This window comes from Malus sylvestris, chromosome 9 (genome assembly GCF_916048215.2).
Source record: "Malus sylvestris chromosome 9, drMalSylv7.2, whole genome shotgun sequence".
Taxonomy (NCBI): domain Eukaryota; kingdom Viridiplantae; phylum Streptophyta; class Magnoliopsida; order Rosales; family Rosaceae; genus Malus; species Malus sylvestris.
Window position 1 is genome coordinate 15,852,285 of NC_062268.1, and position 72,089 is coordinate 15,924,373.

Below are 72,089 nucleotides of genomic sequence, written 5' to 3' on the forward strand. Positions count from 1 at the left end.
CTTAATATTCAAAAAACAAATCACCAATAAATAATCCAAACATAAAGGAAAATTGTGCAAGATTAAACCAAAAAAAAAACAAGGGGGGTTCAGCCACTATGTGGAATTCGGCCCCATTGTTTCAAATTCAACTAAAAAAATAGTTTATGTCTAAGATTCTAATCTTCCATAGGGGTGATATCCTCCTAAAAGTCAGAAACCTCCATTTTGGTACTCTCTAGTTCATCCACTTGCACAAAGTTTGGTTCAAACTTCTTACAACGAAAATGATATTCAGCTACAACCTTCTAAAGAGCATGGAAAACATGGGACCATTGGTCCTTTGAACCACAGTGGTAGCATATGTCTACATCTATGGTTTTCTGGTGCTTTGCCCTTATTCTTGAAGTTTGGGGCCTTGGGAGCAAGGTTAGGGCACTTCTAAGCTCGGTTTCCTCCCTTAGGTGGGCCTTGGCTCTGTTGACCTTAACATGGTGCTTCTAGCCACCTCTACCACATCTATGTTGGCGTTTTAGGCATTGGTTTGTGCTATAATATGTTTTAGGCACAATAGTCGCCCCAGTTGGTCGAGCTTGATGATTTTTCATCAACAGTTGATTCGGCTTTTCAACGAGAAGTAAAATAAAGATCAAATTTGAAAACTTGGTGAACTTTCTAGCCCTATATTGTTGCTGCATGACAATATTAATGGCAGAGAATGTCAAATAGGTCTTCTCCAAGAGATCATCTTTGGTCAAGTTCTCATTACAGAACTTGAGAAGTGATCGAATTCGACAAACTTCAGAATTATATTCATTCACAGACTTAAAGTCTCGGAATAGCAGATGCTGCCAGTCATGTCTTGCATCAGGCAAGAATATGTCATTTTGGTGACCAAAGCGATCAGCCAAATCAAACCAAAGTGCTCATGGATCTTCCTCAGCGAGGTACTTGGTTTGTAGTGCCATGGTAGTGGCTTTCTCAACTTCACCAACTAGGTTGTCCGTCTCATCTTCAATGGTGGGACACAAATTCTTTGTGGTGAGGTGAAGCTTCACATCTTGGATCCACTTGAGGTAGTTTCTTCCAGAGACCTCCAAAGCGGTGAAGTCGAGTTTGTTCAATTCGACATGTCCCTATCACAAAATAAATGGACAAGAATGTGGTTAGTGTAATGGAGAAAAAAAAAATCAATCCATTCACATTGGAGTAAAACATTCATGTTCTAATAGACATGTATTAGTTTAAATTTACATGACAAAAATTTTGAGTTTTCATGGGTGATGTTTTTAAGGAAAACTTCAGGTTTTCAAACAAGGCATGTTTCTAGAAGCTTCAGGTTTCGAAATAATTATGAACTTCAGGTTCGTATACAAACACAAATATATATACAAAAATATGCAACAACAAATATGCAAACAGATCTTCAGGTCTAGAACTATAATTGAATTAATTATTTGGACTTTGGGCCAAAATTAAAGTGTGGGTGAAAATTTATAAAATTCATATTGTCTAAAAAAATAAACAATTAAGCTCGGGGCCCAAAAATAAGGACCAAAAACCCACAGGTGGGTTGAGTAAAGCCCAAAATTTTGGGCTAGGTTGGGCTCGAGCCTAACATGCAGGCAGGCCCAACATCACAAAATGAATGGGTTGTAAGCGTAAGCAAAAAAATAGAGGCCCGTGAAAGGATCTGATCTAGTGTGATGCGTACACGGATACACCAGCGTAGAGGCTTGGATCCGATGCAACGCAGACACGTATACACCAGCGCCTGGGCTAGGATCTGGTGCAATGCGGAGCATTGGGGGACACCAAAGCCCACTTGGGTTGGTGTCATTCGCGAGCCATGAGTCCAGATCAGTCTAATAGGCTGTTTAGATATGGGTCGTGGCAGCAAAGGCAACTAGCAAGCCCAAAAATGTGATGTGCAATGAAGGCTTGAGGGTCCAAGGCCCATTAGGGCTCAGGTTGAGAAACCCAGAACACCCCAGCGGCATTGGCTGCAGGATTCAAATTGGAAAAATCTCCGACGTTGCTTCAAGCGACTTCCCTCGGTCATTCACTGCACGGGGGTTCGATTGGAACCCTAGTTTTGGACGGAAACCTAAGTTTCGACATCGGGGGGTCTAAGAAACTGTGAGGACTCAAAGAATCCTTCAAAAAAATTCACCGATGGTTGGGTCCAAAAAAAAATATGACTACATGTCATGATGTCTTAGAAAGACGGCGGTGCGGCCGTGGCCAAGTGCAGGCAGCAGCTGGGTTCATGGGTTTGATGCCAAAACAGCGTCATCTTCTTAGATGGAGTATTATGGGTTTTGCTCTGATGCATCGCGGCTCAAGAAAGCTCGCGTGAGCTCGGGTTTTGAATTCAACAAACGCTAAATTTTTTTTTTCAATTATCAGATTAATTCAATGCATATTCAATTAAATAATTTAATGCATGGACATATAATTGATGTAATTCATGGCAATATCAAATTCACATAATTCAACAATTATGGATATAATGCATACACAGTTTATGTAGAATCTAAAATTTGAAAAAATATAAAGTTGGGTCATGCATTATGGTGAATGTCCAGGCTATCAGGGCTGCAAAAATATCGAGATAAAAATCGTTGTTTTGAAAAAACCTGATTGCGTGATGATATTGATGAACTAGTTTGATGTAAAAAACTTCCACATCAGATTCCTAAACGCAAGGGTATGAGCGTGCTGATAACGTGTTGTGACCTATATTTAACTGACAAGGAGAGGGGTCCGGCGGCACAGAGAAAATATAGAGAGAGAGAGATATGTGTTTGTAGGGTTGTGTAGATGATGTGTTATTCCTCTTACGCAGTGCCTTTATTTATAGTAATAAAGGAGGGAATAAATCTTTATCCTCCAAGGAATTCAAGTCCTAATAGAAAAGAATAATTAAAATCAAATCAAATCTAAGATTTACACAATCACACTTAAATAAAAAATTTATAACATGCATAGCATTTTTCAATGAGGTGTATATGCATTTTAAGTTTTCTTTCGCTTTGTCAACCGACCAATAATGATAAGGCATCCCAATGACCTCGACCGTCAATGTGTACATCTAATTTCCTTCACTTTTCCTCCACTCATTGGCCCTTAATTCGACCTTAAAATTTCAGCTCTCCTAAATCCAAAACACACGAGAAACACTTGCTTTGGAAATTATGAATCCCACAGAAAAGATATACAGCTGTATGATGTAACCCTATACTGTTAAACCCTACCACCACACTAATTATAATGTGGACTTTGTGTTCGAGATGGAGTTGCAATTTCCCTACCATATACATTGATACATGAATGTGAACGACCCCAAATTATTTGTCATCTTTAGAGGCGGCTGGCAGGTGCTACCATTCCACCGATAAACGACAACAACATATAAATGGAGTGAGGTCACCACTTCTACTATTTCTGTAATAAGTACTTGGGAGTTCTTTGGCAGAGCTTGGTAGAGAGAACCGCGATGAGGTGACCAACGTGGGGGCAGTCGATCGACCGCCTTTGTCTTTATAGTTATTTAAGATTTTTGTTTTTGTTTTTTTTTTACTTTTATCAACGTGGAAGGAAATTCGAGCTTGTTATCTCTATTGGTGCTCATGCTCGATAGATGACTTTAGACAGAAGAGTAACACTAAATTATAGCGAAAAGGATATAAGCGTCAACTGGGAATATTGAAAATATAAATACTATCAGATTGAAAGTTAGTTGGTAAAGTGTTAACTATATATATATATTCTCAAGTTAGTCAAGTACGGGATAGGAAAAAGGGAGTTTTAACGCAAAGTCTGCGGTACTGTTCATTTTAACGAAAAATTATATTTTTATATTAAAAAGTCAAATCTGGTACTATTCATTTTACCCTTTATTTTGTCTTTATCGTTAAAAGTCAAAGTTTTCAAGCCATTTTTATTAGTTTTCCTTAAGAAAAATGCAAAAAGTTTAAAGACTATGGTAAAAAGTTCAGCCACTAAATAAAATTTTAATAATGATTTAAAGTGTGTAATCAAATGACATTTTAAAATAAATATGTTAAAAATACGTATATTGTTGAATCCCACATCGGCTATAGTAAAAAGGTAAGTAATAATTTAAATATCATAACCCCACTTTAACTAACACTGAGAACTTTTGTGATAAAACTCCACACCTGACGAATTGTGGATGTGGTAATTAACAAGTTGTAGACAATATCAGTGTTGTTAGAAGGGGATCTTTGGCCAGTTTCTCTAATAATTCTACATATATAATATTCAAAATTATGTACTTGCATGTATACATTTGATTTGTTTGACAACGTGTATTTTTTCACATCATTTGAGAAAGATACAAAAGCATAAGTTTTTTACAAAAATATGTGCATGCAAATATGTATATTATAGTTGGTGAAGTAATTCCACGCTTCTTTTTTATCCTCGTGCACTTCTTCAATTTTTTTTTTTTTTTTGGCTGAGTCAATCAATGCATAATTAACAGGAGCCGAAACAAATTGAGGAGTGTAGAAGGACGAAAAAGAGTGTAAAAATTCCTATTGTATATATATGTGCGAATTTACTAAGATCACCATCAAGTTAACCAAAATCAACGTCGGAAATGCTTGCAATGGGATTACGAGTCAAACTGCAGGACTTCATTTCCATGCATGAATCTAAAAATATAAGATCGACCGTGGATCCAAGCCACCTGCTGCTTCTCAAATGAGTGTGTTACAGCGATCCGGTGACTAGTCAAGAAAAACAACAATTAATAAGAATTGTTGTGACCTCAGTTTTATAGCACGTTTGGTTTGGTAATGACATCTGCAGAAAAGCTTCTAGGTGTATTGGCTGTGAATGAATATATACATTAGCCGTCCATGTTATATGCAGGTAAATATATACAGTGGCTAGTCTTTATAAGGATGCATGTCTTTATTCCCGGAAAAGGACCAGAACTATTGTTTGGAGTTTACTATCTCTTGTCGGTCAGCTGAACAGTCATTTGTTAGCTTTTTCTGTTGGTTACGTGGAGTCAAAAATAATTACAAGGCGACACGTTGATTTTTGAACAAAAGAGGACAAAAATACCCTTGAGGTACAATGGGATTCCTATGCGCGAGCAGCGGGCAATCATCGTTCAACCAAATCAAAAGTACCCAAAATAGGTAACAAATTCAAAGGTATTTCATCCATCCTCATCCTATATTTTCCACAAGGTAATTATTTCATAACCTTCAAAACATCCCATATAAATTACATAACCCCCAAAATATTTATTCCAAAAATGTGTTGATTAACCAATTAATGGATTAATTGCCTAATTAATCCATTAAATCACACATTAAACCATAAGTTACACCCTATCCCTATAAATAGGCTCCCATTTTCACCAAAAGATCATTCCAACACACTTGCAAAATTCCCAATACTCTCCAAACACTTTTCTCTCTAAATTCTAACTTTGGCATCAGAGGTTCTTCGGCCAAAGCCCCCCTCATTCATCGTGGGCGCGTGAGGCTTTTGGCCTTGACCCTAATGTGTTAATTATTTTATAGATGTAATTTTATCCAAAATCAAGAAGGAAGAAATTTGCATCTACAAGTTACAATTACATCATGCATTTAAATTTGAAAACACTTCTGTAATATTTGGTGCGGCAAATGACGCATACATGCAACCTTTGTGAATGATTTTATGCGCTTAGTTAACTCAAAGGCTTTTGCTAATATTGTGGCATGAAGTTCATTTTAATACATAACAGAGAATATATGGTTAATATTTTACGAAAGGGAAACCATTCGAACCTAATTGAACCCATCCTTTACTATCAAATGTGTGATCAATACTTTCTAAATATTTAATTCAATTTATTTTACTTCAATAATTTAAAATTAGTTCGTTTGGAGTACGCCATAATTTTTCCTGATAATAAGAACTCTTTCTTTCATGTAACGTGTGTTATACGTATAGGCCACCGTATCATACATTTTTTTTTTGTTATAGGCTAAATTGTAGCAAAGATATCAGATACATATTGATTACAGTTTTCGTTTCTAAACTCTACTAATAGTTTACTAATAGATACATATTGATTATAGTTACTCTTGTCCTCAAATTATATCATTTGTTGCAATAGTAGTCTATTCTTCGTTAACACGATCAACTTAATAGTTAAGTTGAGGGATAAAATAGGAATTTCATTAAAAAATATCTCATGACCTATTCACATAACTTGTTGCTTATAATCGGAAAAGAGGACAAATTTAATGGAATGACCACTTTGCAATGCAGAATTAAGTTAGAGGATGAGAAAAACTAACATGAGAGTTCAGAGACGAAAACTAAAGATGAGGTAAAGTTCAGAGACCTTCACTACCACACACCCTTTTGTTGAAAAAGAGAATGGTTGGACTCAGTTACATCTTTGAGAATATAAAACATATATTAGACGGAATCTTGGGCATGCTTGGTTTTTAGTGTTTGGTTTTAAGACCAAATACCAAGTCTACTTTGACAATTGACATGCGTGAAAATAACGGATTAACACATTTTCGTACAGCATTAGGTGATCATTAAAGTTTAATCTACTATTTAATAGTCATGTATACATATATACAAGGCTACTTGTACAAGTTAAACCATATCTAATTCATGGTCGCAATCTCTATAATATTAACTATATATGTTCTTATTATCCTTGTCTATTGCCAACCTAACCTCCCCATTTTAGGCAAGAAACACCTTCTACTTCCTTTCCCAAAATACCTAATTAAGACCAACCACCAAGGTGATAAACCCCAAACCCTAGACTAGCCTAATCTCCCATTATTTTTAGGATGAATAAAAATACCACGTACTAAAAACGAATTTGAACTACTTTATTGCTAATTCATTCTAAGACTAAGTTCATCCTCTCTTCTTTAGTGTAGATAATATCGTTTGTTCAAAAAAAAAAAAAAAAAAAAGCCACCTCCTAATCCATTTCCTAAAAAAATTCAATAAGGCCATCACACCAAGGAGACCGGGCTTGATTGTCTTGTACGTCTATGGTGGTGATATAGAGAGAGAAAGTGTGTACTCATTTCATATAAGTTTTGTTCCACACTTGAACATGATGAATAATATATCCTTTTATAGATTTACAAAAGAAAGAAGGCTACAAGACATGTTAACATAATATTTGGCTCCTTAGATGTAAGGAATCATTTTTTTTACATGATCACACGATATTATTTTACTGTACAAACGTCATAGTCCAAACTATTTATTCTCTTTATCATCATGTAAAGATCATTTTTACATAAAAAAATCACTTAATTTGGAGACCATTTAGTCATTCATTTGTGTTGAACGAATCAATGATTATGGTAACAAATAATATCCTCATACTTAACCCTCAATTTGTTTTGTTCATATGAATGACTAAATAGTCGCTAAATCGAATTTGTTTCTTTCGATTTCATATTTAGATAATGATAAAGAGAATGAACTGTTTAAATTATAACGTTCGTAAAATGAAATGATGTCATGTTATCATATAAAGAGAAACGACTCATCAGTGTCCATATACAATGTTTTGAATGGACATACTGGAAGTCAAGTCTCCAAGAAAAACGTAAAAGTAAAAATATACTAAATTGGTTGGATGGTTAAATGTCAAGGAGGAATCTTCTTCAACGTGAAGTAAATGGCATGTAAGTTACCAACATAATAAAAAACATTGAAGGCATATAGGATATATTCAACTTGATTTTCTAGTAGGGTGGGGAGTGGGGACTGTTCTGTATTTTAAGGAAATTTACAAAAATAGGTAATTATTTAGTTGTATAACTTGTACTACATCACATGTGTAACGCTCCATTTAACTGGAGTTTGACTGTTAGCTTTAAACATGAAATATGTTTAATGTCCTTTCTTACACCTACCTTTCAAATTCGATTTGTTTTTTTTTTAACAAACGATAATATCTACATTAAGGAAGAAGATGTGGGCTTAGCCTCATAATGAGCTAATAATAATGTGATTCAAACTCGCATTTGGCGAGAATTGAATGTAAAATCTCTTACTTATAAGTGAAAATAAATACAACTAGATCGTAATATTAAGTGACACAGTTCAAATTCAATTTAATTTCGATGTTTTTCTGTTTTGCTGTTGGGTTACATCTCAGCAGTTCAAATATATCCATTTGCTACATTTTCTCCAGAATGATAACAGATGGGGCACCGGGATGACAACTTTTACATTTTGTATTTTTGTTTTCTTTGTTTTTTTTGTTTTTTTTTTTTGTTTTTTTGCACTTCTGGCTATTTAACGTAAAAGCATCATTCTGCTTTACATGACCATGTGATCTTATTTTGTCGTACAAAAAATATAATTAAAATTGTTTATATTCTCTTTATAACTATTTGATAATATTGAACAATTCATTTGATTTAAAGACCACTTAGCCATCCATGTGCCAAAATAATCAACAATTGTGGTATAAATAGCATTCATGATAGAGTCAATTTATTTGATTCATATAGATGACTAAATACGGTTTTCAAATCAAACAAATTAATTGATAAATACAATAAACAAATCGAATTTCGAAGTTTATATACTGAAATAGTGTCACATCATGATGGAAGGAATAAGGACTACTTATAAGTACAGAACCTAAGTATTATCCTTTACAATCCAAAGCAAATTTGTATACTTCACCCCAAAAAAATCAAATAAACTAAGTACACAATGCGAACTAATTCTTCATTTTAAATAATTATACAAATAAAATCCAAGCAAAAAATTATAAAAGAAAACAAAAGCAAAAACTAGAGATAATAAATTAGATTACAAAGCCCCAACCAACTCTAGTCTGCTGAGAGTTGGCCATACGATTTGTGTGCCTATAAATTAACAATTTCGTCAAACCACCAAATCATCAACAAATTCAAAGGAAAATGGTGTAACCGAAGCTCAACTGCAGTCTGCAGTGATTTTTATACCCACCTCCTTATCATTTCTTAGCAAGTAATTAAAGATTTGTGCTTCTATCGATCCAGATACGCTCCTGATTTCGCTAACCAAACCTGTCGTGCAAAAACAGCAGCGATTTTGGATTAAGCATGATAAACAAATAGAACCCAGATTTACAAGCAATCAACCAAACCTGTCGTGCAAAAACAGCAGTGATTTTGGATTAAGCATGATAAACAAATAGAACCCAGATTTACAAGCAATGTCAACGAAATAAACAACTATGTATCATCTAAGACAAAATGGTCAACACACGAAAAGTTTGGTATGCTTCGATGAATCTTTAAGTATACTAAATTCAGGGTAAAGAATGTCATATTTCTAATGTAGTTTCGATAAGCCTAGAAGGATGAAAGGGAGAAACGAAAACTAGCGAATGAGGATGCTCACCAACATATGTAACGACTAAAATCAGCACGGAGAAACAATAACTGCTGATAGCTGATCCCTATTAAAACCGAGTCATTTGCTGCATCATTTGAGAACCAGTTGATTGTGAAACCAACTGTTCTGCACCAAGAGATGGTTTTATTAAGTGGCTTGCACCAACTGGATTGCCAAACCCTCTGATCATCTCTTTAGGCGTATTGGGATTTGTGTCCAGGTTTGACGATTCCATCAGTGCCCGAATCTAACCAAATGGTTGGTTGTAGACCAACTTTCAGTTTTTCGTTAAGAAAAAGAATATTAAAAGTAAGAACATATACACAGAAAATTCAAACTTACCACATCCAAACGCTTCTTATGGAGATCACTCGACAACTGTATGTTTTAAAAGCAAGGTATTCCAATAAATCTCTTGGGTTGAAAAATTGGTAAGAAATTATAGTAATAGTAAAGAATTGCACTAAAAGGGGACCACCATACATTCCACCTTTGTGTCTTCAACAGTTGATTACGAATTCAACGCAACATACAAAACATATTCAACTCAAAAGAAGTACTTATGCAACTTCAAATTTGTCCTCCAAAATAGATATACTAAAAGATGTTAGATGCACCGTAATGTTCATCCTAAGATGTTGAAGATACTTACTGATTTGTTTTGGTACTTCCTCTCCTCACTTGAAAAACCGGGAATTGTCAAATGCCAATTTTTCTCTGCAAAATTAGTTCAAGCATTAAATTCCCGACCTCAATGAACTCCAAAACTCATAAACACACAAAAATATATATTCATCCATAAATGAGGCTTATTTTTTATTTTTTTTTTCCTTTCTAATAATAATAAAAAAAATTGATACCAACTTGGAAAACACAACCTGAGAAGTTATTAATCAAGAAAAAAATAACAATGAAAGACGAGCGCAAAGAAGTGCAGCACAGGGGCAACCAGAAACCTTAATTCATTATTTTTGTAGATAAGTAGTTAAGTACATTGGTCTGTGCTATACAGGAACCAGTAGAGAGAATGAACACAGATTTGTTAATGATGAGACAGATAAGTTAAATTCGCTGATTATTTAGTATGTGTATTCAGAAACCTCTCGTTTGCATCCCATGTCAACTCAAATAAGATTTTTCTCTTAAGTATCAAATTAGGAGACCAGTACATTTATTATGCAACTTAATGGCTTAGAAATTTCCCAATTATCACAAGAAATATGGAGATGAGTTGTGGTACAGAACAAACCTAGGTGTAGCAACACATCCTTGGACTCTAAAGTTGAAGATTTTCTATGCTTTGCCAAATTGCATGCATATGTTGTCACCTGCAAATAGGCATAGGATAAACACTTAATGTCCATGTGTGCCATATAAAGCTTCATTTTATTTGGTCAGACATGCCAGAGAAAGCTTGACATGCAGAATGTGAAGTATCTATCAGCAGTACAAAATTAATTTGGGCCTATTTTGAGGCACGTCCACGTGTGTCTATTTATTTGAACCCAATCTAACAAGATGACTTGTATATCAACTGTTAAATTAAATGTGACCAATTGATATGTTTATCACTCATCTAAAGTTGTTCTACAGATATGCAAGGTCCTTAAGTTAGATCTGCAATTGAACGTCATTATATAGACATATAGTACAAAAGTTAGCATGTCAAGCCTCACAGAATCAATGAAGTCATCAGCAATCTCCAAGAGAAGATCTTCAACTTCTGGATCCAGCCTTCCTTGAGAATCAACCTGGGCAGGAGAAAAAGGTTCTCACAATGACAAATTTATTTCTAGAGCACACACAACCCCCTCCCAAAACACAACAACAACAACAACAACAACAACAAAGCCTTTTCCCACTAAGTGGGGTCGGCTATATGAATCCTAGAACGCCATTGCGCTCGGTTTTGTGTCATGTCCTCCGTTAGATCCAAGTACTCAAGTCTTTTCTTAGGGTCTCTTCCAAAGTTTTCCTAAGTCTTCCTCTACCCCTTCGGCCCTGAACCTCTGTCCCGTAGTCACATTTTCGAACCGGAGCGTCAGTAGGCCTTCTTTGCACATGTCCAAACCACCGGAACCGATTTTCTCTCATATTTCCTTCAATTTTGGCTACTCCTACTTTCCCTCGGATATCCTCATTCCCAATCTTATCCTTTCTCGTGTGCCCATACATCCCACGAAGCATCCTCATCTCCGCTACACCCATTTTGTGTACGTGTTGATGCTTCACCGCCCAACATTCTATGCCATACAACATCGCTGGCCTTATTGCCGTCCTATAAAATTTTCCCTTGAGCTTCAGTGGCCTACGACGGTCACACAACACGCCGGATGCACTCTTACACTTCATCCATCCAGCTTGTATTCTATGGTTGAGATCTCCATCTAATTCTCCGTTCTCTTGCAAGATAGATCCTAGGTAGCGAAAACGGTCACTTTTTGTGATCTTCGCTAGATTGCTCCAGTCATTAGTGTTGATAAGTATATAAATGGATAGAGATAGGAAAGCAAACACAAGATGTACGTGGTTCACCCAGATTGGCTACGTCCACGGAATAGAAGAGTTCTCATTAATTGTGAAGGGTTTACACAAGTACATAGGTTCAAGCTCTCCTTTAGTGAGTACAAGTGAATGATTTAGTACAAATGACATTAGGAAATATTGTGGGAGAATGATCTCGTAACCACGAAACTTCTAAGTACCGGAGTGTGGTATCGTCTTGACTTGCCTTATCTGTCTCATAGGTAGATGTGGCATCTTCTCTGGAAGTACTCTTCCTCCATCCAGGGGTGGTATCTATAACTGGTGGAGATGCACAAGGTAATGTATCAATTTCACTTGAAGCTTACTTGTAGTTTCAGGCTTGGTCAAGCGCGATACAAACCATGTAGTAGGAGTCCCTCAAGTCGCCGAGCTAGGGGATCTGCTGAAAGAGGTGATAGACAAGGTAAGCAATCAGAGCTCCGGCTGATTGTTCACATTCTCCCTATCTTGCAAGCAGCATGAAGGATAAAGAGAAGAAAAAGGAGAAGAGATGATATGGGATACTTTTGCTTTTGAAGAAGTAACTTTCCACAGGCTTATTCTTGAACTGGGCTGGAGGGTTTTCTGGTTTCCTCCAGAGTATAAGGCCGACTGAAGAATTTGAGGGTCAAAACAAGTCCATCAAATCTAGAGTACGTTCGACCCTGCTGATATGGGATACTTTTGCTTTTGACAGAGTAGTGGATGTATCGGCACGTGTGCTGTTACGCTTGTCTCCACATGCTTCCTTGTATCCTTCTCACTTGCCGTATCTGTTTCTCAAGCAGATGCGGTATCTTCCCTGGAAGCATAAGATGTTGAAGATGAGTACTCGAGAGCAATGCCAGGTAAGTAATCAGGTAAGGGGTTCCAGGCAGTCAGTTCCTGGCTGGAAGCTTGATTCCAAGTGCTGACTGATTGCTCTCTTTCTCCTTGTCTTGCAGGTAAGAACAAGGCCAAAGGAAAAGACAGGAAAAAAGCATGATATGGGATACTCTTGCTTTTAACCCTGATGATATGAGATATTCTTGCTCTAGTATAGCTTGTTTATAGAGGTATTATCGGGGGGAAAGAAAGCTGAATATTTCGAAAGGCTTCGTTGGGAGTGCCCTCTCAGATAAGAGGAAGGGTTGAGCATTTTTGCAGGTCTGCCTGTCCGTTGGGGATGGAGGTCGATATATATAGGAGTCTCCCTAACATCAAGTAATAATGCTATTCCTTTACCCTACTTGGTCATAGCACGGTAGTGGGAGCTGCCAGCTTCACATGTTTTAACTCTGTCAGAGCACTTTGAAAAAGTGGTCTGTGGTATCTGGAAAGCTGATGTTGCGTGTGAAGATTACAGACCAGCTTTATCCAAGGAGATCCAGCTCTTGAAGTTGGGAAAGTGGTGCCTCTTCGGTTTTCGAACAAGCAATCCTGTCGAGGATCTGGCTCTCGAGATTCGGAGAACGATGCCTCTTCAATTTTTGAGAAAGCAATCCTGCTGGGGGTCTGGCTCTCGAGATTCGGAGAGCGGTGTCTCTTCGATTTTTGAGATAGTAATCATGTTGGGAGTCTGGCTCTCGAGATTCGGAGGGCGGTGCCTCTTCGATTTTGGAGCAAGCAATTTTGTTGGGAGTGTTTTCTCGAATGTGAGTAAAGGTTGGGCATGTTTGCTAGTCTACCTTGCCACGAAGCACAGAGGTTGACACACAGGGACTTTCCAATTATCCAGCAGTGGTACTGTTCCTTTACCCTCTCTTCGATTTTTGAGAAAGTAATCATGTTGGGAGTCTGGCTCTCGAGATTCGGAGGGCGGTGCCTCTTCGATTTTGGAGCAAGCAATCTTGTTGGGAGTGTTTTCTCGAATGTGAGTAAAGGTTGGGCATGTTTGCTAGTCTACCTTGCCACGAAGCACAGAGGTGGACACATCGGGACTTTCCAATTATCCAGCAGTGGTACTGTTCCTTTACCCTTGTGGGTAATAATATGGTAGCTAGACCTTCAAAATTTATGTGTCTAAACTTTGTTAGTGTTGTTTCTTTGCTATTCTTTTACCCTTCTTGGTCAGAGCGATGTAGTGGGAGCTGCAAGCTTCACGTGTCTCAACTTTGTCAGAGAACTTTGGCAAAGTTATCTGTGGTACCCATGAGCTACTATTGCGTGTGGGAAGTGGGTGATTGAACAGTACGATTCATGTGCTTTCTACTTCGCCAGAAATCTTCGACAGAATGCCCATAATTTCCGCAAAGCTGAGTGTGCGTGTGACAGGTGCTGACAAGGCTGGAAAAGTAGGTGCCTCTTCGATTTTTGAGATCGGCCCTCGTGGTCTCTGAGCAGCCCAGCTTTTGAGAAAGCAAGCCTCTTCGATTTCTGAGATCGGCCTTCGTGGTCTTTGAGCAGCCCAGCTTTTGAGAAAGCAAACGCCTCTTCGATTTCTGAGATCAACCCTCATGGTCTCTGAGCAGCCCAGCTTTTGAGAAAGCAAACGCCTCTTCGATTTCTGAGCAGGCGCCTCATCGATTTCTGAAGCTTCGTCGAGTGCCGATTTTTATAAGGGCTGACATTAAGTTTCAAAGCACACTTGAATATCCACCAGTAAAAGCTCCATTCTTGCACTTCTAAGATCTTGATTTGTTCGACCTCTTCTCTCTTCAACACCTTTGAAAATGTCTGGCCCCTTCGACCGTCGTTTTGACTTGAACCTTGTTGAAGAGGTAGCCCCACCTTCTCCAGACAACATATGGCGCCCATCCTTCGTCTCCCCTACTGGTCCTCTTACCGTTGGGGATTCCGTGATGAAGAATGATATGACCGCTGCGGTAGTGGCCAGGAACATTCTCACTCCCAAAGATAACAGACTACTTTCCAAACGGTCTGATGAGTTGGCTGTTAAGGATTCTCTGGCTCTCAGTGTTCAGTGTGCAGGTTCTGTGTCTAATATGGCCCAACACCTATTTGCTCGAACCCGCCAAGTTGAATCATTGGCGGCTGAAGTGATGAGTCTCAAACAGGAGATTAGAGGGCTCAAGCATGAGAATAAACAGTTGCACCGGCTCGCACATGACTATGCTACAAACATGAAGAGGAAGCTTGACCAGATGAAGGAATCTGATGGTCAGGTTTTACTTGATCATCAGAGATTTGTGGGTTTGTTCCAAAGGCATTTATTGCCTTCGTCTTCTGGGGCTGTACCGCGTAATGAAGCTCCAAATGATCAACCTCTGATGCCTCTTCCTTCTAGGGTTCTGTCCAGTACTGAGGCTCCGACTGATCCCCCTCCGGTGCCTTCTTTTCTGGGGCTCTACCGACTGCTGAGACTTCTCCTAAGCAACCTTTGTGAAGGCTCCCTCTTGTTTGTTTATTTTGACTCAAGTATATGTACATATTTGTAACTTATCGGGGATATCAATAAATAAGCTTTCCTTTATTTCAACGTATTGTGTTAAATACACCAAAGCCTTCTTCGCTAAGTTCTTGAATTTTCTTTTGTTGAAGCTTGTATGTTGAAGCTTTGTGAGTGGAGCATGTAGGTTGAGGTAGTGTTCCCTTAATTTACCGAGTGAGGAAAACTTCTCGGTTGGAGACTTGGAAAATCCAAGTCACTGAGTGGGATCGGCTATATGAATCTTAGAACGCCATTGTGTTCTGTCCTGTGTCATGTCCTCTGTTAGATCCAAGTACATTAAGTCTTTTCTTAAGGTCTCTTCCAAAGTTTTTCTAGGTCTTCCTCTACCCCTTCGGCCTGAACCTCTGTCCCATAGTCGCATCTTCTAATCGGAGCGTCAGTAGGCATTCTTTGCACATGTCCAAACCACCGTAACCGATTTTCTCTCATCTTTCCTTCAATTTCGGCTACTCCTACTTTACCCCGGATATCCTCATTCCTAATCTTATCCTTTCTCGTGTGCCCACACATCCAACGAAGCATCCTCATCTCCGCTACACCCATTTTGTGTACGTGTTGATGCTTCACCGCCCAACATTCTGTTCCATACAGCATCGCCGGCCTTATTGCCGTCCTATAAAATTTTCCCTTGAGCTTCAGTGGCATACGGCGGTCACACAACACGCTGGATGCACTCTTCCACTTCATCCATCCAGCTTGTATTCTATGGTTGAGATCTCCATCTAATTCTCCGTTCTTTTGCAAGATAGATCCTAGGTAACGAAAACGGTCGCTCTTTGGTATTTCTTGATCTCCGATCCTCACCCCTAACTCGTTTTGGCCTCCATTTGCACTGAACTTGCACTCCATATATTCTATCTTTGATCGGCTTAGGCGAAGACCTTTAGATTCCAACACTTCTCTCCAAAGGTTAAGCTTTGCATTTACCCCTTCCTGAGTTTCATCTATCAAAACTATATCGTCTGCGAAAAGCATACACCAAGGAATATCATCTTGAATATGTCCTGTTAACTCATCCATTACCAACGCAAAAAGGTAAGGACTTAAGGATGAGCCTTGATGTAATCCTACAGTTATGGGAAAGCTTTCGGTTTGTCCTTCATGAGTTCTTACGGCAGTCTTTGCTCCTTCATACATATCCTGTATAGCTTGGATATATGCTACTCGTACTCCTTTCTTCTCTAAAATCCTCCAAAGAATGTCTCTTGGGACCCTATCATACGCTTTTTCCAAATCTATAAAGACCATGTGTAAATCCTTTTTCCCATCTCTATATCTTTCCATCAATCTTCGTAAGAGATAGATTGCCTCAATGGTTGAGCGCCCTGGCATGAACCCGAATTGGTTGTCTGAAACCTGTGTCTCTTGCCTCAATCTATGCTCAATGACTCTCTCCCAGAGCTTCATTGTATGACTCATTAGCTTAATACCCCTATAGTTCATGCAATTTTGTACATCGCCCTTATTCTTGTAGATAGGCACCAAAGTGCTCGTTCGCCACTCATTTGGCATCTTCTTCGTTTTCAAAATCCTATTGAAAAGGTCAGTGAGCCATGTTATACCTGTCTCTCCCAAAACTTTCCACACTTCGATTGGTATATCGTCTGGGCCTACTGCTTTTCTATGCTTCATCTTCTTCAAAGCTACAACCACTTCTTCCTTCCGGATTCTACGATAAAAGGAGTAATTTCTACACTCTTCTGAGTTACTCAACTCCCCTAAAGAAGCACTCCTTTCATGTCCTTCATTGAAAAGATTATGAAAATAACCTTTCCATCTGTCTTTAATCGCGTTCTCTGTAGCAAGAACCTTTCCATCCTCATCCTTGATGCACCTCACTTGGTTTAGGTCCCTTGTCTTCTTTTCCCTTGCTCTAGCTAGTTTATAGATATCCAACTCTCCTTCTTTGGTATCTAGTCGCTTATACATATCGTCATAAGCCACTAACTTAGCTTCTCTCACAGCTTTCTTCGCCTCTTGCTTCGCTTTTCTATACCTTTCACCATTTTCATCGGTCCTATCCTTGTATAAGGCTTTACAACATTCCTTCTTAGCCTTCACCTTTGTTTGTACCTCCTCATTCCACCACCAAGATTCCTTTTGGTGTGGGGCAAAGCCCTTGGACTCTCCTAATACCTCTTTTGCTACTTTTCGGATACAACTAGCCTGGAATCCCACATTTGGTTAGCTTCCCCCTCTCTATCCCACACACACTGGGTGATTACTTTCTCTTTGAAAATAGCTTGTTTTTCTTCTTTTAGATTCCACCATCTAGTCCTTGGGCACTTCCAAGTCTTGTTCTTTTTTCTCACTCTTTTGATATGTACATCCATCACCAACAAGCGATGTTGATTAGCCACGCTCTCTCCTGGTATAACTTTGCAATCCTTACAAGTTATACGATCCCCTTTCCTCATTAGAAGAAAATCTATTTGTGTTTTTGACGACCCACTCTTGTAGGTGATCACATGTTCTTCTCTCTTCTTAAAGAAGGTGTTGGCTAAGAAGAGATCATATGCCATTGCAAAATCCAAGATAGCTTCCCCATCCTCGTTTCTCTCCCCAAAACCATGGCCACCATGAAAACCTCCATAGTTGCCTGTCTCCCTGCCCACGTGTCCATTTAAATCTCCTCCTATAAATAACTTCTCCGTCTGAGCAATTCCTTGCACCAAGTCTCCAAGGTCTTCCCAAAATTTCTCCTTCGAACTCGTATCCAACCCTACTTGAGGTGCGTACGCACTAATCACATTGATAAGTTCTTGTCCTATTACAATCTTGATTGCCATGATTCTATCTCCTACCCTCTTAACATCTACAACATCTTGTGTCAAGGTCTTGTCCACGATGATGCCAACACCGTTTCTCGTTTTATTTGTGCCCGAATACCATAGTTTAAAACCTGAGTTTTCTAGATCATTTGCCTTACGACCAACCCACTTAGTTTCTTGTAGGCACATAATATTTATCCTTCTCCTCACCATAACTTCTACTACTTCCATAGATTTTCCCGTCAAGGTTCCTATATTCCACGTTCCTAAACGCATTTTGCTCTCTTGAACTCTACCCTTCTGTCCTAGCTTCTTCACCCTTCCCCGTCTAATAGGATCAAAGTACTTCTTTTGTGTGTCCCGTGTAAAGTTGATAGGAGCATATGCTCCCAAACAACTTTGAGTGGAGTCGTTCGAAAAGAAGTTTCTATAGCCCCCTTGCTCATTTAACACTGCATCCGGGTGCCGATGGAGATACAGCGACCCTTGCTCACTTATCACTGTGCTCGGGCCACACAGCGCGCCACTTACGGGTGACGCCCTAGCTTTAGTGCGATTTCGTTCTGGATTCATTTTCATAAGGATTCGACGTAATCATGGAGTGCCGGCTGTCGACTACCTGACGCCCTCCCCCTCCTCCTTTATCCGGGCTTGGGACCGGCAATGTAAGATAAACTTACACGGCGGAGTTAACCCCCTCCCAAAACACAAACCAAAAAATAGAAATAGCAGTTCAAATAAGGAATACCTGAGAGACTACATCTTGTATCTTTCTCTTCCCCAGAAGTTGGTTAGTTGCTTCTGTTCCTTGGCTTGAACTCCCTCCAGGTGTAGTTGTACCAGATGCAGTAGCATCAGGCTGTGATCCTGTTAAACTAAGAGATTTCTGGCCTGCGGGTACAGCCATCCTTGGCGAGTTCTGCTGCTGCTGTTGCTGCTGCGATTGTTGCTGCAGTGGCTGCTGTATTTGCTGCTGTTGAAGTTGCTGTTGATGCTGCTGCTGCTGCAGCTGTGGATGTCCCATTTGTTGCTGCTGCTGCTGTACAAGCTGGTTGAACTGTTGTTGGGTCAAGGGCATGGACTTTTGCAACTGATTAGAAGCCAGTTGCTGCTGAAGGAGAACCTGCTGCCTATGTTGAATGCGGAACGAAGGTGAGCCAGGGGCGGGAATTGTTGGCATTTGCTTCAACCACTGTTGTGAGAAAGAATTCTGCATCATTGCTGGCTGTCCATTCTGAGACACCGCAGATAGCTGAGGGTTCATAAATCCAAGTGAAGACGTTCTTGTCAAGCTCTGAACCTGTACTTTGTAAAGTCAGATCAAAATATCCCAACCATAAATTGATATATCCATCAAAGACATGTTATAGAATAACAGCATTGCCAAAGATTGTTAAAGTGTATAAATACATCTCTATCCTTCCTGCTAAGCAAAATGCCAACACTGTACCACCAACATTAATATGCCTACAATTCTACAAAAATACCCATCAAGGGGAAGTGGGTCATTACAGTAATAAGTGTACCAGTATGTTTAGAAAAGAATGATCGATTCCATTCAATAAAAATTGGAAAATGATCTTACGTACTGTTACAACTGATAAGTCTAATTTTAGATGCTACAAACAAATGACAACCACCACTAAAATAGAAAACGAAAAAGAAAAACATATTTTCTGGGCAGAGGAATTGAGGACTCTTGTAGGATACCAGCAGAGCAATTGATGCTTTGGAAGGCTTTTTTGCAACTAAAATTCATGTAGCTTGAATAAAGTGTTTCATTCTCATTGGTCTCCAAGTACCAAAATGAATAGTAGACATAATTGCTTCCCCTGTTCCACACGATTCAATATAACTACTTTATAAGATTTCAGGAGTCAATAAAATGTCCTCAGAATGAAAGCAGCTAGCGCAAAACCACCACGCAACTTACTCAAAAGCAATATCCCAGATGTAAAGATCAAGCAGAGGTTTTGGCGATTTGTTTTAAGTTGGGTATGAAAAGCATGAATGACATCATAGTTAGGTATCCTGATACATTTGTTACGTGCAGATCTTAATTAAGGTTCGAAATCTCAATCAAACCAGGCAAAAGGTAGAACAATTTTAAATCATAACACAATTAACATTGTTTGGCCAGTGGGTTCTGTCTTCGAACGGAGGAAAATTCACTAAGAAAACATGAAGGTCTGAATAATGGCCGTGTCACTCTTAAAATCAAAACTTTCTTAGAACCAGAAAGTGGAATTCCACAGTTTGAAACTTTGAATTTCCCTCCCAAACCTAAGAATATATGACCTTCAATTATTACTTCAAACAGGTCAGACTACAGATATAGAGCCAAAAGAAAGTCGGCCTCGCTGCACGAGCCCTTATTGCAGGGTCCAAAACCAACACATAAGTTTAATAGAATATGAGAAACTCAAGCTGTAGAAAAACTCATTATAAACCATAGCATGATCAGCAAGAATGAGTACTTCACATACCCGACATTGTATAACAATTTGCATACACAAAGAAACTCAAAACAAGACAAACAAAGCAGTTGGTAGGATAAATTAGAAGACGCCTAAGTTAACAGATCAGGCAAGAGGAAAGTATGCAATTATACCTGTGCAGAGGTGAGCGAATTTTGTTGGGCCAATTGTTGCCTAAGTTGGCCCTGCCCCTGATTCATTCTCTGTTGAGCAAAAGAAGCAATGGCCCCATTAGCTCTTAGTTGAGAGCTCAAATTGATGGATCCCATCATCCCCATTGCTTGGGTTCCTTGTAAAGATTGCCCAGGAGAATTACCTTGATGAAATTGGGAACCTTGGACCAGACCGCCTTTTTGTCTCGGCTGCAGAAAGTTTACTAATTTTGTTAAACAAGAAACATTTCCATTCTCAAGAAAGCATTAAATTCACTGTTGTGCTAACTTAACAGTGTCTAATATATTATGCAACAATCCAACAGCTTTCACTGATACACTAATATTCAATTCGGAATTCAAAAGGGAACTGGTATACCATATTACAATTAACATTGTTTGCATTTGATTGGCAATACTAATGATGATGTACTTTACCATGTAGCATAGTATATGATTAACTTGGTCTTAGGAAGTGTAGCATAACTATATCGAATGATTTTGCCCACATTGAAGCAACCGACTATGACGACATAACATTTGCAAAAACACTACCAATAAACTTCTGTTGCTACTAAACACAACTTATTCCCATACCAAGTACTAAGCAAATGCACACTAATTATGCCACATTTCACCTGCCACAATCAAAAGATAACAGCCAATTTCATGAGGGCAATTAAACTCATACCGAGGCCAACAACTGCGGCTGCAAATTGAATTGCGCAGCTGCAACAGCAGCAGCGCCAGACAACATGGGCAGGTGGCCACTCTGCCCGATCAAGCCTGATCGCGACAAATTCCCACCGCCAATTTGCTGCGTCTGCTGTGCCGGGTTTTGCTGTTGCTGCTGCTGATTCTGCTGTTGAATACCACCAGAGCCACCAAAACTCACCTGCCCATACAAGCCCCCTTGCTGCCTCATCATACCAAAATGCTGCTGCTGCTGCGGGTTCTGACTCAGCTGCTGAAGCTGGTTCATTCGGGACATCGACGGGGACCTCTGCTGGAGCTGGTAATTCGACATGGAATTCACATTCACGTTCTGGGATTGTTGCACCAATGACTGAGATTGCTGTTGCAGCTGCAGCTGCTGCTGCTGCTGCTGGGTAGATTTCTGCAGGTAATCCAATCCAACGGTGGGTGAAATGTGCTGGGTTTGAGGAAGAGAGATGTTGGGCATGGGAGGGAGAGGTGGGGATGCGAGTTGAGGAGATTGGGAGACAGTTGAAGGGGATGGGATTGCTTGATTCGCAGAAGGGTTTGCTGGGTTTTGTGTGATCATAATGTTTGAGGCTGATGCTGCTGCTGCTGCTGGGTCAATGCTGGGTTGGAGGGGGTTTGGGGACGACGATGGGCCGTTTTCCGCCATGTTTCCGAATTCGTTTGCTTTTCTGAGGAATTGGGTTTCTGGGTTTTGATCTTCGTGACGACCAAGACGTTAATTCATGGCGGATTTTTTTTGTTTCTGAAATTCGGGAACTTGAAGTTTCAGAGGGCTAAGCGAGAGAGGGGGCTTGAAGAAGGACAGAGAGAGACACAGAGAGAGAGAGAGAGAGAGAGGGGGAAGAGGAGGAGAGATCGAATCTGGTGCGTACACATCAGCAGAGGGACACCAATTGGTGGATCAACAAATCCTCTGCCTTCCGGTGAAAACAAATCATGGTAGATGGAAAATCTGGACCGTTTATCATCTCTAATTATAATAGAGTACACGGAATTTTTATACACTGGATTGTTGTATGTAGAGGTGGCAAATCAATCTATTGTGTTGTTAATGGATACCCATTAAGACACATTTAGTTTGATTTTACTTTACATCATCATCACTACTCTCAATCCTATCTCTATATTATAGTGATGTCAAATTAAACGCGTCTTAATGGGCACCTATTACAACCCAATGGATTAATTTGCCACCTCTAGTTGTTTGTCATTTGTACCATACTTGACCAATCCCGAAACTACCAAGCACCGGTCAACTTCATACCTTCAAGGACTCACTGAAGGGTTCATGTTGAGGCACCCATGCTGAAGCACAAGAGTTTCCCTCCACCTAGGAGGTCAATCACAATACGACATGTGTCAACGTCAGAATAAAGCTCTTAAAGTCCCACATCGACCACGAACGAAAGCTGAAGACTCTCCTCAACTATAAAAGAATATCATTCTCCTACAATTAATGGGGAATGTCATGATTGTATTTAACTAGTCATTAGAATCCACTAATGATGATTATACTTGAATCTATGTATTTGTGTAAACCCTTCACTATTAATAAGAACGCCTCTTGGACGTAGCCAAAATTAGGGTGAACCACGTACATCTTGTGTTTGCTTCCTTATCTCTATCACTTTACATATTATCCTAACTCGGTTACCAGAGCAACCAAGCGAATGTCAAAACTTGACACTTTACATTGTTCCAAAGTCTCGCTGATTTTGTGCATTAACATTTAGCGCCATTTGTGGGAGCAACATTTATTCATGCTCTCACCAGCTTTGTCAAGTTGGTTTCTTGTACACTCTTTTTTATCAGGCATCCCTCTTTAACATGGAGAGCGAATGAAGCCACAGCATACAGAACGACACCTCCTCCCAGTGAAGGAAGGAAAGAAAAAAGTTTGCTCTTCAAGCTAAAGTTGAAGAGCTTGAAGCTCAAAACAACAAAATAACAATCAGGAACGAGATCTTCAAAGAACAGTATAAAAAGCTCTCTCAGATGCTCCATGAGGCTAGATATACTCAGTTTCATGAGGCCTTCACCCCCGTGACTATAAATCACCAAATGGATACCCTCCTACGCAAAGGTTCACATGTCTTCAACATGGGTGCTCGTAATGAGGAACAACCTTCTCACCAAGATATTAATCAACATGAGATTTCTCTCAACCCAGCTATTTCAAATCAAAGCAAAAGAAGAAGAGGAAGAAATTTTTTGCAAAATGAATAGAAGGGTTAAAAGCTGTTTACCGTCACTGTCGAGACTTCTTGAGGTAGTGTCGACAAAAACATATCCACATAGGCTCAAGAATTAATGGCCCAAGGATCATCAAATGACTTATTCCCTTACTGCAACCCATGCTAGCCCCTAATCCAGGAAATGAACAAAAAGCCTTAGGGCAACAAAAAGGCGTAGGAGACTCAGGGGACTTTCAACAGGCATATTCTGACAGCCAGTATGTTGAGTCCAAGGAAAGGCCATATGTCCTAGACCAATCTTCCTTGCTTTTAAGAAATGATGGAAACTTACAAAAGAAAGCTTCAATGGTGCCAGACTCCACTCAGGATCCCATTATCATGCAACTTCTTAAGGAAGTGAACAAGCTAAAGGCCAAGCGTCAAGCTAGGATACCTGACTGAAATCAGCCAAGGTCAAACCCTTTAATAAGGAGGATCCTCTGTACCTATCTACAAAGAGAAATGAAACAGAAGCTTGGCTTGCAATCGTTTACTGGGAGGGAATATCCAATTGAACATATCCACCTCTTTGAATCCACCATGGCATACTAGAGACACAATGATGAGGAAAGATGTCTCATTTTTCCCTCCACTCTCTCTGTTGGAACTCTTAATTGGTATTGTCGTCTTCAACTTGATACGATACATTCCTTCGTCGAGCTAAGGAGACTCTTTATGGCTCAACACATCTTCCAAGTTGATCGATTACACTCTGCTTATGAGTTATACACCATTCGTCAGAAATCAGATGAGTCATTATATAGATATGCCGATCGCTTCAACCATGAATACCCTTGTTACGTCGTGGCAGATGAAAAAATAGCACTCAGGACTTTCACGGTAGGCATGCATGATTCTTCAAGTACATGATCAATGCTAACACTTGGAAGACTTACTTTGAAGTGATGACGCAAGCTTACAATCATGCCTTGACATTCCAATGGAATCCTTATATGGTAAGCCCCTATCAATAAGTGAGGAGTGAATGTCAAGTTCTACCAAGTGAGAAGGTTTTGGCCATCCAGACACTCATTGCATCCCTTCATGCCCCACTTAGCAACCTGCTAGGTGACCAAGCCTATTTGCCGCTTGGCAAGAGGAAGAATTTTTACTCTCAGCAAGCTTATTACAACAAGAGGAATAAAGGTCGTATCAAGACAATCAGGTGTGAACGTACCTTCAACTGCTATGACCATGGGGTCAAGCATCACTTTTTCAAAGTAGAGGACTGGTACTAAAGAAAAGGCTATTATAGAAAGGTATACGCATTACAAATGTTTTGACCTTTAATTGTTTGGCAACCTTTGTAACACAAGTCATTCGGCAAAATATTTAATGAAGATGCAATTTAGATCATTTCGTCTAAGTCTTTTACATTCCTAACACTGTAACACTTGGTCTAACTCTAACCTATCTTTATACTCTAACTTAGATCTTCAACATACGTACTTCAACACCAAGTAAGTGAAACTAAGTGGTATAACCAACACGGTTATCATATCAAAACAATGGATTCCTTCATGCATAGCAAAACATTCATAAACAACATGTATGTCATGAACATCACTTATGTCAATCAACATAAACCTCATTCCCTTCAAAACATTCATACATAAGCTAACTGAGCTATGAAAAGGTGTCAAGATACCTTTTGTCCTTTCGGCACGTGCTACAATGTACCTCGGCAACTCACCGTTCTTTCCATCAACCAGGTGATGAAGAGTACAACCAGAACTCTAAGAAACAATTTTGAGTTTTGGCAACTTGCCACTCTTCTTGCCAACCAGGTGATGAAGGAACCCACCTTCATATCACCAACCAGGTGATGAAGAGCACAACCAATACTCTAATAAACAATTTTGAGTTTCGGCAACTTGCCACTTTTCTTATCAACCAGGTTATGAAGGAACTCACCTTCGTATCACCAACTAGGTGATGAAAAGCACAACTAGTACTTTAATCAACAATGTTCAGATTAAGCAACTTGTCACTCTTCTTACCAACTAGGTGATGAATGAACTCACCTTCGTATCACCAACTAGGTGGTAGAAGATACAACTAGTACTTTAATAAACTTTTTTGCTTCGGCAACTCACTACTCTTCTCACCAACCGACTGATGAAAGAACTTACCTTCTTTTCACCAACTAGGGAAGAACAATACAACTTGCCCATGTGGATTCTTAGCATTCATAAGTAGTCGAAAAATTTCAAGTAAAAAATTTTCAAGCCTTACAGCTCAGAAAAGGCATATACAAACTTAACAAAGCCTTCCGCATTCTTGCTCAAGAGTGTGGAAGAAAAATTGTATTATATGGTTCAACAAACCTTCAACAACTAACACGTAGATTGTCTTCTACACTCTTGCTCAAGAATGTAGAAGCAAAATTGTATTATATGGTTCAACAAACCTCCAACAACTACAACATGTAGATTGCCTTCCATACTCTTGCTCAAGAGTGTGGAAGCAAAATCTATTTATATGGTTCCTCTGAACTTTCAAGTACTACAACATGTAGATTGCCTTCCACACTTTTGCTCAAGAGTATGGAAGCAAAATCGTATCATATGATTCAACAAACCTCCAACAACTATATGTAGATTGCCTTCCACACTCTTGGGCTACATCCAAAAAAAAAAAGGAGAGAATTTTTGAAGTCTTTTTTCCTCAATGACTCAGAATATCAAGCCACCTCCTTTGGCTATCCTCTTCGCTTGGAAATTTGGGAGACTCCTACTATATGCTACTACACTTCGATACTTAGAAGTTTCGTAATTACTCAGTGACTTGGATTTTTCAAGTCCCCAACCGAGAAGCTTTCCTCACTCGGGAACTTAGGGAAGCATTGTTTGTACCATACTTGACCAATCCTGAAACTTGTTAGGAATATAATAGAACCTATATGTAATTAAAGGTTTTACTTTACTTAGCTGTTAAGCTAATTGTACCTATTTATATGATATTGTATTCTTTCAAACAGTAACATCAATTCATTCAATCAATACACTTCTCTTTCTAGAATCCTCTCTCTTTCTCTACCTTTATCTTTTCTCTCACAGAATCATAAGCTTCTACATGGTATCTTCGCCGATGTCTAACGACCTAGATCCACCGCTTCCGTCTTCTTGAATTTTCTCACCCTTTCTCTTCTCCCAAACAAATCTTATCTGCCTGAACTTCTTCAATTTCTTACAATTTCTTCTCCAATCTTGCTTCTCTGATGGCGACTGGTGTGAATTCTGCGGATCCTTCTTCTCCGGTTGGTTCTTCTGGTTCTAATGTCGCGCCCAATGCGTCCAATCCGTCTCTTTCTTCGATCACTGTTCAGAATATCACTGGCATGGTTGCAACGAAGCTCACTCGCCACAACTGCATCACTTGGCGTAGTCTCTTTATTCCTGTTCTAAAACGATTCAAGCTTTTAGGGCTTGTCAATGGAACTGATGTGTGTCCTCCTCCATTTGTGACTGATTCGTCTGGATCTCAAGTTTCTAATCCCGCATTTGAGACTTGGTGCGATCGTGATCAAATCCTGATGATTTGGATTAATTCAACATTATCTGAAGATCTCCTTCCATTGACGGTTGGCATGGACGATTCTAGATCTCTCTGGCAATCTCTCGAACGTCGGTTTTCTGGTGCATCTCGTACTCACATTCACAGCCTTCGTTCGAAGATTCAGACTATCCAAAAAGGAGACTCTTCAATGACTGATTACCTCAACTCTCTTAAGGAAATCTCTGATAAACTTGCCGCGGCTGGCGAACCGCTTTCTGACTCAGATCTTGTGGCCTACATTTTTTCTGGTCTCTCCACTGAGTATGAATCATTTATTGATTCTATTGAAACACGATCTGACTTTGTCAATCCTGATGAGCTGCATGGATTACTCCTGAGTAAAGAGATTTCTCTTCAGAAACGCAAAACCAGATAACCGTCTTCTTCTTCAGCACCGTTTCATGCTTATACGGCTCAATCTGGTTTTTCTGGTTCCAACAATTTCAGAGGTAATTCCCGTGGTCGATTTCAGAACAAAAATCGCTACAATTCGAATCGCAATTTTGGAGGCAATCGTCATTACAACAACACTTCTGGCAGTCTTCTTGGTCCTGGTCCTAATTCCAGATCCACATTTTCTGGTCAGAATTTCAACAATTCCTTTTCTGGCCGCTCTCTTCAGTGCCAATTATGTCTCAAATTTGGTCATGAAGCTCCTTCAGTTTGCATCTCAAATATCAAATCATGGACCTCCTGTTGGCATGACGGCTGCGACTTCTCCTCCACCGAGCTATTGGTTGACTGATAGTGGAGCCTCTCATCATGTGACACCTGATCCATCCTCTCTTAATTCTGCAATTCCCTACAATGGTAGTGATCAGCTGTTTGTTGGTAATGGTAAAGGTCTGTATATTTCTCATACTGGATCTGCCTTAATTCGTACTTCCAATGCTACATTTAAGCTCAATGATGTATTGTTGGTTCCCAAAGCATCTCATAATCTGTTATCAGTTTACAAATTTGTCTATGACAATTGGGCTTCTCTGACTTTTGATCCTTTTGGGTTCTATATCAAGGACCTAAGAACTGGGAAGATGTTTTTCCAGGGCTTCTGTGAAGGTGGCTTATATCCTTTCTACTGGACTGCATCCAATAAAACCTCAAGAATTGCTCTCTCGCCTACGACATTGATGATAGCTAAGGCAGATGTTCATCTCTGGCATAAAAGACTCGGTCACCCATCGAGCTTAGTTTTACATAATGTTTTCCATAAACATCAGCTACCTGTTATTGGTTCTGTCAATTCAGGGTCCATTTGTACTGATTGTAAGATGGGGAAGGCATCTAGATTACCATTTTCTACTTTGCCTTGTACTTCCACTAGGCCTTTTCACTTACTGCATACAGATGTTTGGGGTCCTTCTCCCACTCTTTCATGTACTGGTTTCAAGTATTACCTCATTTTGGTAGATGACTACACTAAATACAGCTGGCTTTATCCTCTGGTTTATAAATCTGATGTTTACTCCACTTTCAAGACTTTTGTTCTCAAAGTTACAAATTTCTTTTCTTGCAAGATCCAATGTCTCAGGTCAGATTCAGGGGGTGAGTTCTTAAGCAAGAATTTTCAGACTTTTCTCAATGATCAGGGTATTACACATCAGTTAAGTTGTCCGCATACACCTGAACAAAACGGCTGCGCAGAAAGGAAGCACAGGCATGTTGTTGAAATGGGTCGGACTCTTCTCTTTCAGAGTGGCCTGGCACCAAAATTCTGGGTTGAGGCTTTTCAGACTACTGTCTACATTATCAATCGACTGCCTTCTCAGGCATCTTCTACTAGCCCTTGGGAAAAACTTTTCAATGCAGTTCCTCAGTATCACACTTTCAAAGCCTTTGGTTGTGCGTGCTACCCATGGCTGCAGCCCTATTCGTCATCTAAACTTGGTCCGAAGAGCAAGTTGTGTGTTTTCCTCGGCTATAGTCTCAATCATTGTGGTTATCGCTACTTTGATCCTGTGGCTAACAAAGTGTATATCTTACGGCATGTTACTTTTGATGAACACCTGTTCCCTTTTAAGCAAGGCTTGTTCTCTGCCTCTCATTTACCCCAGCGTACTTCACCTTTCAGCTCTTCTCCTATTACTATCACTATTCCTGTTTCCTCTTCAACAAGCACTTCACCGAGTACTTCACAGCTTGCTAGTCCTGCTGGTTCATCACTACATCAAGCATCTTCTGTACCTGACAGTAATACGTCCACAGCTACTGCTTCTCATCAGTCCACTCCTTGTGTGCCTTCTGCTACTGTACCTGCCCCTGCTCTACCTAATTCGCACCCTATGATTACGAGAGCTAAGGCTGGGATTCACAAACCAAAGGTCTTCACAGCAACAAAACATTCCCTTCCAGCCTCTGTTGATTCCATTGCTTGTCTTCCTTCCACCCCTACAACCTTTTTACAAGCTTCAAAAAATCCCAACTGGATGCAAGCTATGAAGGATGAGTTTCAAGCTTTGAAATCCACAGGCACTTGGGAATTGGTTCCGTTTCAGTCTCATTTGAACTTGGTTGGTTGCAAGTGGGTCTTTCGACTCAAACATAAACCCGATGGCTCTATTGAACGGTATAAGGCTCGTCTTGTCGCCAAAGGTTTCCATCAACAGGAGGGTCTTGACTTCTCTGAGACATTCAGTCCCGTTGCAAAGCCTACTACTATCCGAATTCTCTTATCCATTGCTGTTTCCTATGACTGGTTTGTCCATCAGCTTGATGTCAGTAATGCTTTTTTGCATGGTACATTAAAGGAGGATGTCTACATGGTTCAGCCTCCTGGTTTTGTTGATCAGTTCAAACCTACACATGTCTGCAAACTCCAACGGTCACTCTATGGTTTAAAACAGGCCCCTCGTGCCTGGTATGATGCCTTTCACAAGGCTATCCTCTCTTTAGGTTTCTCCTCTTCACATTCTGACTCCAGTCTGTTTATCAAAAAGGATTCTACCATTACTTTCATCTTAGTCTATGTTGATGATATCATCATCACTGGTAGTTCTACCACAGTTTGTCAATCCATTATTACTCAGTTACAAACTATGTTTCCTGTGAAAGACTTGGGTGATATTCACTACTTTCTCGGTATTGAGGTTCACCGATCTGCCAAAGGTTTATTTCTGCATCAGTCTAAATATGCTCTTGATTTGCTAAAGAAATCTGATATGATTGGTGTCAAGCCTTGCTCCACTCCTGTTGGTTCTGCGAAACTTGATCACTCTGGTTCTCCTATTTCTGATCCTTCCTTTTATCGCTCCACTGTTGGAGCCTTGCAGTATCTAACATGGACTCGGCCTGATTTGGCTTTTGCTGTTAACCAGGTCTGTCAACACATGCATTCTCCTCGGACAGTCCACTTACAGGCAGTTAAACGGATCCTTCGATATTTGAAGGGTACCCTTAATTTCGGTCTTTGGCTAACCAAAGGTCCTCAATACCTCACTGCGTGGTCTGATGCTAACTGGGCCGGCTGTCCTGTTGACAGAAGATCCACCAGTGGTTACTGTGTTTTTCTTGGACCGAATCTCATATCCTGGAGTGCAAAGAAGCAATGCACTGTTGCTCGATCGTCTACTGAAGCCGAGTACAGGTCTCTAGCTCATACAGCTGCTGAACTCAGTTGGGTTTGTCAAGTATTGCAGGATCTTTCCTTTCCTCTTCTCAAAACTCCTGCGATTTTCTGTGATAATAAAAGTGCAATTGCACTGGCCTTCAATCCTGTATTTCATGCTAGGACAAAGCATGTTGAAATTGACTATCACTATATTCGCGAAAAGGTTCTCTGTGGCAAAGTCAGTGTGCATCATGTTGCTTCTCTTCTTCAAATTGCAGATATTTTCACTAAATCTTTGCCCTCTGCTAGATTTGCCGAATTGGCTTCCAAGCTTTCAGTTCGCTCTCCTCCCTTCACCTTGAGAGGGTGTGTTAGGAATATAATAGAACCTATATGTAATTAAAGGTTTTACTTTACTTAGCTGTTAAGCTAATTGTACCTATTTATATGATATTGTATTCTTTCAGACAGTAAGATCAATTCATTCAATCAATACACTTCTCTTTCTAGAATCCTCTCTCTCTCTCTACCTTTATCTTTTCTCTCACAGAATCATAAGCTTCAACAAAACTATCAAGCATCGGTCAACTTCATACCTTCAAAGATCCACTGAAGGGTTCATGCTGAGACACCTCTGTCGAAGCACAAGAGTTTCCCTCCACCCAGGAGGTCAATCACAATACGACACGTGTCAGTGTCATAATAAAGTTCCTAAAGTCCCACATTGGTCGTGGATGAAAGCCGGAGACTCTCTCAACTATAAAAGAAGAACTATTCTCCTACAATTATGGGGAATGTCATTATGTACTTAAACTAGTCATTAAAATCCACTAATGATGATTATGCTTGAACCTATGTGTTGTGTAAACCCTTCACTATTAATAAGAACTCCTCTGCTTCGTGGACGTAGCCAAACTTAGGATGAACCATGTACATCTTGTGTTTTCTTTTCTATCTCTATCCCATCCTAACCAGGTGACTGGAGCAACCGAGTGAATGTCACAAATTTGACACTTTACATTGTTTCAAAGTCTCACTGATTTTGTGCATCAACATATGTCATGCATTGCACATCTTGTCTTCTATACACTGTAAACGAGACGATGATGAACTCGTTTCATTCAAGGTTAAAAGTTTCTTGTACGACGTACATTGTTGTATAGTAGAATTTTCAGAGATGCGGCTAAAGAGAAAACCAAACTCTTTTTCTCTTTTACATAAGGTGGAACTCATACTATTATGCAACCATGTATAATTTTTTTAAAAATTTATTATAATTAAGAGAAATGGGAGGGTTTGAAACTATTACAATAATTTAGAAAAGAAAGGAGTTTCGAACCTGGGACACATGAGTGGAAACCTAACATTGTATCCACTAGAATATTAGATCACATGCAATCATGTATAATTCAATAGGGCCCGCAATTCAATAGATCGTTAGAGATGTTAATGACACTGAAGTCATGCACTTTTATATACTTATAATTTTTTTTTTCTCCTTTTATTTATACAGTGTTCAATAATCTTCTTTATGAAACAAATTATAAAAAAAGAAAAAAAAAAAGAGATGCATGATGATTACACTACAACAAAACAGGGTTTTGGGTACAAAACTAAGGACACAAATGAAGAGTATGTGTCTCTATGAACACCAATACAATGGAACAATGTCCATTCAATAAAGAGCACAATGCATTGTGCCCAATGTAAAAGAAAATGGACACAAACACATTAGGCTGACAACTTTTTGATAAAAAATACACACAAAGGGATATTTGTGTCCATACATAGACTTAAGCGCACAATTGTACGTGTCCTACTTTTATAATCACATAAATATATGTGTCTTACTAAACAAATCTGGACACAAAATCATTTTAATATTATTTTTTATTGATCAAGGCCCACCACCGCACCCCACTCAACATTTTCACTCTTTTTCAATCTCTCTTCCACAGTTCCACTTACCATCCCTCTCTCGTCTTTCTCTTTTTCCCCTTCCTCTTACTCTATCTCTCTCTATCTCTGTCTCTCTCTCATCTATCCACTATCCCTTCCCTACTTTCTTCTTCCGCTCCGCCTCCCTCAGACTTTCTCTCTCTCTCTCTCACTTATGTCTCTCTCTCCGACCCCCTTTCTCTCTCTACCTTCCCGGATTCATCCATCTCTCTTTTCCTTCTCTATCTGGTGGTTTTTTATGAACCAATCCCAGATTTGGTCCATCTCGCTTCCCTTTGCCGATCTGGTGGTTTTTGATGAACCAATCCAAGGCTGCACATCAATAAAAATATCGTGAGTCGCAGGGGTGGGGCAAAAAAATCTCATCAATCTGCCACATCGCCGCTAGATGGGTTTGGGCGGATGTTTTCTGTAAGTTTACAGGTTGTAATTAAGAGTAAGATCCCTCTTGCCACTCTCTTCTTCAAGTATTAGTTAATTTTTAAGTTTGAGTTTCTTTCGTGCTATTTAATTTTTGGGATTGTCTTCTTCAAGCTATGTTGATCTGGATTTGATGAATTCTTTGATGGATGGATCTAGGATTATATTTTGTATCTCTTTCTTGCTCTCAGCTTCCAGCCACAACCTCATATAGATGGGTATTTCTGAAGCTTAAAGCTGCAATTATGATTTCAGATTTCTTTTATTCTATTTCTGAATATGTAGTTTACTTCTGGGGCGATTCTTTGGGTACAGTGCATGTTGATTCTAAAAGAAGATTTGAATATGTGAAGTGCAGGTCTCTGATTGCTCCATTTCCTCAGTGTAAGTACATCTCTGCATCTTTATTTCATCAATTATTTTTTATCTTGTTATATTGAGTTCCCAAATTACAGATCTTGCACTGACTTTTCGAGACTACTGAATCTGGAACATGCCAAACAACATGTCCTGCATTTTTCAATTTGCAAAAATCCACACTAATGGTTTGGGGTTTGATAATCCTGGGTTAGTCTTTCAATCAATGTATTTTGATTATATGGTTATGTATACTGAGGAACAAAAATAAGGAAGCATTTATGATTCAGTTAATCACTAGATTAAGAGACCTGTTTGTATATTTTTCCAGGGTAGGGGCTGATTTTAAAACAACTGAACCTTCTTATTATTTTCCGCTTCAAAATTATATTTTTATTTGGTTTGATACAAACAGCAACAACAACAAAGCTAGATAGCTTATGAAAATTATCATTTTTACACAAAAGAAATAGTAGCTTATTTGAGATAATTGCAAACTCATTTCACTTGTTACTTTCATAGCTTTTTTTTTTTTATCTTACAATACAAGGTAAAAGTGTAAAATACATTAACGAATGGGAAAGGTTAATAAATATCCTTTTATTTCCCACTTGTATCTAAACATTTAATTAACTCATGTTGAGATTCAAATTTACTAGGATGATTACAGTCTTTTAGCTCTCCCATATGTAGAATGAAAATAGCTAATATTAATTCGTTTTTGATAGAAAATTGCGATGGACATGGAGTTGAAGAGTGAGTTTCTGATTACATAAAATTTGATTGAATATATACTGAGTCTAAATTTCTTCTTGATATTTTTACCTTCTTCAAATATGCATATCTTAGACCAAACCCATTTGCAAAACCTCTTTATCTGTACTCATTTAGTCATTCTTGGCTCAGCTATACTTTTCAGAGTTTCCGAAATTTGAAAATAGCTCAAAACTATATAGAACATGGTATGAAAGTTTTTACCAGACCAACATTTGGTAATTCGGCTAAAGTGTTGCTAAAGAAATGATGTGACATCGAAGCTAGCTTGCTATTATTTCATGTCAAATATACCAGACTTTTGTTCTCATAAGTTTTGGCTTAGACTCTGCCTTTGTTGTGCTGGGAGTTTATTTTTGATATATTTTCAGAAGTCTCTTGGTTGATAGTCTAGATGAACCAGTGATCCTAAATCTATATGAAGCAGAAGTGATGAACCATGGACAAAGACAAACAAGAAGACTAGAAATAATCAGTTGACTTCTAGTGGGATTTAATATGCATGTCAATGCCATGTTTAGTTGTATATCTTTCTTTGTGCTAATATATGTTTACTGATCTTTAATTTTACCTCAAAAATGTTATCACCCTTTACCCACTAGAATTTTAGTTCTAAAACTCCTCAGACTAAGTATCTTGGTGGTTTCATAATTGGATTGCTGAACAGAAAGTTTGTGTGATCAAGCATGTATCACTGTAATTGGGAATTTGTGTCGTGATACTGTTGTGTTCATGCAGCGTTTCAATGAATAAATTTTCCATGTCATTTCCATTATGATTAGAAACTAAAAGCATACATGATATTAATTTCAAATAGGGTCTTTAAAGTCTCTATTTTAGAATTGGGTAGTTATGATTTTGATTCACACTGAAATGATCCGAGTTTGTTGTATGTAGTTGAAAAATTAGACCTTTGATAGTAAGGTTTGTGTAATTGTTCTATTTTATGTTTAGGTAAAATTGCTGAAATTAGTTTAGTTGCTTTGCAAGGTTGTGTTTATTTGGATTTCTGGTGGGTGAATTTCAGTTTTCAGCTCTTCGGGCACCAACACTAGCAGCTGCACCATTTGGTTATAATCTTTGGAAAACTAAGCACTGGGGTATCTGTGTTTTTGCAAGAAAAATTGAAACTTTTTGTTGAGGATGAAGATTGATACTGATTGAGAGAAGGATATACATTTTTATGGTCAAATTTTTGTTAGAGATTGCTATTTGAGATTACTATCAACTTAAACATTTGTTTTTCTTATGATTTCTAAGCTTATAGATTAAAAATGTCAGCTTCAATAACTTGTTATATGATCAAGTAGAAGATTGGGGTAATGGCAAATTTAATGTTTCCTTTCTACAGTTTCTTATATTGCTCTATTGTTTTAGGCTGTATATAAATTGTTAAGTGTTTATGCTTACTGAGTAAAATTAAGAAGTTAATTAGGTCTTCTTGAGGAATACAGGGAATAAGCCTATGGGTGTTAACTTAGTTCTTTGATTGTTTCTCAAATGATAACATCAAATCTGAATGTTTACATGCATCTGCAAAATATTTGATGTCATCTGCTAAGTACTAGGTTGCATTGCATCTTTGAAAAATGATTAATCAGTTGACATATTAAACTTATTCATTAACTTTTGTTATCAAATTGTGAGTTCAACTGTAAACTAGTGCCAAACAGTAGAAGCAAAGATAACTGAAAACTCCAAAACAAGCCACCTAAAGATTAATAAATATATTAATTAGTTAAATTTGCAAGTATTATTTCTCTCAGCAACTGAAAAAATGGGTGCGCCGGTATTACTATTTCGTTTTATTATGTGGTATTTGAATTTATGTGTTTTTTTTTTAATATTTGACCTATTGGGCACAATAATAAAATTTGTGCCAACATTGGATGAGAAAGTACTCTGACAGCATTGTCAGAATTGAGCACAAAAGACCCTTAATTTGTGCTTGCATCTTTAGCACAAAACACGGTATTGTGCCCTTTGACAAATGGTGACGCACATAGAGGGCACAGACAATATTTTAGTTGTTGCACTGTTGCTATTGGTCTATGGGCACAATTGTGGGTGCTCTTTGACCTCAAAGGGCACAGATAATTTATTGTGTGCAGTGCCCATATTTGTTGTAGTGTTATTTTGAAGTGTCAATAATTTGATTACAAAGTTAACATTTTCATGTGCATGTGCATGACATGTGTTTGTTTTACGTCATTTAGGTTTAAATGATTGATCAATATTTGATCCGCCATGTAGTAAAACGCTACGACTGGGAGAAGGAACCTGGGGATCTCATAAGGTGGTTAGCGCTTGGTTTATGGAGGCTATGGAAATGTAGGAACACTATGGTGTTTGAAAAGAAGACTGTCCATCCCCATGGATGCAATAATGATGTTACAACAACATTGGGGGGAGTTTGAGGAGATGAAAAGATGGCAGTCAATGCTGGTGGTGAGGCACCCCACGCGTATTTCGACATCTTTTCTCACATCTTGGGAACGGCCACCTTTCCGTATCCTTAAGGTTAATTGCGATGGAGCATGGAGCAAGGGGAGAGGGAGCTTTGGATGGGTGGTAGTAAGGGATTCTGCAGGTATTTTTCAGGGGGCGGGTGGGCTTGGGAACTTTCCTTGCAATTCCAGTTTAATAGCGGAAGTGGAAGCAATAAGGGAGGCTCTTCTTGCATGTGTGGAGAAAGGTTTTTTCGATATACAGTTGGAGTCGGATTCTAATTGCTTTGTCGGGATGATTATTGGTGCTTTGCAACCAGAGGCTATGCTTGAAGGTATCTTGTACGATATTCCGTGATTAAAACAACAAATGAGGTTGGTAGAATTTATGTTTGCTTCCCGTGATTGTAATAGAGCAACGCATCTAGTGGCTTCTTTTGTTTCAAAAATCGGTGGCCTTCATAGGTGAGACTTTTTTGAGCCGGAGTGGTTATCTAACATTTTGGCTTCTAATGTAAACATTTTCATTCGTATTTAATCAAATTTTCTATCGTTTGACAAAAACAAAACAAAAAAATATTAGTTCGTCTTGCCACATAATATTCTTTTTTCGTTATCTAATCCAATAGGGATTTGCATTTTTAGATTTTACACTTTTATAAAAAGTAAGAGATATTCATTTTGAATGTTTTTTTAAAATGTCATATGAACTTATACGCCAGTTTTGATTTGCACTTTAAAATATTTTTTTTAATAAAGACGCCATCTTGATTATCCAAACCCATGATTTATTATATGATTCCCAAATGCTAACCAACTTTCCATCTAATAAAAAATAACGTTTTCTGAAGGTGCGTTGGCCTTTTCAAGGCCGAAAAGAGGTAAACGAACTTGAAACCAAACTACGCGAAAAAAAAAAAATTAAAGAAAATTGTGCTATTATTGGCACTGCAAAAATCACATTGTGCATTCATTCGAAATGTAATTTTCTTTCTAAGTTTAGAAACTTTAGACTGCTCGATGAAATTTTTAGAATGTCAATAACAATTCACAAAGAAAAAACATAAGGAAAATGGCCGCTTTATTATTTATTATTTTTTATTTTTTTGAAGAAGAAATGGCCGCTTTATTGACACCCCCTTAAAAATATAAACTACCTATTAATGGAAACCTATTTGTTAACCAAAAGATTGTGAAGAGATTATTTAGCCTTCTATCACAAAAAGAAAATGATGAGCAATAATGTAATTCCGCAAACCAAAATATTCCTTTTTTTATTGCAGTTTCACCTACATGTGATTTTAGCACATACCTAATATTATAAAAAAAAACAAAACCTCTCTTCCCACGTTTTATCTCTCTGTCTCTCCTTCCCATTTTAAAACCAAAATAAAAAATGTCAACGCACACAAAGTATGTAGGCATATACCTTACTACGAAATGATTGTTTAGGCGGTAGAAAAATTTATAATTAAAGTTTTATTGTATAAATAGACCCTCAAAGACCAACGCGAGATAACCTAAACCCTTACTTTAAACAAAAAAGGAGAAAGTTAACCCCGTAGGTGGCTAATTGAATAAATCTATCGTTTAACAAAAAAAACAAAAAACCACAAGAAGATGGTTCCTCTACTTGTAAACATGAAGAACAAGTCTTTGTAAGCTGAGAGAAGAAAGGCGTACAAATTTTGGTTTTGGGTGTCAAAGTTTCAAACTCCTATGCAACTATTGGAAACAAAGGAAGGTGAAACTAAACTCATAACCCATCTTCTTAAGCGTAAAATCATTTTTCCTCCAATTGCTAATGCACAAGTACAAGATGTGTTCTCTAAAACTGGTTAAGAAAAGGGTAACAGAACTGGAAACAAAATGTTCCGGTAACAGAAGCGTGACAAAAGAAATACCGCTAACAAGAGCATTGCCATGAGATGCAGAAGTGCTACTTCAGACGAGAACAATTTCATTTTCCACACAGTTGCTAAATTCAACAACTTTTCCCAAGAGAAATTTGCGGTTCTATTGTCTGGATCCGATGTTTTGCCACTGTACAAACAGAAACAAAGAACAATAAATACAAGAAGCTTTGTACCTTAATAGTGGTTCAACCCAACGGGTGCAATCATCCTCAGCCAACAAGAAGGGCCTTCCTCCAACCAAATAACAGCATCCCTAACATGTAAGGCAATATTAAGAAGTTATCACTGTTAGGGTTCCCCGTTATATCCACACCGAGTAGTCCACATTTTCTGCAAGTGTTTGTGTTTCTTGGCTGCACAAGATTCCTTTCCTCTGCCAAGTACCTGGGCATCACTGTCATGCATCACACTGCATACCCAGCATCCCTTCCAAGTACTAACCCAGCAATCGCCTGCCCGCTAGCAATTTGGTCACCCTAGAGGATAATGCCCCCAACATTAGTTGCTTGTAAACAAATGGAGGTAAACAGAAGCTCCACATTTGGACTGATTTTTAAGAACCTCGCACACATTGTTAAGCTATACAGAAATTTCCAAACCAATGTGCAGAAATTAGTTTCAGTAGTTGAATCCTATTAACAACGCACATCATGTACAAGAAACTTTAATCCACAAAACACCTTGCAGAAGAAGCTAAAACGTCTATAACAAGGACGTGCTCATAGGATTTGCAAAGAAATGCTCATGGCATACTAGCTTTGGTTCAGTGAAGCTGCTTCCAAAGAGGGTTCTTAGTACGGATGGGATCCCGTTGGGCATAGTATGATGCATCTTCTTCACATAAATGTGTTTATCCAAAATCAACAACTCCAATAACTTTCTGCAGCTCTGTAAGAAAGAAGTTTGAATTAAACCTGAATCAACAAGGCAGGAAATTTCTACCCACAAAAAAAAGGGTGACATAGCATGTGGGTAGAGAAACCAATCCATAAAACAAACTGTGGGTTGCAATACCTGGGGATTCAGCACATCCATGCGGCGAATAATTTCATCCTAACACAAAACAAAGATGAAAGAAGTGAGAATAGACACATTATTTTGTAAAGCCTTATAGTTAAAGCTAATTGTTCAAGCTTGATATGACCAATTCGACCCCAATGCTACCCTACAGCCCCACCAACAGGTCCTAGTCAACAGAATTCCATTGACGTTCCAACATACTGATTATATGCATACCACATTCGCAAACTCAGAATAATCATTTGGTATAGCAACGTATAACCCTAATTAGCATCTTTTGTTGGCTGACTTAGCTGACCAATAAAACTCGGAATCATAGGTACAACATTAAGGAGACCAACAGTATGTTTGGGTAATCACGAGGATCGTAACGTCAACAACAATTCAATAACCAATCATGCTTTTATCTTGGTAGTGAAAATATATCGAACAATAAACGCAGCCAAGGGAACCTTGCTGCTGTATCCAGTGTTTGGTGATCGTTGGTGAAGACTGAAGACTGAAGAGTATGAAAGTCAAAGCAATTTTCAATTACAAAAGTTTCAGGAATATAATCATGAGATTGATAATATATATGGACATTGCTAGTTACTTTAAGTTTAATCTTCCTCCTCAGATAACATTTGATTTACGGGAAGCAAAGGCGACATAAGATAGCAAAAGAGTGTTTTGCTAGACATGAATAGAATTATATAAACCCAAAAGAATGCAAGTACCTCTATCATCCCTGGATTTTGCATCACAACTCCAAGAACACGTCTACGGAGTCCCTTGTAAATAATCTTGTTAATGGTCCCATCACCATTTATCCATGGCAATATTGGCACACATAGTTTACCAGAAGAGGATCTAGAAGATTCATCCACATCATCCCCTCTAGGCGAAACTTCTTTGCCTTCCATACAGCCTTTTGGGACACAGCTAGTTCGTTTTTCATCTGAGAGCTCAAAAACCTTTTCAGGGAAATTAAGAAACGTCACTTTATGAACATCATCAGCATTCATAATTATATCCCCCTTTGAATGAGCACCACCAATATCACAGTTTTTTGGATGAAGGATCAAATTGCCGTCAACGCCTCCTAGTGGCTTTCTCGATGAAGTTGGTTCAAAATTTTGACAACTACCGGGTACTGAAGTCATAAAATACTTGTCACGATACAATGAATCCACGAAACGGACAGAGTCGTAAGCATTGACCTGTATATAAAGCAGCAATCTTTTTAGATACGGATGTCATGAAGCGTTTAACTTATGAGACTTGGTTGAAGTATGAAATCACATGCTTTACTTCTTGAGGTCCAAAATTTAAGCCATATAATGCTATTCCTCTAACTTCTAACGCCAAGGAATCCGTTAAGTCAATTTGAATAAGTTCTTTTAATGTCTTGGAAATTAGAAACCACCTGTTCACCTCCACCAAAAACGTCTAATCAAAGCCTCTGTGTTGATGCCATAACAAAAAGAAAATCATCCCTCCACTGTTAATCAAATCCTAAATCAAAGAATTACCACTTGCACTGTAATTTGGCAGTTGGCACACAACTTTAGGGTTATTCCCACTGAGGACAACACATAAATAAAAACTAGAATATAAAATAGTTGTTGTCCCACGTCCTAACAATCTAACTTTAGGAACAGTGGCAAATCAACCAACTTTGTCATGGTCAGAGCAGAAGATTTAAGTTCGGATATCTACAATGTCAACCTCCCAATATTTAGTTGAATTCCACATTTTGGGCTGTAGTTGTGGAAGGCCCGCTGTGAGGGGGATTGTAAGAATATATAATAATTTTTGGCTCACATCCAAACAGCTTAAGATTTCTGGAACAGAGAAAACCCAACAAGCTTCACCAATGAGAAATTATTCTCAGATTGCTAAATACTTAGGAACTAACCTTTAAGACTCGTTCAAATGTTTGAAGCACGTCAATGATGAACTCTGTCATCCTTTCTCCTAAAAGGAAATCAAGAAATAATAAATACAGGAAAAACTAATGCAGAAATACCACCTTCCTGAAACAGAAGCATAACATAGAAAGTTATAGCATCATACCTGGGATATTTTCTATTCGGGAAACATCCCTTATGCTCAGTCCTTGGTCTCCGGCCTTTTGAATAGCACTGTAAACAGACCTAAAGACCTCGGGACAGATGGGACTTGATTGATCTTGAGCAGAACTTGATGGCAGCAAATGTTCAGCATACCGCACCATACCTTCCCAAGGTGACTCGCTATCTAATACAGAGACAGTACTGCATGAATCAAGGATTTCTTTCATATGGTCAGGCGGAGACAAAGCACTCAGACCAGAAGTACTGACTCGTTGATAACTTCCACCAAAAAATTTTCCAACTGGAGTATCGTCCTTGAACAAATCTACAGCATGAGCTGTAGAAAATGCTGCACGATATACAGATACCTTGATACCAGGGAAACCTTTTTCTCGACGAGAAATAATTTCACCTTCGCCCACCACAAATGATTTTAGCTTTTTAGTCTTATCACCATCTAAAAAATCATTGCTATCAATTTTACGTTTCGAGGTTCTCAAATCTTCAGCCTCTCCCATGCCTTCATCTGGCAAGCACGGGGAAATTGACAGTTCACCAGAAGAAACTAGAGCAAACAAATGGAATATGTCCCCGCACTGTAAATCTGAAGGGAGATCAATCCCCCCTTCCATAAGATCTTTATCTCTTTCACAGAGCCAATGCGCGAATTTATTAGCTCTCTTCCCAGAATTAGTAGGAAAGGGTGACATAGAAATATTATGCAAGAACTGCTGTGAAAGAGAAAAATGTTGACTGTCATTGCCCCCTACCTGCCAAATGAAATGTGTACAGCACATAAATTAGAAAAACAGGAGATATATGGGAACATATAGAAAATTCGATAGGAAACGACAGAAATGAAACTATTGTGGTAAATAAAAAGGGATTTTTGTACACTTTCAAGTTCTTTCCCTAGTGCTACAAGAATAAGATGAGCATGCAAATTAACAAAACTTTAGGATCTACCATGATTTTTCTCTCTCTAAGATAGTTGAAAGCCGCAAACAGATCACACTCTGAGTAACGCCGTATAATTTCTGCGAGCAGATTCGGCACTTCTGGTGCTGTTGAGGTACTCAAGAAGACAAGCTTAAAGAGCTCTACAGCATTAGAAACAGCCAGTGATTTCGAGACTTGTGTACTAACATTAACGCCATGCAAAAGCTTAAAAAACTTTTCATTAAGTTGTTGACAGCTTGATCTCCGTGAAGAAATTTTCAATCCTCTTCCACTATGGTTCTGAGCATCCTCATGAAGAGCAGCTGATGCAATAAATTCAGATTCCTGGGGATCCTGAAGGTAATGGTATTCACTACTCAGTAATATAGAACGCAAACAATTATAAATGTACAAACAATACAAAACCGTATACGCACCCACCCACACACCACGCATGGATGGGGAGGGGGAGGGGAGGGAGGGAGGGAATAAATGTACGAACAATGCAAAACCGTATCCACACCCACCCACACACACATCTTTGCAAGGCAAATAGTATTAATAAATCTAAGGTGCAGGGATTGGATAATTACATATTCTTCTGAATTTGTATTACGATCTGACCAGTCCTCGCAGGTAGATCCAATTCGTTTAGAGGCATCCAATTTAGATATTCTCTTGTAGTGAAGTACCTCCTCAAGGGCTTTCTTAATGTTATTGTCATCAAAATCATCCCATGGTTCTTCCTGAACACCTGTCACTTGATTATGATTACTGTTATTAGGAACAACACCGTTATGATCTTCCCCTGCTGAAACTCGCAAAAGCAGCCTGCAATCATCATTTCTCGGAGACCTGTTCTGGGTCTTTTCCAGGAATTTTGCATATCGTTCACTGATCATGTTGCAGAGCCTCATTAAAGCTATTCTAAATCTTCTGTTACTTTTGAGTAATGCCATTCGTTTTTGGCAGGTACTAGGAGGTGCTGGAAGGTCAGTAAGTGAAGCCCAATCTACTCGGTGAAATTTTGCCCCAAGAGATGCACGGTGTCTTACATATTGGATAATCAAGTGCCTGCAAAAATGATATCAATACAAGTGAAATTTAAATAGGTAACAAAAAAATACTCATATGCACAGAACAAAAGATTTTGCATCCTTTTCTTTTTCATAATACGATAAACCTTAAAAATTTTGTTGATTTACCACTATTCCCAATGCTTAAGTTGTTACGAAATGACAAAAAACAAACTTCATATTTCTGAAACTTCGCTCACATGTGGGCCTTCCTAGGCAAGTAGATACCAGCATGTGGATTTGGGAGGTTAAAAGTGTAGGGACTCATACCAGGATCCTCTGCTCTGATATCATGACAAAATTTGTTCGTTTACCACTATACCTAAAACCTTAAGCTGTTCTGATGTAAGCCAAAAGTTATTTAATAATCTATCAAGACCAAAAGAAAATCACCAACTCCATGGAGTATACAGCATACATGTCACAGAAAAAAAGAAAAAGTTATAAAGGGGAAAGTAGCTGATATTCATCATCTGTATCTTCTTCCCTTACCTGTCAGCCTCATCTGTCCATGAAAACCTTCGTTGACGTGTTGAACCACGTGCTGACTTTAACTTTTTAAAATCTTTTTCAGGTTCCTGCTCAGTTTCTAGACGATCAACCAATGGTTGCAAATGTGTGTCATTCTTATCTGAAGTGACCAAAAGATCAGTTTCTTCCATGGATTGGTTCACAGTATGAGATAATGCAGCATGCCCCTGCTCTTCCAACTGTGCAGTTACCTCATCAATTTCAATTGACTTTACTGACTCTTGTTCAGAAGATCTCTTCCTTTTTCGTGAAACACGTCTTCTTTTTTTTGGCTGAATTTCATCACTTCTATTTTGCAATCCCTGAAGACGCTTTTGGCGCTTATCATGATACACACGAAGCACCTGCAAGTGACATTACAGGAACAAACATGCATTATTGATAGGTCAGAAAAGGTTGTACCTCTCAATTAAATGAAATGAAAAATCTATAGTTTATTAAATATTGGCCAAGACATTATATACCCAGAAAATGAGGGGATAAAATGATGAGTTTGTGATAATACAAGAACAGCGAGAGACTAGAACTTCTAAACAAGGCTCAGACAAGCATCTATCTATATAGTATATACTTACATTTTATTATTTTATAAAGAGACGATTATAAAGAACAAGAAAAGAACGAGGAACAAGAACAGGCAGTCTAGACACAAAACTTGAAGAACAATGGTAAAGAGTATAATATCACAGAAAGTTTGAATACAGATGTCTTTATTCCATGGCTCTGGATAAAACGAATCCCTCAATCTATCAGTGAAATATATCTATCACTAGAACATTGCAATAGTTCCTGAAATGACAAATAAAAAAATACAGCTTCTTTTTTCTTGTTTCTTGCTGATGTTGATTTATTACCAATACGTCTCCAACACTTGTTATTCCGTTGACAGATTTGGAATAAAGTGACTTGCCCATGTCCATGTCGAGACGGTGAAATATCAACATTTCACAAATTATTATTAATACCTTACCAAATGAATAAGATAAAGACTCAAAAGAAAATTATAGCAGAATATAACCTGCTCCAAGGTCAAATTGAGATCCTTTGCAATCTTCCCACACTCTTTAAATGAAAGCTTTTCACTTGCATCATCCTTGTCTACACGCTTTAAGAGCTCATCACGCTGAGCTGCTGTCATAACTCGGATTTTGGTCCACGACTTGTACAGGGAGACCTGTGGAAAGAAAATAAGACAATTTTGCAGCTAAGTTGATCTACCAGTTCTGCCTTCAGCAGTATTTGAAAATTGAAATTCAATTTCAAGACAATCCTAGAAAATACAAATTCATGTGGATTTGGTATAAGGTATTCATGTAGAATTTTAGCAAACAAAAGGCCGAACTGAAATATATTTGGTCAAAAGTTAAAAGGCCGAAGTCAAGCACCTGGGGTGCGTGGAAGAGATACTAGAGTTCCAGTAAATATCCAGTAGGATATAAAATTCAAAAGTGTAGAAGAAAAAACCTAGGAAAAACTGTTAAAGTGAACAGCATACTACCAAAGTATGTGATCAACAAAAAACTCAAAATAACCCAAACAAACAAACGAAAAATAAAATACAAACAAAAAGAATAAAAGTTATTCAAGTACATACCTCACTTACAGCAGATCCAGGAAATGCATGCAGAGCAGCCCTTGGGTCAGCAGCAGCATAACAATACTCTAAAGTTTGCCAATACTCATCAACAGCTTCTCTATTTGAGAGGACAAAATCATGTCTGATTCGTGGGCGAAGATCAGGAGATCCAAAACTCAAAGATATTGAATCTTTTGAAAGTGGTTCTTCTATATAAGGCTTAAGCTCCAATGCGTGCGTAGAAGTGGCATGGGGAACTAGGATTTCATCCTTTGAACGTTCATCACCAACAAGTCGAATCAACTACAGAATTAGTTATCACATATTAGACATGCTAATGAAAATCTACAATGTGAGGGAAAAAAAAACAAATTTTTATTGCAAATATCAATAAAATAACAGGAGTGGACAAGACGAAAAACCAAAACAAAAGTTGATGAGGACATCAGTGCTAAATCACTTAAGGTTTATCACCGAAAGAGATGGAGAAAGAGGCCACAGAGCTCAGCCCTTTCATTGTGGCTGGACTAAAATTTCCTACAGCTTTTTGGAGTATTCTAGCAAGTGTATTTTCAGATTCTCCACATTCCAAAATTTAGAGTTGTTTTAATTTCAATTTCAATAAGCCTTGAAGTTACTCTCCAAGCCATTTTATGAGAGAGCTTTCTAGATATCAATTAGTGTAATGCATCTAGAGCTTTCTAGGAGTTGAAAAATCTCTTGTCATTAAGAGCTATTATCATATAAAGGTCGTACCCAGTGCACAAGGCTCCCGCTTTACGCAGGGTCTGGGAGAGGTGAATGTCGGCTAGCCTTACCCCCATTTATGGAGAGGCTGCTCCCAAGTCTCGAACCCGAGACCTACCGCTCATGGGCGAAGGCACTTGCCATCGCACCAAGTGCAACCTCTTTATTATCATATCAGGACTATAAATATATGTAAGTGCCTTTAGGCAAAGTAATGAAGTTTATAATAAATATCAGCTTTCAGAAAATATTCTAATCAATCTTTCTGTGAAGGGAATTTGGTGTGAAGCCAAACTTGGGTGTGAAGCCCCTGAGCGAATCAAGTTTCTTCTCTTCTTCTAAAGAGCTCCTATTCCCTTTTTCTTTACCCTTCTCAACTTTTACCAGCCTATCTACACAACGCCCTATAGGAATTACTACTTGCATTGGAGTTGAACCAACCCTAAGCTAGATGAATCGACACGGGCATAGAAACTACTTGGTTTCTGAAATTTTCTTAGGAACATACTGTGGGTATCAAAATCTGCTTGTTTCCTGCTAGTTTGCTACTTTAAATTCTTGGTGTGTTGTGGGTATTTGTAGTTTCTTTTGAGTTTTCATTGTTTAAATTAATTTTAATATTAATCTTGGCCATAATGCTATCATGCTGGCATCAATAGTAAAGTTCCCCTAATGACTCTCTCTCTCTCTCTCTCTCTCTCTCTCTCTCTCTCTCTCTCTCTCTCTCTCTCTCTCTCTCTCTCTCTCTCTCTCTCCAAACTACAATGAGCAGAAGTGTGGGAATCAAAGAACAAGGTTTTATGGATGACAAGGATTAAAGGCTGTCCAATTTTCTACAATTCTTTGGTCACCTAAGAATCAAATACCTTTTTTCTCTGAAATCTGTATGTAAAGATGCCATTTTTTCATGTAGTTGAGTCAAATTCAGATTTCAACTAGACATCAAACTAGAGATGATAATATACATGTCCAAAATTAAACAATCTGTATTAGGGAGAATGACAAATCATCCAATATAGTTAGTGAAAAATAGTTTGTTAAAGCTAAGTGTAGTTAGTTTTATTAGTACCTGTAATTAGTTAAGGTAGTTGAGGGTATTATTGTAACTAGCCTAAGGTAGCTAAGGCTATATATATTCACATCTGTGTAACTGAATTATTCATTCAATACAATTGTAAATCTTACAGAGGAAGTTTTCTCTTTCTATATGGTATCTCGCCATTCTGCTTCACAGCACCGACCGTCGCTTCCATTCATCAACTCGATCGATTTCTGATCGTTTTCGCCTTATTCTCTCTGATTCTTTGATTTTTATCTTCGATCTTTCTTGAATCTTGATCGTTGCAAGATATGGCTGCTCAATCTGCATCGCCACCGACTGGGTCGTCTTCTCCGATCATCTCTCCTTCGGTTCAAAACCCTAATTCCTCTTCTAATCCCAGTCCTCTGAATTCGTATACCTCTCTTACGATTCACAACATCGGTAGTATGGTGCCGATCCAGCTGAAAAGGTCCAATTATCTGCCATGGCGCACTCTGTTTGCTCCCATTTTCCGGCAATACAAACTCCTTGGGATTATTGATGGCACTGAGATCTGTCCTTCGCCATACTTGCCTGGTCGATTGATGAACCCTGCCTTCAAGGATTGGTATGAAAAAGATCAAAATCTTTTGATCTGGCTTAATTCTACTCTATCCGAAGAGATCATTCCTTTCATAGTTGGGGTTTCCTCTTCTCGTGAGCTCTGGATGAAACTTGAACAGCATTTTGGTGGAATTTCGAAGGCTCATGTTCACCAATTGCGATCGAGGCTTCAATCATTTCAGAAAGGTTCTCAATCTATCTCTGAATATCTTCAACAAATCAAGGAAATTGCTGATTCCTTGCAAGCTACTGGTGCTTCAGTGTCTGATCGTGACCTAATTGCTGCCACCCTACATGGATTGCTTGATGAATTTGAATCCTTCATTGATTCCATCATGCTCCGGTTATCTTCTACCTCTCTTGATGAACTACATGGCCTCTTACTCACCAAAGAGTTGTCTATGGCTCGTCGCAAGAGTATTTCTTCATCCTCTGCAACTGAGCCGTTTCAAGCTTTCTCCGTGCAATCTCAGCCTCCTCTGCTACCTACTCCATCTGCCTTTGCTGCTTAGAAGTTAGAACCAACCTCTTCACTCTGCTTCTCGGTTTAACTCAAGTCGGGGTAAGCCATCTCGAGGTAATTTCTCCTCCAATCGCAGTAATCGCAGCTTCCATAATAATCATGGTACTTTCATCAACAATCGTGGAAATCGGAATTATCAAGGCTCTTGCAATTATCAAAGTTCTTCTACTTTCAAAGTTCCTTGTCAGATCTGTGGTTCAACCAGTCATGAGGCCATTGACTGCTTTGATCGTATGAATCCGGACATTTGTGGTCGCATTCCTCCGGCTAAACTTGCTGCTATGTGAGTGCATCATTCAGCCAAATCCTCTCAGCCATGGTTAATTGATTCTGGCGCAACCTCTCACATCACTAATGATGTAGCCAATATCTCTTCTCCTACTCCCTACACTGGAGAGGACAAAGTGTATATTGGAGATGGTAAAGGCTTATCTATTCATAATATTGGTTCATCATCTCTGCACACTTCTCATACCTCTTTTAAGCTGAGCAATGTTTTACATGTTCCCTTCATGAAACATAATCTCTTGTCTGCTTATCAATTTCTTAAGGATAACAACTGTTCATTGACTCTTGAACCCTATGGATCCATTGTCAAGGATCACATTTCAGGGAAGATGCTTTTGCAAGGACCTGTTAAAGATGGTTTCTATCCTTTACAAGGTTCTATCAGCTCTTCTCCTTCTCCACCTTCAGCTTTTCTCAGCATCAAAGCACCTGTCACAGTACGGCACAAGCGCTTAGGACATCCTTCCTCCTCAATTTTCAGAAGGGTCTTATCTACCAATAATCTTGCATTGCAAGGCAAGCAAACTGTTGATTTTTTCTGCTCAGATTGTACACTTGCTAAGAACCACAAGCATCCTTTTGGAGTGGCTTCTTCATCAACAACTCAAAGTCTTCAACTTCTGCATTGTGACCTATGGGGAACTGCCTCTGTCACATCTAATAGTGGTTTCAAATATTACTTGCTTCTTGTTGATGACTTTAGCAAATATAGTTGGTTTTTCCCATTGAAGTCCAAGTCCGATGTATTTCCTACCTTTGTTACTTTCAAAAACTATGTAGAAAACTTCAGTGGCAATAAAATCAAGATTCTGCGTTCAGACTCAGGGGGTGAATTCACTAATAACTCTCTTGCTTCATTTCTTCGTGAACATGGTATATTACATCAGTTTAGTTGTCCTCATACTCTTGAACAAAATGGCTGTGCAAAGAGAAAACATAGACATCTTGTTGAGACAGCTAGAACATTACTTGTTGCCTCTCATGTTCCTCATATTTTTTGGGTTGAAGCATTCTCCACTGCTCTATATCTTATTAATAGACTTCCTATTTCTGGATTAACAAAGTCATCGTTGGAACTTCTCTTCAACCATCTTCCAGATTACTCAAAACTGAAAGTATTTGGCTGTCAATGTTATCTGTGGCTTAAACCGTACATTCCCTGTAAATTGGATGCTAAGAGTAAAAGTTGTGTGTTTTTGGGATATAGTCTTCAACATAAAGGCTATAGGTGTCTTGATCCCATTACAAATCGAATCTACATATCAAAACATGTTGTCTTTGATGAAAACTCTTATCCATTTAAGTCACTGCAGCTTCCAAGTTCAACTTCAGAGAGTTCATCTTCCACCTCTTCACCATTTTTGGATCTTCATTTCCACAAACACTTCTCAAGTTCTCCTACTGCTAGTACTTCTTCAGCACCACCGTGTTCCTCTGCTCCTAATCCTATTACTCCAATCTCCATTTCAACTCAGCATTCTTCAAGTCATCAGATCGTGGATAATTCTCCAAGTTCTTCCAGTTCTGTCTCTATCTCAGAATCCTCTCTCTTGCCTCTTCAGCCAAGTCATCTACCTATTTCTGAGAATACATATCCTATGATTACAAGATCTAAAGCTGGAATCTTCAAGTCTAGAGCTTATGCAGCCACCAAACATCCACTTCCAGTTGATCTTGACTTTGTTCCCAATACGTATTTGCAAGCATCAAAACATGCTCATTGGAGAGCTGCAATGCAAGCTGAGTATAATGCTTTAATGACCACTGGCACTTGGTCTCTTGTTCCATCTCATCCTTCTCAGAATGTTGTTGGTTGTAAATGGGTTTTCCGGATCAAGAAAAATCCTGATGGCACCATTGACAGACACAAAGCCCATCTCGTGGCCAAGGGCTTTCATCAACAAGGAGTGGATTTTCAAGAAACGTTTAGTCATGTTGCTAAACCGGTTACCATTCGGATTCTTCTTACACTTGTTGTCCAACATAATTGGTTTTTGAACCAATTAGACATTAGCAATGCCTTTCTTCATGGCGATCTAAAAGAGGATGTTTATATGCAACAACCTCCTGGTTTTGTTGATCCTAACTCTCCCAGTTTTGTTTGCAAGCTGCAAAAATCCTTATATGGTCTTAAACAAGCTCCTCGAGCTTGGTTTGATAAATTGTTCCAAGCTCTTCGTGCACTTGGTTTTCACCAATCACAATCGGATGCTTCCTTATTTGTTCTCAATGGTCCTCAATTGGTTATTGTTCTTGTCTATGTAGATGACATTTTAGTCACTGGGCCTAACTCTCAACTCTGTCAACAGTTTATCCAGCAACTTAGCACTCAGTTTCCAGTAAAAGATCTTGGTCCTTTACACTATTTCTTGGGGTTGGAAGTACACCGATCTAACAAAGGTATCTTCCTGCATCAGACCAAGTACCTCCTTGATCTTCTTAAGAAAACAAACATGGAGGGTGCAAAACCTTGTTGCACTCCTCTTGGTTCTAAGAAACTGGATCACAGTGGGCCTCTCTTATCCAATCCTACTGAATATCGTTCTATAGTTGATGGGTTACAATATCTTACTTGGACTCGACCAAATCTTGCTTTTGCCGTCAATCAAATTTGTCAATTTATGCATGCTCCACGAGAACAACATCTTCAAGCAGCAAAACGAGTCCTCAGATTTCTTAAAGGTTCTATTTCTCATGGTTTATGGTTCACTAAAGGTCCTATCACTCTTTCAGCATACTCTGATGCTGATTGGGCAGGTTGTCCATTTGATAGGCAGTCTACCAGTGGATATTGTGTATTTCTTGGCCCTAATCTCATTAGTTGGAGTGCCAAGAAACAAAGCACTGTTGCTCGTTCCTCTACCGAAGCTGAATATCGGTCTTTAGCCCATACTGCTGCAGAAATTACTTGGGTGTGCAAAATCCTTAAAGATCTTCATTTTCCTCTACCTCAATTGCCTACACTTTGGTGTGATAATCTATCAGCTATCTCTTTAGCTTCTAATCCTATTTTTCATGCTCGAACCAAGCATGTTGAGCTTGATTAGCACTACATCTGGGAGCTAGTACTAGCAAATCTCATCAAAGTTCACTATGTTTGCAGTGAAGACCAATTGGCTGATCTTCACACCAAGTCTTTGTCTAAAAGCCGGTTTTCTTCTCTGTGTTCCAAGCTTCCAATTGGAATCCTCTCTGATTCCTCCTTGAGCTTGAGGGGGTGTATTAGGGAGAATGATAAATCATCCAATATAGTTAGTGAAAAATAGTTTGTTAAAGCTAAGTGTAGTTAGTTTTATTAGTACCTGTAATTAGTTAAGGTAGTTGAGGGTATTATTGTAACCAGCCTAAGGTAGCTAAGGCTATATATATTCACATCTGTGTAACTGAATTATTCATTCAATACAATTGTAAATCTTACAGAGGAAGTTTTCTCTTTCTATAATCTGATCATTGTATGCTCTGACTGGGTAATCTTGTTGAAACTGTTTGCTGAGCACCTTTTTTAACCAGACAATTATAAGTGTCAAAACTTCTGGTAGTATTTTCAGCATACTGGGGTCCAAATCAGATAACGCACCATTCCATAAAATATAAATAACATGTTGTTTTCTTTGCTTCACGATTAAAGATGTTAGTGAGATGCTTTCATGAATTTTTAGGGACACAAACCCCAACAAATTAAGCTAAACCACCAATTGGTCATTGCCGCTGCATGACCCTTAAAATTTCACACATTCTGGGCTGGTTCATCTGGTCTAATGTGGCAGACATTTTGGATAGCAGATTACACATATATAAAGAACCAATTTGAATGGAACCATACCTTCAATCGCCGTAAAATTTCAATGACCAATGAGAGCCTTCCAGTTGCATGGGTGTCCATTAGAGACTTATACTCCTCAGCTGAAAGGTCAGAGAGACACAAACCCCTCTTACACTTCTCAAGCATATCATCAATTTTTTTAGTGGCGCCCACAACTTGTAAATACAATTCAACTGGAATAGCCTTGATTGCTGCCTCCAGTGAAAACAATTTGCTACTGCTGTGCGGATTTCTCAGCTCAATGACATCTATCCCAGATGAAAAAGCACCATCAGATCCTGAACTACATATGTAGTCCCACAGGAAACTATGTAGCATCTTTGCACGAATCATCTTTGCCAGAATAAAGCCATTAGAACGCATGGCTTCTGATTTCATAGCTCGGATATCTGTACTGGCATGGTTCTGAGTCCTCTGAACATCTTTCAGTACAGGAACTGATCCACTGCTCTTCCATCGAGATGAACATTGGCCACGGCTTTGAATCTCAAAAGACCTCCATGCATCATGAATTTCCGAAACTAGTTCGGGAGTTAAACTCTGAATAGATGGGTGCAGAATCACTAGAGTGGTACGGCTACGACCACAATTTGTGACAACAGGTACATTAATATGTATGCACTTACAGTGCCCTAGTTCCTGAAGTTTCTTTAAAATTCGGTCTATAGTTTTCCTGTCTGTTGTCGTACACTTGTCCTTCTCCAGACTCACAAGCCACCTATGCAGCTCAGCTCTTACAATAAACTTCTCATCCTAGACAAAAGAACAAAACTATTAGATTTAGCTGTCAATATACAGCAAATAGATAAAAAAGAGAACCAACAGAAATCCCTTGAGGTAACGGATGATGAAAAGAACCTGTAGCCGCTGAAGTATCCTTTTTTCTCTTCGAGTGCTATCCTCACTCAAAGACAGACATGGATACCTCGGATCTGATCCAGAACCAAGTGGCTTTAACACAGCTGGTAGTGTTTCTGCTGAGGTGCCATTTATTTCCATTGCTGTGCTCAGTAAATTATCAGTCATATCTCTTGGCTCAAGAAATTTTAGTTGGGTATTTTCAGGAGAAAGGAGGATCTGGTTAGATTCACTAAACCGAGGATATCCATTAGAAGGCTCGGTATTAATGTCTCTATGTTCCACATTTCCAGGACTAGCAGTATAACCCTTCAAAGTTGAACAATCATAGGCTGAATGAGTTTGATTTCGACCTGACCTGTCAAGAGCATTTGGGCTGCCAACACATAGGTCAGCAGTTTTATTTTCATTGGCATTTTCTGATTTATTATGAAAAGCATTAGCCGATCCAGAATTGTGTTCCTCAGATGTGCGCAACCTGTACGCCATGGCTTTTTTTTGCATTTCTGGCTGAACACTCAACCCAAACCTAGACCACATAGTAGCAAGCCGGTTGTAATTCTTTTTGTTGCTAATTCCAAGCCTCTCAACAACCTGTTTGTAGAAAATATAAAAATCCAAAGAATTGAAAACTGAAAGGGGTAGTATTATGAATTTGCAGGAATACATCATGCATAGCAAGCTCAATGAAGCTATTGACCAAAATAAAATCAAGCTCAAAAAAGCACCTCCAAAAGATTTATGAGAATAAAGACTATCCTTACATGATGTTGTTAATCCACAAGAAGTCCATTATCCATACCTCTTTCTGGACAGAAATTCATATCAGAGCTAACTAGTCTTAAACAGTGGTAATAAACTCATAAATGCATGACTATTTGATTAAGGCATGGTTATATGATTAAACCATGAAAGGTTTCCCAGTCCCACCAACAACGCTAGCACCCAACAATTCCAGCAGATAGTAAATAAACTATGGACATAATATGGAAACAAATAAAAAGGGAACTGTTATTAGCACTTCAAAAATCTCATTCTACACTCCTCATAAGTGTATTTTTCTTTCTAATTATAGAAGGTTTGGAGTGCCAAATGAGATTTTTGGAGTGCTAATAACAATTCCCAATAAAAAAATGATATAATATCTGGTCTCTGAATTCAGATAATAATTTTTTAGAATGTCCATTTCCCTTTTTAACTCTGCATATTGATTAAATAGGGAACTTTAACGAAAAGCACTCCGTACTGTTCACTTTAACGAAAAACCACATTTTTACACTAAAAAGTCAATCCTGGTACTATTCACTTTACCCTTTATTTTGTCCTTATCATTAAAACTCAAAGTTTTCAAACCCTTTTCATTAGTTTTCCTTTATATCTTTCCAGTCAATTCAAACTGGAGCTTTGAAAGGAGTACCTTACACCTCTCTCGTTAAAAAAAAAATACACTGGATTTCGAATGCTAAAAGAATTATAGTATTTCATTGCTGACATCAACAATGACCATAGTATCAAACCACAATGCTTTAACGAAATAATAGCTGCTCAACACTTACCGCACACACCTTTTTAAAATAATAGAATATATATATAATGCACACACCTCAACCCTAGTCAAGCCCTCTGTGCTTGTGGCATGTATCAAATCGTAAATTTGTTGCTCAATTGGAAGTTCTACAAGCTGATCAGTGATTTCACACTTCTTCTTTTTTCTTAACTTCATTTGCTGGTCTTCATCACAATGATCATCCACATGCCGAAGAGTTTTTGGCGCAAAACTTGTGGGAGTATAATTTTCTGGAAAACGCAGACAGCACTCAACCTGTCCAAAGTCAGAAAGAGATATCAAGTCATGATCAACGAGGTCCTTGCCTTGAACCGATTGAACCTATTGATTATTATTATGATCACTAACCGATAAAAGTTAAGAACAGCACTGTCATAAAAATTATGATCATAATGTATCACAAATTTAATTTTCCAATATGCAAAATGATTACCCTATTAGCATTTATGTTGAAGACATAAAAATACAGCAAACAAAAACAATAGTGAACACAACTGTCTCATTCTAAAGCAACAACAACAACAACAAAGCCTTTTCCCACTAAGTAGGGTCGGCTATATGAATCCTAGAACGCCATTGCGCTCGGTTCTGTGTCATGTTCTTCGTTAGATCCAAGTACACTAAGTCTTTTCTTAGAGTCTCTTCCAAAGTTTTCCTAGATCTTCCTCTACCCCTTCGGCCCTGGACCTCTGTCCCGTAGTCGCATCTTCTAACCTGAGCGTCAGTAGGGCTTCTTTGCACATGTCCAAACCACCATAACCAATTTTCTCTCATCTTTCCTTCAATTTCGGCTACTCCTACTTTACCTCAGATATCCTCATTCCTAATTTTATCCTTTCTCGTGTGCCCACACATCCAACGAAGCATCCTCATCTCCGCTACACCCATTTTATGTACGTGTTGATGCTTCACCGCCCAACATTCTGTGCCATACAGCATCGCCGGCCTTATTGTCGTCCTATAAAATTTTTCCTTGAGCTTCAGTAGCATACGGCGGTCACACAACACACCGGATGCACTCTTCCACTTCATCCATCCAGCTTGTATTCTATGGTTGAGGTCTCCATCTAATTCTCCATTCTTTTGCAAGATAGATCCTAGGTAGCGAAAGTGGTCGCTCTTTGGTACTTCTTGATCTCCGATCCTCACCCCTAACTCATTTGGGCCTCCATTTGCACTGAACTTGCACTCCATATATTCTGTCTTTGATCGGCTTAGGCGAAGACCTTTAGATTCCAACACTTCTCTCCAAAGGTTAAGCTTTGCATTTACCCCTTCCTGAGTTTTATCTATCAACACTATATCGTCTGCGAAAAGCATACACCAAGGAATATCATCTTGAATATGTCCCGTTAACTTATCCATTACCAATGCAAAAAGGTAAGGACTTAAGGATGAGCCTTGATGTAACCCTACAGTTATGGGGAAGCTTTCAGTTTGTCCTTCATGAGTTCTTACGGCAGTCTTTGCTCCATCATATATATCCTTTATAGCTTGGATATATGCTACTCGTACTCCTTTCTTCTCTAAAATCCTCCAAAGAATGTCTCTTAGGACCCTATCATACACTTTTCCAAATCTATAAAGACCATGTGTAAATCCTTTTTTCTATCTCTATATCTTTCCATCAATCTTCGTAAGAGATAGGACTATGACCTTATATCTAGATACGTTAACTGGAAAAAAAAAGACTATGGACTTATTTCCAAAGTAATTTAAAACAGGAGAAAAAAGGAAGAAGAACATAGTGAATGAGGAAAGCGGGAAGAATTAAAAGAAATGGCAATATTGAAAAAAAAAATATACGAGAAGCAATATTTGCAAATTAAAACAAAAACAAAACAACAATAAGCATTAAAAACCTTGTCATTCACTTTAGCTTCAAACACCTCGACCATACCAGCAGCTTTCAACCTGCGACAGACCTAGAAGCACAATATGTAGGTAAAATGCAATGAAAAGCAATCAGTATATTACAAGGTTGCCAATTCAAAGATATAAGAGAAAATCACTAGTAATAAAATTTGTACTGTTCTCCAAGCTTTATGTCCTCCAGGCGTTCCAGTGTAACCAAGATCTTTCTTAATATCCGAAACAACAAGAACCTTTAAAAACAAAATAAATTTAGGAAGTGAAGAAAACAAAAACAAAAATGAACTTGAACATCAAAACTTCTAGAAACCTGAGTTATGTTACCTTGCCATTGGCTTCTTCAAGCTTATCACAGATTGCCTGCATTTCTGGTAGATAGTCCTTCACAAGCACATCCTCTTTAACACATTTTCCAGATAAACCGCCTCCATGTGCAGGACTTCCTTTACCATTTCCAAAATTCTCCTTAGCCTGTTCTTCCTTGGTGATCTCAATCATCTGTTGAGAGCCTAAATGTTTTCCATGTCGATACAAGTATAACATGTTGGTACTCACAATCGGGATGTTTCTTGACTCCCCTTCATCACCAGCTTCTTTTGTCCTTACTAATGCAGGTTGCTTCACAATTAGCCCTTGGCATTCAAGGTTCTTCACTACATAATGAAAGTTTCTCCCTTCAATTCCAAGTTCCTTAGCAACCTGACTTTGTGTAATTCCATTCGTTCTGTGATAACCCAATTTTTTAGAGAGTCATTACTCAACTAAACAAACCAAAAAATTTCCTCTCATCATCACCCCCAAAGTTTTTTTTTTAAGAAGAAGAAGAAACAAATTTTTATTGCAATGAAACAATAAAACTACAAGAGCAGACAAGAAATCTGCAAAGGCACAAACAAAACAAGATAAATAGCACCATCATCCTAACACTTATAAACTATAAAAACAACACAAAACTAACTAATAGCTGCAATCCAGTTACGCCAAATTTCTGAAAAGACAAACTCTAAATTTTGTAGTAACCGATGCCCACAAACTTTGTCAGGAAAGATGACAACTCGTCTAATTCCACATCACGCAAATTCCTTCGAAACTTAAAGTCCCAATGCAAAGAATGTTAGCAAAACTAGCCACCCTAGAAATACTCTTATTATGAAACCTGGATAAGTTTTTTTTTAGTACAACGATATATTTTACACTAAAGGGAGGGGGCAGTTTGGCTAAGCCACACAATGGCAACCTAATTTTCTATCGAATTCGCCATCCACGAGATTCGAACCTAAGACTTTCTCACTTACAAATGAAGAGGAATACCACCAAACCGTAGTACTGAATGGCAAAACCTGGATAAGTTGAACAACCTAGGAAATGAGACTTGAAAAAATCTTTCACCTAGCCAAATGTCTTCCCAAAATGTAATTCGATCGCCTGTACCAAGAACAAAACAGCAGCACTCCAGAAAAAGATTTATGCCCTTGGGAACCCCCAAAGTTTATTCACAATCACTCAACATTTCTGTACAAGAGGGAGGAAGATAAAAACCACCAAAATCACAAAATATGAACTTGTGCCACTCCTTCCGCCTTTCAACCATCATTCAACCTTCCACTCAGTCTAACAATATATTCCACTCATGTCAACATAAAATTTTCTAGCTGCACTATTAACAGTTCCTGTCCCACATTGCAACGAACCGATAATTATATTAAAGATACAAACTTTAAAGCAACCCCATTCATGGTTCAGTAAACCTATACAAACAAACTACCGATTCTGCACATACATCCACATATACACAATCAAAACTGCCAATGCATACACACAATCGGTCAAAACAGCCCAAATTAGCATACATACACAATTACATTCCCAATTTTACAAATACATATCTGACATGCTGATATACAAAATCCCAACAAAAAAGACTTCGAATTCATGCAAACTCCAATTCTAAAGGAAAAGAAACGAACCTAGCCATGGCGACACGCTCGAGAGCTTTCTGTTGAGGGGGGCGCAAGTCGGCATTGGCGGAGCGGGCATGGTAGAGGCCCATGAAGTTGTTCATGAGACCCTCGTCAGCCACGACTTTCAGGTTGAGCTTCTCGGCGTCTTGGACGGACTGGATGGAAGGGTCTGCAGGGTCAAACGGTGCGTTTCGGGCGAGGAGCTTGAGGGTTGGGACGGCGCGGAGGCCGTCCCATAGGGATTGCTTGAGGCGAGGAGAGAGGTCGAGGTTGGAGGAGGAGAGAGAGGGCTCGAGCCTCGGCCAGAGGGTTTGGAGAGAGACGCCATTTCGGAGCTCCGAACAGATTTCTGATATGGCGGAGTTCAGAATCGTGTCCATGGAGAAAGCATGTGTGGGAATTTTTTTTTTTTTTTTTTTTTTTTTTTTTTTTGTTTCTGTTTGCTGTTTGTTTTCCGAGAAAGTTTTTGGAGAACTGATGGAGTTCTGGAACGAAGGACGAAGACGACGAAGGAATGTGGTAATTCGAGTTGTGAATTACAGGTTTACCCCTAGAGTTTTTGGTTTTGAGTGGGGGTAAACTTTTCTTCCTGATAAACCTTTTTAACTGTACAATATGAAAGTTATCGTTTATTGTTATTAAAACATATTTAATCCCGCGGATACATATAATCTCGTAGAACATGTAAGTGATTCATATACAACATCTCTTTTATTTATTAGCGGTTCTTGTTGAAAATACTGGTGGGTTAGTGAATGCCCACAATAATATTGAAAACATTGGTAGATTTTTCAATGCTCATACAAATTGGATTTTCAACATTGGCAGATTAATGAAAACATTGGCAGTGTTGAGATGTGGACTTTGGAAATGAAAGAGATCGTTTTTCAAAAGATGTATTGTAAATTTCAAACTGTAATAATACGGAGTTGCTCTATAAATAGAGTGCTCCGACTACTCTTAAAAGATAGAGAGATATACTGAGAAAAATGAAAGATTAATAACTTCAGTATCTATTCCTCACTCTTTTATTTGTCATCCTCTTGTGTTATAGTTTCAATGTAATATTTTACACCTGCTTCGCTCCTGTCACTAGTAAAAGTTATTTATCTAACTTTTACATATTTATAACACGTTATCAGCACGAGTCTCTAAAACCTAACCATTTCTCATTTCTCTTCGCCGAACGAAAGAAAGAAAAAAATGTTTCCTCTAAGGATTTTACTGTTCATCTTCTTCCTTTGCCTCAACTACGCGATATACTATCACGACGAACTGTTTGCTCCATGCCTGCTTTTAGTTCTTAGCCTAATAGTTACATACATCTTTGATTTCTTATTTGGTGTAGATCTTGATTACTAACCCAGTATTTATTTATGTTGATTTTACTACAATCCAAGATGGTGCGATACAATCGCCCATCTTGACTTACAAATTTAATCTTACTGCAATCCAAGATGGTGCGATATCATTGCCTATCTTGGACTGCAGATCTAATTTTACTGCAAATTTTTGGTGGAGCGGTATAATCGCCCACCCTACCCTGCATATTTAAATTTGTCTGCTATTTAATTTCATTGCAATTTTAGGTGGTGCGGTATAATAGCCCACCTTGCTATGCGTATTTAAATTTTCCTGATACTGGAGTTGTGTAGAATAATTGTCAATCCTATGTTATATTATTTCAATGAGAATTGCACAGTACAATCGCCCTCCTCATTCATCTTGAAAATCTCAAGCCTAAAGTTTCGAGTGCTTATCATTTTGGCCTGAAGATCAAAATGAAAAACTTGAAAGAACCAGAAGTTGTAATACTACATACCTCCAGAATACATATTATTGCAAGTTCTTACACATCTCATTTTTCTTTCAGAAAAGAAAATGACGAACTTGGCAAAACTTGATTTTGATGCCCTGAACATTACATGGAAGAATTACCTTACCTGGGTACTGGATACCAAGATCCATTTGGAAGCAGGAAATCTTGAAGATACCATTAAGGAAGAAAATAGCTCATCCTCTCAAAATCGGGCAAAGGGCCATGATCTTTATTCGTCACCATCTTGATGAAGGACTAAAGAGCGAGTACTTAACGGTTAAAGATTTGTTAACTCTCTGGAAGGCATTGAGAAACATATACTCACCAGACAATGGTGATTCTTCCAGTGGCTCACTATGAGTGGACTCACCTAAGGATCCAAGATTTCAAGTCAGTGGCTAAGTACAATTATGCGTTGTTCATGTGGATGCAAATTTCTTCCTCCTTGATCTTGGACAAAATTGCACCTACAAAACAATTAACACATTAGATCAAGGCCAAGAGCCTCACACGCCCACGATGAATTGAGGGGCTTTGGCCGAAGAACCTCTGATGCCAAGGTTAGAATTTTGAGAGAAAAGTGTTTAAGAGCTTTGGAGAAATTTAGCAAGAGTGAGGACCTAGGTTTTTGGTGAGAATGAGAGCCTATTTATAAGGATAAGGTTCTTGATTTAGGTTGAATTTAAGAGTTATGGGAATAATTGACTAATTAATTTAGCAAATAAAATTATTGCCAAATTAACTAGCTAATTAATGTGATAAAATAGGTGAATATGATGAGATCAACAAGGGTGGCCGACCATTTGGGATTTTTGGGATTTTTGGAACTGCCAGATCTTGGCCCTTTTGTTGTGGCTGGAAATGAACTGTTGCTGGTAAGCTGCGATGTGGGTGATAGTCTGCTCGCACTTCTCCTCTGCCAAATTTAAGCTTGTGGTCATCTCCTTTCGGTTGCTCGTCTTTTGGTGGTGTGATGTGCCCATAGACATCCAAGGAGTTCGTCTAGCCATTTTCTTTTCTTATTGGTGGGGGATTTCTTATGGCAGTCGAGGATCATCTTAGTGGATGTTTTGGCCCGCCTATTGCCTTGAGGATATCTTGGCATAGACATGTGCTGCTTGATGCCATATTTTTTGAAGAACTTTGCCAAATCTTTGCCCACGAATTGCGAGCCGTTGTTGATGATGATGGATTAAGGGATGCCAAATCGACAAATGATGCTCCTTCATATGAAGCGCTCTATGTCTGTCTGAATTGTGATCATCATGGGCTCTGCTTCTACCTATTTGGTGAAGTAGTCGGTTTCCACGATCATCATGTCTTTGCCCCTAGTAGTTTGGCTGGTGATTAGCTGGGAATCAGAATGAATTGAAAGCTTTTTCACTACCAAGTCTTTTGTCACTCGAAGGCATGCTAGTGGGGTTTCGTACTCTGCTTCGTTGTTAGGTGCTTTGAAGCTTATAGTGATCACCTACTCGAGCATTGAATCGTCTAGGGTGGCAAGAACCACGGTTGCTCACGAGCCTTTGTAGTTGGAGCGCCGTCGACATGCAAATGCCAGAAATCTCCATTGAAGGAGCAGATGTGGCTAAAGTGTGCTCAGCTGCCTTCGGGGCATCGTTGGGCCACTCTGTTACATTGTCAAGGCTAGGCTTGAAGGCACGGTAGAGAGTCGTGGAGCTGGGGCCATGTTACATGTAGCAGGAGATGCTCAACTTCCAGTATTAGGCCACTCTAGAGTTGAATAATAGAGCAAAGGTCGGCTAGGGCCGTGTGATGCGCAGCAGGATGTAGTGCTCGACTGCTAGTACATGTTGCTCTTACGTAGAATCTTCTAGGGCGACAAGGACAAAACTTGCTTCTGAGTGTTCCTTCTAGTGTTCGTCTACCCTTGGCGTGTCTTTTGGGCTGAGTTATTGCGTTCGTCAGAAAACTTTGCATCTACCAGGGTCTACGCCTTTATCATCGTGGGTTTGGATTCGGCGGAATAGTACATCATGATGATGACTGCGTGCGTTTAAAGGTAAAACTTAAGTTTTTGGGTTACAACAACTATTGCCAAAGTTAGCTTTTGAATTTTTAATAGCATCAATGAGAGCTTTTGAACTGTAGAATACAGGTAGTCGGGCCCCCAGCTCTTCTCGCATGATGGTAGAGCTTATTACTACTTTAGATACCATCAAACATACGAATAAGTCATCCACTGCTTCTAGGGAGGTGATGTCGGGTACTTCTTCAAGTCCTTGAATGTGCATTGGCGAGCCTCGTGCCAAAGTGCATGCTTCTCTTCCAAAGCAAAAGAGTTTATCAGAGTTAGATCTTCTTTCATGATCAATTTTCCGAATAACGGGTGATCTGCTGAAATGCCTTTTTGGAAGGCTGCTCTAGCTATTAAGTCGTTGCATCCGACTATCCTTGCCTTATCTGCTTTAAATCTCCTTACATAGTCACGAAGTGACTCCTTTGGGTTCTTCTTGACGTCAAACAAATAGTCGGACTTCTTTTTGATCGAGCGATAAGATGAATATTCTTTGGTGAAAACCAAAGAAAGTTCGTAGAAATTCCGGATGGATTGTGGCGGCAGGGTGTAGAACTAATCTTGCACCTCGCCTTGTAAAATGGTGGCAAATATCTTACACATAAGATCATCGTTGTTTCGATAAAGGATCATTGCACTTCGGTGGTGCTTTAAGTGTCTCTCTAGGTCTTCATCCCCTTTGAAAGATGTGAAATGTGGCATGCTGAACTTACATGGAGGCTCTGTCTGCTCGATCTCTTCCGTGAAGGGTGACCTACTTATGTTAGTCATGTTCCTCGCTTGGTCAAGAGTCTCTCTACTTCTTCCTGAATTTGCCTTTGTTAGGGTAACGAAGCTCTCAGCTGCTCCTAGCCATGACTTGCTGGTCTAGGCTGCTATTCCATGTGTTTGGCTCGTCTATGTTGCGGATGTAGTGCATGTGATGCGTCCTAGCAGGCGAGCGAGTTCTTCGCATGCTGCTGGTTGAACTTGAGCTGGATTGAGTGACTGATTCTCTCCGTCTGTTGTGCTGCCTACTCCGATGTGAGGTGGAGGATGCTCCTTGTAGGCTTAGTCGCGAATGAACACTTTGCCCAGAAGGTTGCTCATGTTGACTATCGGAGTGTGACCCCAACCGTGAATGTATGCTCATCTGTGGGCCTAGTCGAAAGTGCACGCTCCTCCGCGCGTTAAGATAGGAGTATACGCTATCTCGGGGGCCCAATCGGGATTGTACTATGCCCGAACGCTTGGCGAGTGGCTGGTCGAGTGGCTGCTTGCCGGGACGCTGCTGGAAAGGTTCATCTGCCCTTGTCCTACTTCAGGATACCTTGTCTGGGGCACGTTGGACCTCGATGCGTTGCAAAAGTTGATTCACCAAGGTTGTCTGTTGTGCAAGGACGCTCGTCAACTCTATCACTTTTCGAGACAAGTGTTGTTCACCATTTGGATTGGAAGAGCTTGGAAAGAATGTGCCTCCTTGGGCAGTGGAAAAGTGGTAGACTCCAGGCGCGAGATTTGAGTTGGGAAATGTCAAATCCGCGAAAAAATGTGGTGAGAATGCCTCCAGCTCGATGGTAGGTTCGGATGGTTGAGATAGTCTTGGGCCAACTTAGGCTGCTTGGAAAGCCACGGGAGCAGGCTGGGCCGTGAGAGTGGGCTGCTCGACGGGAGCAGGCTGGGCCACGATATAAGAAAAGAAGATATTTTATTATTTCTTTCTTAATAAGAAAGGAATACAACTCAGTTTATATACATTTGTCTAATTAGGCTTAGTAACTAATTATACTTAATTTAATCTCTTAACATAGAGATTAGTTACAAGACTGTAAAACCAAAAAATACAGCTGTAAAATCTATTAACTATGTGATATCTATTTACACCCCGTCAAGCTAATCGGTGGAGCACCCAGAGAACGCTTGGACCGGAGAAAATGAAACCTTGACTTGGGCAGAGACTTTGTATGAATATCAGCAATCTGATGCTTTGTGTTGACATACAAAATTATGATAAGATCTGCAAGAACAAGCTCCCTGATATAGTGATAATCAATCTCAATGTGTTTCGTACGATCATGAAACACAGGATTGGAAGCTAAAGAAATGGCAGACACATTATCACACCATAAGGTAGGAGTGTGAGAGAGGGGAAAAGTAAGATCTTTGAAAATCTTACAAATCCATGTGATTTCGGTAGCAGTAAGAGCAAGAGATCGGTATTCAGCCTCAGTTGAAGATCGGGCAACCATTGGCTGCTTTTTAGCACTCCAACTGATGAGATTTGAACCCAAGTAAACACAATAACCGAATGTTGATCCTCTATCAAAAACACAGCCGGCCCAATCAGCATCCGAGAAAGCGGTAAGATGCAGAAAACCTTTTTTAAACCAAATATCGTGATCAACAGTGCATTTGAGAAACCATAGAATACGTTTGACTGCTTGGAAATGAGTACCTCAAGGGCAATGAAGGAATTGACACACTTGGTTGACAGCAAAAGAAATATCTAGCCGTGTCCAGGTGAGGTATTGGAGAACACCAACTATGGACCTGTACCCCTTGGGGTCAGACAACAGATTGCCGAGATGATCTAATTTGGTAGTACCAAGTGGAGTGGCACAAGGTTTACAGCCCTCAATTTTAGTCTTAAGAAGGAGATCCATAGCATATTTGCCTTGGGACAAGAAAATGCCTTCAGATGAGCGATGAACTTCAAGTCCAAGGAAATAGTGGAGAAGCCCAAGATCTTTAACAGGGAACATGGAACTGAGCTTGTGAATGAAAGCTTGACAAGAAGAAGCATGTGGGCCTGTGACAATGATATCATCCATATATACTAATACAATCACAAGATACGGAGAGGTATTCACAAACAGCGAACAATCAGATTTGGAATTTGTAAAACTAAGTGAGAGCAGTGCATGACCAAGTTTGTCATACCAGGCCCGAGGGGCTTGTTTTAAGCCATAAAGAGACCTGTTGAGCTTGCATACAGAGGAAGGTTGAGAAGCATCAACAAAACCAAGAGGTTGTTGCATAAACACCTTATCTTTCAGTGATCCATGCAAAAAAACATTGCTAATATCAAGCTGATTTAGGAACCAATCATGTTGAACAGCAAGAGTCAATAAGATGCGAATAGTCACGGGTTTAGCAACAGGATTGAAGGTTTCTTTGAAGTTAATACCCTCTTGTTGGTGAAACCCTTTGGCAACAAGACGGGCCTTGTATCGATCAACTGTGCCATCAGGTTTGCGCTTAATGCGAAATACCCATTTACAACTAACAATGTTTTGATGAGGAGAATAAGGTACAAGAGTCCAAGTACTTGTGCTTTGAAGAGCTTGAAATTCTTCTAACATAGCTTGATTCTAGTGAGCATGTTTGGATGCTTGCAGATAAGTAGTAGGCACAAAGTTTTCCATAGCAATTGGATGTTTGGTTGCGGAGAGGGCTTTAGGTTTAAAAATACCTGCTTTGGATCAGGTAATCATAGGATGAAAGTTGGTAGGAATATGGGGCTGAAGTGGAGAAAAAGAACTGGATGGCAAATGTAAAGATGAATGTGGAGGAGAAGGTTGAGAGGAAGACGGCAGAGAGGAAACAGATGATGAAGAAGGGACTGGTGATGTTGCAGATGATGCTGGAGCATGTGAAGAAATGGGAAATGGAAGAGTGAAGGGTGGAGAAGGAGAATCTGAACCTTGTGGCATTGAAGAAGGCTGAATATGTTGTGCATCATGAAAAAGAAAGTGTTCTTCATTAAATAGCACATGTCTTGAAATATAAAGACGCTGAGTTTGAATATCTAAGCACCAATACCCCTTATGCTGAAGACTGTAACCAAGAAAAACATAATGAGTGCTTTTGCCATCTAGTTTAGAAGAAGTATACGGTTTAAGCCAAGGATAGCAGTTGCAGCCAAAAACCTTTAATCGTGAATAATCAGGAGATTTACGAAATAAAAGTTCCCAGGGAGATTTGTCCAGTTGAGAGATTGGTAATCGATTGATGAGATACAGGGCAGTGGAAAAAGCTTCAACCCAGAACTGATGGGGAACACGAGAAAAAGCCAAGTAAGTCCTTGCAATCTCTGTGAGATGCCGATGCTTTCATTCTACACATTCATTCTGTTCTGGTGTATGAGGGCAGCTATACTGATGAAAAATACCATAGCGAGACAGAAAAGAATTGAACTTCGAGCTGGTAAATTCACCCTCTGAATCTGATCTCAAGACTTTGATTTTATTGCCAGTCATATTTTCAACATAAGCTTTGAATGAGACAAAAAGAGAGAACACCTCAGATTTATATTTCATGGGAAACAACCAGGTATATTTTGTAAACTCTTCCATAATTAACAAGTAGAACTTGTAGCCACTGATAGAAGAGATGGGAGATGGACCCCAAACATCACAATGGAGCAATTCGAAACTAGTAGAAACTGTACTTGTACTAGAAGAAAAAGACAACTTGTGATTCTTGCCTATAGCACAATCAGTGCAAAAGAAAGATACAAGTTTGTCACCACTGTGAGCAAGACTATGCTTATTTAATATTCTCCGAAACATAGCAGAAGATGGATGACCAAGTCTTTTATGCCATGTTTGCAATGATTCTTTGGTACTGAAGAGCGCAGAATAAGGAGCGAAAACATTGGAGAGACCTTGAAAGGGATAGAAACCTTCTTCAACTGGACCGCGAAAAAGCGTCATCCCCGAAGAACGATCCTTGATTTCAAAACCATCAGAATCAAGGGTCAATGAACAATGGTTATCTTTCAAGAATTGATAAGCAGAAAGCAAATTAAATTTCATCAATGGAACATGAAGAATGTTACTCAATCTGAAATTAGCAAGGGGTGTTGAAACTGTAGAATTACCAGTGTGATGGATAGCGATACCTTGTCCATCACCAATATACACCTTGTTTTCGCCAGAGTACGGATGTGGAGATTGGATAGCAGAAATGTCATTAGCTATATGAGAGGTGGCACCCGAGTCCATCAACCAAGTAGTAGGAGATTGTTTAGAACCAATGTGAGCACACATAACAGCTAACTTTGCAGGAGGAATTCTTCCAACAAAAGCAGGGTTTATTATCTCATAACAATCCAGCGTTTCGTGATCAAAGGAGTTGCAAATTTGGCAAGGAGCTCTGCCACCAAAACAATTGCGACTACCACCAGAAGTATTGCGATTGGCAGAGTTGTTCCTGTAATTGCCATGAGGACCCCCAGAATTGGAAAAGTGGCCACTAGAAGTGTTGAAATTCTTATGAGCATTACCACGGCGTTGAAAAGAACCGCGACCACAATTATTGTTAGAGAACTTTGGTGGAGGATTGGAGAATGACTGATGAGCCACATAGGCTTGAGGAAAATTGTAGAACTGTGGTGTGGGAAGAAGTGGAGGTTGAGACTACGCAGCAAAAGCTTGAAAAGGCTCAGAAGCAAAAGAATTTACACCTTTTTTCTTGCGAAGCATAAAAACCTCCTTGTTGAGTAGCAATCCATAAAGTTCATCTAATGTTGTGGTCGAAAGGCGGAGCATGATAGAGTCAATGAAAGACTCATACTCATCAGGCAGTCCATTGAGAGTAACAGCAATCAAATCATGATCAGAGACAAAAGCTCCAGCAGCCATTAACGAATCAGCAAGGCCTTTAATTTTCTGCAAATAATCAGAGATAGAGATATCACATTTATGAACAGAGTGAAGACGAGAACGAAGTTGATGAATGTGAGCGGCAAAGACTCCACCAAATCGATGTTAAAGATTCAGCCATAGATCTCGAGCCAATCTGACACCAACAGTGAATGGAATTATATCTTCAAAAAGCGTAGAATTCAACCAGATCAAGATATTCTGATCTTTTTCATACCAAATCTCGAACGTCGGATTCAGAATATTGTGACCAGATGCATCAAGAACATAAGACGACGGGCGAACTTCAAAGCCATCAACGATGCCAATCATTTTGTATCGTCGGAAAATCGGAGCAAATAGAGCTTTCCACACGAGGTAATTATCACGCTTGAGCTTTGTAGGGACCATGCAGCTAATATTATGAACAGTTATGGAAGAAATTGACGAGATCGAAGAAGAATTAGAAGAATTAGGTTCATCGGTGCAAAATTAGGGAAAGAATTTGCAGGATGAGAAAGAACAAATTCAGGTTGTATAGGAGAAGAAGTCGAAAATGCCATGGCTGAAGATCAAAGAACGAAGAAGATTAAGAGGCGGAGGCGTGGCAGTGGCGGTGGCGATGGCCGAAAAACTGAGATCGAAGGATCGAGAGGCGGTAAAGCAGAAATGCGGTGATACCATATAAGAAAATATGATCTTTTATTATTTCTTTCTTAATGAGAAAGGGATACAACTCAGTTTATATACATTTGTCTAATTAGGCTTTGTAACTAATTATACTTAATTTAATCTCTTAACATAGAGATTGGTTACAAGACTGTAAAACCAAAAAATACAGATGTAAAATCTATTAACTATGTGATATCTCTTTACATGGGAGTGGGCTACTCGTCAGGAGCAGGTTGGGTCATGAGAACAGGTTGCTCGGCAGGAGCATGCTGGGCCGCGAGAGCAGGTTACTCGGCGGGAGTAGGCTGGGCCACGGGAGTAGGCTGTTCGACGGAAACAGGCTGCTCAGTACGTGATGCATGGGAATGCGAGGCTTGGGCTCGGGCCCGTGCAAACTTGGATGGCACGGCTTGGGCCATGGTGGAACCTCGTAGTGGTGGTACCACTTCGCCTATGACCACATTTAGTCTCGTGGATCGTCGCGGTCTCATTTCTTGAGTATTAGAATTTTCACTTGTGGAATTTTCTAAATTTCTAGCCATTATATTTTTTCTTATACATTTTATCAAAGAACCTTTGCAAATAAAAAATTCTAATAAAAAGAACATATGAAAAATATTCAAATGGACTAGAAAATAGAGAAAAACCTTTTTATGCGAGAGTCTTCTACAAGTATGAATCTCAACTCTCAATGAAAGCACCAATTTATGGATGCAAATTTCTTCCTCCTTGATCTTGGACAAAACTGCACCTACAAAACAATTAACACCTTAGGTCAAGGCCAAGAGCCTCACGCGCCCACGATGAATGGGGGGGCTTTGGCCGAAGAACCTCTGATGCCAAAGTTAGAATTTTGAGAGAAAAGTGTTTGAGAGCTTTGGAGAATTTTAGCAAGAGTGAGGACCTAGGTTTTTGGTGAGAATGAGAGCCTATTTATAAGGATAGGGTTCTTGATTTAGGTTGAATTTAAGAGTTATGGGAATAATTGACTAATTAATTTAGCAAATAAAACTATTGCCAAATTAACTAGCTAATTAATGTGATAAAATAGGTGAATATGATGAGATCAACAAGGGTGGTCGGCCATTTGGGATTTTTGGGTAATGGGTTATGTAATGGGGGATTAATTGGCATAATGGGTCATTTAATTGGTGATTTAAAGGATTAATTAGGAAATAAATTCATTAATTCACCAATTAATCTAATTTAAATGGAATGTTTGGAATGGTTACCTTGTGGAGTATATGGATGAAATAACTTTTATTTGTTACCTTTTTTGGGCATGTTTGACTTGGTTAACAGATGATTGCCCGCTGCTCGTGCGTAGGAATCCTGGTATGCATCAGGGTATTTTTGTCATCTTTTATCCAAAAATCCACGTGTCGCCTTATGAATATTTTTGGCTCCACAGTTCAGAATTACCTCTCAAATGAAGCTCTGTGGGGATACCATTACTGAGGAAGATATGCTGGAAAAGACTTTCAGCACATTTCATGCCTCTAACGTGCTCCTGCAGCAGCAGTATAAAGCACAAGGCTTCACTGAATACAACCAGCTGATATCTGTGTTTTTGGTAGCTGAACAAAACAATGAGAACCTGATGAAAAATCATCAGTGCCAACCTACTGGATCTGCACCATTCCCAGAAGTAAATGTTGTTTCTCTCGAAGTGAACGCCACATCCTCTGGTGGCGATAATCATAAACGAGGACGCGGCCACAAGCGAGGTCGGTGGAACAAGAAAGGCAAGAACCATGGTGGTCAGTCTCACAACCAAGTTCCAAGGCAAAATTCAGGCCCAAGCTTTAAAAATGGAAATCACCACAAAGGCAAAGCTCGTATGAACAATGCTCCTAAAAACTCTACACAACTCACCTAGATGTTTCAAACTTTATTGTGGAAAGGGGGAATGAAGTATACCGGTCCGACTGAATCATTTATGTTTGATGTACTTTTATTATTCTGAACCTGCAGTTTAAAACTAGCATTTCAATTCAATAAAAGTAGCATTCAAATTTCATGTTATAAGTTGTTTTTAACCGTGATCCCCTTTTACTCAAAAAGCATGGATAAAAACTATGGTTATTCTCAGAACATGAGAAATAGCAGAGATATTTGTCTTGCAGACAGCGCAACCATACATACAATACTTCGTGATCGAAAGTATTTCTTAAGCTTGATACTTACAAGAGTAAAGGTAACAACAATATCAGGCAAATCAGATGTAATTGAAGGCTTAGGGAAAACCCAGATTATGTTACTAAATGGAACAATATTTTCCATACAAAATGCGTTGTATGCTACTCGATCTACTCGAAATTTGTTGAGTTTCAAAGACATACACTTAAATGGATACCATATTGAAACGAAAAGTGCAGAAAATGTGGAGTATCTATGCATTGCCTCCAATGATACCCATAAGCGTATATTGGAGAAGTTGTGTGGTTTGTCGAGTGGATTGTTTTATACATACAGAAAGACAGTTGAATCACATACTATCATGAACCAAAAGTTCATTGATTCAAAAGTTTACATACTTTAGCATGATCGTTTGGGTCATCGAGGATCCACCATGAGGAGTACGATCATTACCAACTCTAATGGATATCCATTATTGAGCAGACATATTGCTATCACAAATGATAACCCTTGCAAAGCTTGTTCTCAAATGAAGTTGGTAATCAGACCATCACAACTAAAGGTTGATGCCGAATCCCCATCATTTTTGCAAAGAATTCAAGGGGATATTTGTGGACCTATTCAACAATCTTGTGGACCATTTCGATATTTTATGGTTTTGGTTGA

General features: G+C 39.0%; 2 protein-coding genes across 3 annotated transcripts; both read right to left on the minus strand.

Moving 5' to 3' along the window:
• Window positions 1-8,567: 8,567 nt before the first annotated feature.
• On the minus strand, window positions 8,568-22,255 carry LOC126583797 (transcription initiation factor TFIID subunit 12b-like). 2 transcript variants are annotated; one of them, XM_050248320.1, is made up of 10 exons: window positions 21,405-22,255; window positions 20,696-20,923; window positions 18,833-19,384; window positions 11,073-11,147; window positions 10,646-10,724; window positions 10,049-10,113; window positions 9,739-9,774; window positions 9,403-9,643; window positions 8,986-9,065; window positions 8,568-8,882 (listed from the first exon to the last, which is right to left on the minus strand). In XM_050248320.1, the coding sequence occupies exons 1-8, from the start codon at window positions 22,083-22,085 to the stop codon at window positions 9,464-9,466; spliced, it is 1,896 nt and encodes a 631-aa protein (XP_050104277.1). In that variant the 5' UTR covers window positions 22,086-22,255; the 3' UTR covers window positions 8,568-8,882; window positions 8,986-9,065; window positions 9,403-9,463. The 2 variants fall into 2 exon arrangements, with proteins under 2 accessions (XP_050104277.1, XP_050104276.1); XM_050248319.1 differs by having other exon boundaries at window positions 8,568-9,065.
• A 16,423-nt stretch (window positions 22,256-38,678) lies between these two features.
• LOC126583796 (uncharacterized) lies at window positions 38,679-59,627 on the minus strand. Its single transcript, XM_050248318.1, has 17 exons — window positions 59,138-59,627; window positions 57,495-57,894; window positions 57,329-57,403; window positions 57,161-57,223; window positions 55,335-55,553; window positions 53,732-54,325; window positions 52,874-53,626; window positions 45,866-46,150; window positions 45,290-45,445; window positions 44,233-44,615; window positions 43,258-43,738; window positions 42,692-43,018; window positions 41,727-42,495; window positions 41,569-41,627; window positions 40,388-40,870; window positions 39,666-39,704; window positions 38,679-39,539 (listed from the first exon to the last, which is right to left on the minus strand). Exons 1-17 carry the CDS (start codon window positions 59,509-59,511, stop codon window positions 39,354-39,356), a joined length of 5,646 nt encoding a protein of 1,881 aa, XP_050104275.1. The 5' UTR covers window positions 59,512-59,627; the 3' UTR covers window positions 38,679-39,353.
• Between the last annotated feature and the right edge of the window lie 12,462 nt (window positions 59,628-72,089).

Coding starts and splice junctions, on each gene's coding strand:
- LOC126583796 (XM_050248318.1), bottom strand. CDS start 59,511: ATGGACACGATTCTGAACTCCGCCATATCAGAAATCTGTTCGGAGCTC. Junction 57,404..57,494: donor TTGAAGAAGCCAATGGCAAG/GTAACATAACTC, acceptor TTGTTTTTAAAG/GTTCTTGTTGTTTCGGATAT. Junction 55,554..57,160: donor AAGCTAAAGTGAATGACAAG/GTTTTTAATGCT, acceptor GACTTTGGACAG/GTTGAGTGCTGTCTGCGTTT.
- LOC126583797 (XM_050248320.1), bottom strand. CDS start 22,085: ATGGCGGAAAACGGCCCATCGTCGTCCCCAAACCCCCTCCAACCCAGC. Junction 20,924..21,404: donor AGCCGCAGTTGTTGGCCTCG/GTATGAGTTTAA, acceptor AACTTTCTGCAG/CCGAGACAAAAAGGCGGTCT. Junction 10,725..11,072: donor CTGATGACTTCATTGATTCT/GTGAGGCTTGAC, acceptor GCCTATTTGCAG/GTGACAACATATGCATGCAA.